Source organism: Monodon monoceros, unplaced genomic scaffold (genome assembly GCF_005190385.1).
Source record: "Monodon monoceros isolate NGI ecotype Baffin Bay Population unplaced genomic scaffold, NGI_Narwhal_1 Super_Scaffold_7, whole genome shotgun sequence".
In the NCBI taxonomy this organism is placed as follows: domain Eukaryota; kingdom Metazoa; phylum Chordata; class Mammalia; order Artiodactyla; family Monodontidae; genus Monodon; species Monodon monoceros.
The window spans coordinates 97,958,600-98,019,547 of record NW_021703784.1 but is presented as its reverse complement, the minus strand read 5'-3'; the positions used below and the strand labels follow the sequence as shown (position 1 = coordinate 98,019,547).

The 60,948-nt window shown below is 49.8% G+C and overlaps 1 protein-coding gene across 3 annotated transcripts; it reads right to left on the bottom strand.

The window, feature by feature from the left end:
• Positions 1-1,565: 1,565 nt before the first annotated feature.
• FADS2 (fatty acid desaturase 2) lies at positions 1,566-36,495 on the bottom strand. Of its 3 annotated transcripts, XM_029207623.1 has the most exons (13): positions 36,159-36,426; positions 26,885-26,995; positions 25,141-25,338; positions 24,920-25,021; positions 18,515-18,640; positions 9,884-9,944; positions 9,396-9,472; positions 4,573-4,670; positions 4,214-4,310; positions 3,828-3,907; positions 3,241-3,366; positions 2,816-2,907; positions 1,566-2,482 (listed from the first exon to the last, which is right to left on the bottom strand). In XM_029207623.1, the coding sequence occupies exons 1-12, from the start codon at positions 36,363-36,365 to the stop codon at positions 2,856-2,858; spliced, it is 1,335 nt and encodes a 444-aa protein (XP_029063456.1). In that variant the 5' UTR covers positions 36,366-36,426; the 3' UTR covers positions 1,566-2,482; positions 2,816-2,855. The 3 variants fall into 3 exon arrangements, with proteins under 3 accessions (XP_029063456.1, XP_029063457.1, XP_029063455.1); XM_029207624.1 differs by lacking the exon at positions 18,515-18,640; XM_029207622.1 differs by lacking the exon at positions 1,566-2,482 and having other exon boundaries at positions 2,736-2,907; positions 36,159-36,495.
• Between the last annotated feature and the right edge of the window lie 24,453 nt (positions 36,496-60,948).

Below are 60,948 nucleotides of genomic sequence, written 5' to 3'. Positions count from 1 at the left end.
ACAGGTAAGAAGGATGAAAGGTCTGTTCCCCAATGTCTCCCAGATTTGAAGGCTTCTAGTGGGTGTCCAGGCAGGGCAAGGCCAAGGGCTCACAGTGTTGGGAGATGACAGCATCCTTGGAGCCCTGTAGCCCACTGCCTTCTCTGTACAAATGGGGAGACTTCAGCCTTGAAGGCTGGGGCGGGCAAAGGACTCACCCAAGGCCACTCAGTGAGCCAGGGCTGGGTCTTTGCCTCTTGGCTCGAGGCTTCTGGAATCCTAGGTCCTACTCCACAGGCTGTGCCCACTGGGGAATCACATACACACCCTACCTGGATCAGCTGGCTGTCCCTGCTGGCTATACTGAGGTCATAGGCAAAGCAAGAGGGAGGGCAAGTGTCTACTCTGGAGCCTCCCCAGCCCTGCTGGGAGGAGGTGCAAGGCCAGGTGGGGAGCCTCTGGGATTCTGGCCCCCGTGAACCTCTTGGTTCTTCCCTGGCACAGCCAGCTTGACCTGCCAGCTGAGCCAGCCCAGAGCAGGGTCATCAGAGAGCAGTGTGGGAGCCACTGGGAGGTAAAAACTGTACGAGTGCCCCTGGCGCGTTCCTGTGGACTCTTTCCAGGCTTGGGGACTGAATGAGCCACTGCACGGGCACAGCGGCCACAAGACATCTGGTCCCCAGGGCTTTCCTCAGCCCCTTGAGACTCTTTGCCCCCAGCGCTCGGTACAGTGACCAGAAACGGGTAGAGGGGAATCCAGCAGAAGCCAGCTGATGTGGGCCTGTGGGCAGACAACTGGTCCCTAAAGGAGGAGGGGGATGGGGAATGAGGATGTCAGGAGGTGGCCTGTGCCAGCCCCCTGCTGCCCCCCGGAGACCTTCCGGAAAGCCTCACTCCGGTGGTGGTGGTTTTGTGGGAGCTGCGGAGAGTCCCCAGCTCCCAGGAAGAGGAAGGAGGGCTCATTTATTTGGGCCGTTTGTCCAAAATTCCTGGCCTGGAGTGCACTGCGGGGAAGGGGAGAGGAAGTCCTCTCCCGAGCAAAGGCGTGGCGGGGGGAGGGGGCTGGGGAGGGGTGGACAGAGGGAAAGGGCTCCCAGTGCAACATAGGCCCCCTCCTCCACCCTCCACCGACATCCCACCTGGCATCAGCATGCAGGACGCGGCCAGCGCTGATCACGGAAGTGAGAATAAAATCACTTCATTTATTTCCAAAAATGTAGGGGTGGGGAAGCAACATGATAAAAATTAAGATCAGTTCCCTATGGATCCGTTCTGCCCCAGGGGAGGGACAGCAGCTCTTCTGGCCAGTGTGTTCTCAGTGGGAGGGCCGCAGGCGGACCCTCGTTGCCATGGCAACCTGAAGGTCCATCACCAGCCAGGGCGGGTCCCTCCTGGCTGGCCAGCGGCTGGTTCCTGTCCCGCCCTCCCCTGGAGCTACATAATGGTTAGTGGGTTAATTTCCAAATGCAGCAGCTCTGGATCCTCCCAGGGGCACCAAGCTCCCCACCCTCCCCTCTCACTTTCCTGTCCCCTCAGCTGTCTGGCCTCCAGCCCCAACCCCTCCTTGTCCCCCTAGGTCCCCCCCAAACCCCCGGCTCCTCAGGGTCACCTCCTCCGGGACTCCTTCCTTCTCTGCCCCCCAACACTCAGGGCCACCGTGGCCTCAGTGAGTAAGCCCAGCTCAACCCACTGTGGGGCCTGGGGAGGCTTCGGGGGGCGGCTGGTAACAGGCAGATTGTCCCATGGCCTAGTCCCGTTGCCACCCCCGTCAGAATTCATCCTGTAGCAAAAGGTTAAAAAACCAGGAAAAGACACGACAGCATAGAAGACGGTGAAAGAGAGTGTCCACGCGGGCAGCCCCAACCTGGGGAGGGGCTGGGATAAGCCCCCGGGCTCCAGTGCCCGCTTGCAGCCTGTGGGACCCAAGTCTGCACGGGCCAAGCAGCCAGGGACTGGCTGGCACTGCCTGGTAGGTAACGGAGCACTCTGGGGAAGGGTCTGATTGCTCCGGAATTTTAGGCCTCTCAACCAGGACAAACATCTGAACAGGGATGGGGGGACAGGGCTGAGCCTACAGGCTGGCTGACCCCTGACCTGGCCAATGCTTCTGCTAAGCTCATCTGTGGCACTGCCCCCTTGGACCCAAAGTCCCAGGCTCTGGAGCTGGGAGGCAGCAGGATGGAACTGCTCGAGCCCTGGGTCAGAGGGCTCCAGTGGGGCCAGGAGGACATTTCCCTGGGCCCCGAGGCCTGAGCTGGCTGCGCTACAGGCACAGGGAGCCTGGCGTCAGGGCCCAGGGGCTGAAGACATCTGAAGAGAAGGTGGGGCCTGCAGGGACACCCCAAGTACCGATCCTGGCGGTGGGAAGGAGACCCAGGCACAAAGCATGCCACCCCACATAGGGGCAGACGGTGCGCGGCCATCAGAGAGGGTGGAGCCAGGCTTGCAGGCTCAGGGAGCCGTCCTGCTGGCTAGGACCCAGCCCTGCAGACCTCAAGAGCATCTGAGGGAGAACAGAAAGCGGTGTGAGGCCTGGAGGCCAGGTGCAAGGGGGTGGGGGCCACAGGCTGCACCTGTGCACCTCTGGTCTGGCAGGTGCTTAGGGGCAGAGGGTAATGGCCAGGCTGGAGCCACCTGGCTCTGCTCCTAGGTGGGGAGAGCCGGGCTGACCGGGCAGGCCCCAGGAGGGAGGGTGCTGGGGGGAGGCGCAAAGGCAGCGAAACCAGAGAGCAAAACAGGAAAGACCGAAACCAGAGTCTGTGAGCCAGCAGGTACCACAGCCTCATGATACCCCCCTGAACCAAGTCCCACCCTTCCCTTTGGCCACCATCCCCACCTGGTCCCCCTTCCCCATGGGCACCCGGAGGGCTGCAGCTTCATTTGTGGAGGTAGGCGTCCAGCCACAGCTGCCCAGACTGCCTCAGGGACCTGGGAAGAGAGAGGGATAGGGACAGTCAGGGACCAGGGAGCCTCAGGAAGCAGGGGGCTGGGAGCATGGGTGCCTCCTCTCAGCTCTCAGCCAGGGGCCTGCGGGCCTGCTAGCTCAGGGCTCCCCGGGAGACCCCTGTGGAAGGACCAAGGGAAGGTCCTCATCCAACCCACACAGAGGCCAGGCAATTCCTAGCGACAGAGGGGCCGGCTGGGGGCTCCTCTTGTCACCCCTGTCTTCACCATGGGTGGTCCCAGCTACATGCCTCTCAGTCTCCCCCCGTGCCCCACGGACCTCAAGGGGCGCCAGCACCTGTGCCCGCCAGCCCTTACCTGATGATGTCCTGCAGGGCCCGCAGCAGTGGCTTCTGCTGGTACTCAATGCCATGCTTGGCGCACAGGGACCTCACCAGCGGGGCGACCTTGTGCAGGTTGTGCCGGGGCATGGTGGGGAAGAGGCTGGGGAGAGTGCGGGGGGCCGGGCATGAGGAAGCACCCACCTCCTCTCACAGCCCACTTGGAGGCTGGCCAGGCCCAGGGGACCCCGTCCATCTCTCCCTATGTGCCCACAGGGGCGGCTGGCATGTGGAGGGGGAGGGCTGGGCTTCGGGTTCCCTGGCAATAAAGGGACCAATCACCTGCCCTGCTAGGCTCACGGGATCAAGGAAGATGCCAAGCCACACGTGCAGGGGTGGGCGTCACTATACCATGTGGCCCAGGGCAGGAGAACCCCTCTCCAGGCTTCGGGGGGGGCACTGGGGTGGAGATACGCTCTAGGGTCGGTGGGGGGGCCTCAGTGGGGAAGAGAGAGGTAGTCCCCAACTGCTGCCCTCTGCCGGGGAGGCTGGTAGCTACTTCCCTCCACTGTACGGCCTCCACCCTCCACCCACCCCGACCTCCCCGCCCGCGCCTGCGCTCACTGGTGCTCGATCTGGAAGTTGAGGTGGCCGCTGAACCAGTCATTGAAGAAGGACTGCTCCACGTTGCAGGTGGCTACCAGCTATCAGGGAGAAGGGGGATGAGTGGCCAAGAGCCAAAGCACAGAGGGCCCCGTCTCCTTCCCACGAGGCCCAGCCTTACCCAGGGGTCTCACCGCCCTGCCCAGATTCCCCACTGGTCCCTCCAAAAGCTCCCCGCCACTCTCTCTTGCCCAGCCCTGTTCCTCCCAGCGGAAGGACACAGGCAGCCCCAGGAAAGCGCAGGACGGCGCCGGGCCCACTGGGCAGCCACGTTCCCAGGAACCAAGGACATGGACCTCGGGTCCAGGCTCCGCAGGGCCCCGGTGGCCAGCTCTGGCCACCCTCACCTGGCTGCTGAACCAGTCACGGTAGGGCTCCTGGTCAATCTCCATGACGATGTGGTTCATCTGCGTGACCCACACAAACCAGTGGCTCTCCAGGAACCTGGAAGCGAGCTCGGCTCAGCACTGGAGCCCGGCATGCTCGGGCTCCACGGGGCCCGGGGAATCGGTGGGAACAGAGCCTCCCTGCCGACCCCGCGCAGCCCAGGGCGGGTGGGGGGTGGAGTGAGTGCAGCCCCTGATGAGGGGCCGGGGCAGGAAGTGGGGACCTCTGAGCCTTTCCTCTTGGGGGCCTCGCATCAAAGCCCCCGTCAGTGCCAGTGCTCGAGGGGCCCAGGGATGATTAACCAGCAAAGCGCAGGCACCTGACGAAGTTGAGGAAAATGATGGCTCCCAGGACACCATAGAAAGGAATGTAGGTGATGAAGAAACGGGCATAGTAGCTGATGGCCCAGGCCAAGTCCTGCGGAGAGAAACAGTTAGATATGGGAGTGTCCCGCCCGCCCCCCGGTACGGCTTCCCGACCACAGGTGTGTGTACACAGCACCTCCCTCTCACTGCTGGGCCAAGGAAGCTCAACAGGCCTCCGTGAAACTGGGCACCAGGCCCGCTGAGGACGCGACGCCTGCCGGTGCAGGCTGTGCACGACTGTCTTTATGTCTAGGGAAATGCTGAGTGTTTTAGCAACAGGAAGGGGGCTGCAAGCTCTGCATTTAGGGAAATAAACAGGGATGGGGACCAGCAGATGCCGGCCATGGGGAGGGGCCGGGGGTCAGCAGCTCGTTCATGGTCCCAGGGATTCTGAAGGTGCGTTACCATCTGCGCGCACCCCTGACACCTGCAGGTTCACAAACTGCTCATCCACCTGGGTCTCCTTCCCGGACATTCACTCCAGCACAACAAAGGCCAGGGACACCATCCATCGCCCGCCTCTGGGCCCTCCCAGCAACCTCTGACACTGCTGGCCCTCTTCGCACACCTGATTCTCCTCCTGGCCCCTCTTCCTCTCAGCTCTCCTCCCTTCCTGGGCAAGCACCTCCCCCAGCTGCTCCAATGGCTCCATAACCATGGCAACCAGAGAGACCATCTTAGCTCCAAGCAGACTCTATCTTTCCCTGCTAAGCCCTCCCATCCCACCCAGATCAGCCCACAGGGATTGGGGGCCACTCTCTTCTCAGCCACCCTGACCCAGCCTGTTCCCACCTCAGGGCCTTTGCACTGGCTGTTTCCTCTCCCTCATCACTTCTCCCAGACACTCGGCAGGGTAGTGATGAGAGCAGAGGCTCCTGGTCAGGCTTCTGGCCATTAATTATAGCTCCACCCTACTCTGTGTAGCTGTAAGTAATTTTCTGAGCGGTGCCTCAGTCCCTCCATCTGCAGGATGGGAAGAGAACACCCCCACACACCCTGAGATTCTACATGGCTTGAAGGTGTTGCAACAATGAACGCAGCCCATAAGTCTGAGCTCTAAAGACTCCAATCTGGTCTCTGCACCACTTTGCTACCACAGAGACCTTCCTGACACGCAAGCTGGACCACGCCACTGCGATCCTCAAAGCCATCACGGGCCTCCTTCCCCGCCGGGGGACAAAGGATAAAACCCAGCCCCTTAGTAGGCCGCACGGCCCTCACACGCCTGCCCACTGACCTGGCCTCATCCGTAGCCCGTCTCCCACAGCCAGGCTGTGCTGCAGTGTCTGTGTCTGGCTGCATCCACCTGGAAGCTCCTCCCCTTATCTGCTCAGCAAACTCATCCTTCAAACGAGCTCTGTGCAGTTAAGCTCCACAAACACTCAGTAAATGCCTTCTCTGTGTCAGGGACCGAGTTAGGTGCTGGGGGCAAAAGGAAGTCCTTCAGAGCCCCTCGTCTGGAAGGACAGACTTATACAGAGATCCCTTCAATATCATATGGAAGGGGACACATAGTTACAGGGGTGATGGGAGTGTGGCGTGACGTCCCGACCCGATCCTGATTTAGGAAAGGCCTCCATCAGGAGGTGGTGCCCACGCTGGGCTGGGGTACGCCGGACGTCAGCTAAGCAAAGAACGGTAGGATGGATGTTTGCAGAATGATGACAATACGAAGAAAAGCCCAGAGAAAAGACCGGGCAAGGGCTGTGTTTGCATACAGATTATATGCTCCATATACCCCAGCCCAAGCGCTCGAGGTGGAGGCGGGAGACCAAGGCAGGTCACGTCCGCCTGGGGGGGCTGGCCTCTACCTTGCCGGCAATGAAGACACACTGAGAGCTTTAAACAACAAGAACGTGGTCCCATCTGGACCTTAAACTGGATCCCCGCCAACTGGAGGTGGGGAGATTCGGTTATTCCAGTAGCTCAGGAATGAAATGACAGAGGCCCAAACCAGGACCCACGGCACTGAGGAGGAGATAGCAGATTCCAGAAATATTTAAGAGGCAGGGACAGCTCCACCTGGGGACTGCTTGGTCATGAGGAATCTGGGCTGGTCCCTGGCGTGGGTGCCATCAGCTGGGGTAGAAAGGGGTTGGGGGGAGCGGCTGGGGAGGGGATTCGAAGGGCCAGCGGTGGGCGGAGGGCAAGACCTCAGGACCGAGGTGGTCTAAACGTTCATTTTAATTCCTTGTTTGTGTGTACGCAGTGCAGTAGTATGTACATATATATTAATGGAGGTGTGTGCTTACGTATTGTTGTGTGGAGCCATACATGACTATGGGACCACTGGTTTCACAGGTAAGGGATGAAGGAGATGCAGGGAAACAGAGGTGGAGGAGAACCAGCAGAGGCAGCACTTGGAAGCTGACAGGGAGAATTTTAAGAAGGAGCAGTAAGTGGTATCGGATACATCGGACCTCCAGGAAGTTGAGGCCTGGGAAACATCCCCAGGATGTAACCACTGGCAATGCTGGCTGGCATTTGGGGCTGGATAATTCTCAGCTCTGGGGGGCTGTCGTGGGCATGGTAGGATGCCCACTAGAGGCCAACAGCTCTCCACCCCCCCTGAGTTGTGACAATCAGAAATGTCTCCCAGGACTTCCCTGGTGGTCCAGTGATTAAGACTCCGAGCTGCCACTACAGGGGGCACGGGTTCGATCCCTGGTCAGGGAGCTAAGATCCCGCATGCCGCACGGCGCGGCCAAAAAAAAAAAAAAAAAAGTCTCCCAGATGTTGCCAAGTGGCTCAGTAGAATTGTCCCTGTTGAGGACCACTGCCCCAGGTCACAGCCACACTTGGCACCTAAGCTCACTGTTACCATGAATCAGAAAACCACAGCGTAGGGCATGCCTCTGCCCCTGTGGGCCCCTGAGGGGAGTGCTGGGTCTGGCGCCATGCCTGGCTGCAGTCAGCTACAGTTTTGTACTAGAAACCCAAGCTTGAACTCTACTCCCCAGCGGGACAGCCCTGCCCTGAGGGGCCCGATCAAATGTCCCTGGCTGGGCCACCTGAGCCAGTTCGGGTACAAAGTCTGATTCCCTTTCCCGCTGTCCCTATGTAATGCTTTGTTCCTTAGGGAACAAACACAGTTTAAAAAATAAAAAAAGGATTAAATATTCATGTCAGGAGTCATTTGCCATGAAAGCAGATTCAAGTGCCCCCGGCGGCAGCAGCGCGGTCCCTTTCTGCTGTGACCCCTTACAGGGCCCAGGTGAGCTCGGGTGCAGGAGATCTGGATTCCAATTTCCACCACTTAACTGATCCAGAAACTCCTTCCCTCTGGCCTGTACCTGCCTTGCTGGCAAAACAGGGTTAGATGACACGACGTAGGGGGCAGTGCTTAACCGTTCCCGGAACACAGCGGGTACGGATAAAAGAGCGTGTCTTAGAAGAGTGTAGTACAGGTTTTACCAGCATGGGGCTGGCAGAGGCCTCAGAATCCCACCTCCTCCCCAAACGGCCCCACCTGCTCCCGAGTCCCAGGCCTGGCCCTCTTAGCAGAATCAGCAGGCACCTTTGCCAATAACGCCAAGGAGAGAACGTAAGACAAAGTACTTTGAAGCGCTTCAATTGCTGTACAAACATGGGACAGTGGTGGCTGGGGTGTGGGGACAGGATCCAGGCCGTGGCATCGCGAGGTCTGGGTTCTAGTGCCTGACCCACCCCTCGGTGTCACCTTGGGCAAGTCCCAAACTCTCAGAGTTTCAAAATCTTCATTTATGAAACTAGGTGTTTTAAAAAAGACCAGCAACACTGACTCAGTGACTATCCACTTGGTGCCGAGGGCAGGGGCCCTGTCCCCGCCCCAGGGAACCTTGCTCTGCAAAAAGCAGTCTCTGCCGAGGGTCACTGCTTCACCCAGGGCACCCATCGCGGGCACACCGTCCTCTCCCACAGAACCACGCCTGCACATCTACATCAAGCCACGGACCTCTGTGCACCACGCCACACGGCCCTCTCCAGGGCCCCTTTCTCTCTCTGGAGTTCTGGGCTGGATCACGTCCCCTAAAATGAGTTATGTTGAGGTCTTAATCTCCAGGACCTCACAGCGGGACCTTATTGGGACATAGGATCCTTGCAGATGTAATTAGTGGAAATGAGGTCATTAGGGCGGGCCCTAATCCACTAGGATTAGTGTCCTTATACAAAGGGGGAAACCTGACACAGATACAGACACACACAGAGGAAAGATGAGGGACACAGGGACAAGATGATGGTCATTCACAAGTCAGGGAGAGAGGCCTGGACTAGATCCTTCCTCAGAGCCCTCAGAAGGACCAACCCTGCAGACACCTTGATCTCGGACTCTAGCCTCCAGAACTGTGAGACAATGCAATTCTGTCGTTTAACAGAAATGCCACTCAGTTTGAGGCACTTTCTCATGCAGCTGTAGCAAACTAAATGCCCGGCGGCTCTCCATTTACCAACCAGAGTGCAGTGTGACCCGGTCCACCGGGTCTTAGGGGCCGCACGGGGACACAGGAGGGCGATGGCTGGAGCAGAGCCTTGGATGGGTGGGCTCATACGTTGCCTTCAGGAACTTTCTGAGGAGCTCTGCCAAGACCGTGGCTCTCCCAGTGGGTGCCCTGTGTGGGGGGATCTTTAGGGTTGGGGTGCTATGGCCTCCCTGGCTCCTGGCAGCCTCAGAGCTAGTCCCTTCCTGAGGGTGACAAGGCAGCCACCCCAGGAGGAGATGCCAGGGGCCCTGCAGGCCCCCAGGGTCCACTCGCCTCAGTCGCCCTCCTCCCCACACTCCCGGGCCCCCTGGACTCACCACCCAGTCTCTGTGAACGATCATGGACATGATGATCTGGTACTGGAAGTATAAGGGGATGAGCAGCGGTGGCCCAACTGCAGGAGAGAGAGGAGAGGCACTTAGAGGGCCTGTCTCACCCGGGTGGGCCTGGAAGATGGGAAGGAGCTGAGGGTAGAAGCCGGAATGTGGTGCCAGCTCCGCAGCTCCCGGGCAGAGGCGGCCGGGGCCCCGGTACCCGAGGAGGGGGCTGGGAGCAGACAGCACCTGCCGGCACCCCGCCCAGCGATTGTGAGTGTGGGACCCTGGGCAGGTGTCTGGGCCCATGTCCCTTCTGTATCATGGGCCATGTGGGGTTTGCCTGGGATGGCTGCTGTGGTCCCTTCTCCTCTCACAGGTCTGGTGTCACTTTCTGGGTCTGGAAGGTTGTCAGGTGGGAGGGGAGACAGAGGGCCACACTGGGGTGAGAAGGCGGTCCGGGTGTGGTTGCGGGGTGCCCCAGCACTCACTCAGAAAGAAGTACTCATGCTGGTGGTTGTAAGGCAGGTATTTCAGCTTCTTCTTGCCGTACTGAGGAGAGAGAAGAGACCGTGAGCCCCCAGCACCCCTCAGGCTCCAGCCTCCCGTGCTCTCCTCCACCTGCTCTGCAGCACCGTTCCTTCCTCCTGCCCAGGGGGCTTCTGTCCTCTGCACCCTGGGCTCCCAAGTCTGGGCCCCTGTGGGCTCCCGGCCACTCCGGCCAACACTTCCTCAGCCCTCGCTGGGCATGCCGATCCCAAGCTGCATCCCATGCTGGCCTCAGCTCACGCGCTCCTCTACGAGCGGTGCTTCCAAAGCTGAAGCTCTGGGTCAAATCACTGCCCGAGGCCACAGGAGAAGTGGGCTGGCTGGGATCTGAACCCAAGAAAGTGGACGCAGAGCCCATGCGACAGGCACTAAATAAATTTTGAGTGAATGCACAACTCAGCAGTGCACGTGGGGGGCACAGACACCCAGAGGGAGCTCCTTGGCCAGTTTCCACCCCTTTGGGAGACAGAAAAGCTCCTGGGTCCCCCTGAGAAGCTCCCTGGAGCCCGCAGTGGGCAGGAGAACTCAGGTAAGGGCCTGGGGAATTGTTAACAGTCACCAGGCCAGGCGCATCTATCTTCTCGGAGCCTCCTGCAATTCCCAGGCTGAGACTTTTCACTTGAGGATGACGGCGGGCCAGAGGAGGTCACCACGTGGACCACGTGGACTCTTCAGGCCACACCTGGTCACCTGGTCCTACCCAGGGCACCCTGACACCCAGACATTCAGGTGAGATGGGCCGGGAGGGCTGGCTGGGGCGTGGGCATCCTCACTGTACAAACTGGCTCAGGCCACACTGAGCACGAACCCGGGTGAGGGGACCCACGGCCCCACAGGGCCCCTGCAGCTCCTTAATTCAAGGCCCAGCCCCACAGGGACCAGCCCACCTGGCCCTTAGGGGACTGAGACCAAAAGATGCTGCTCGAAGAGGGGCACCTGCGATGCTGGGTCTGTGTGGGGAGCCTGGGCTTCGACTCTGCCTCTCACCTGCGCTGAGACACCGCACAGGTCGCGGAGCCCGCCTGAGCCCTGTTTGGCATCCAAATCACTGGTTGTCAAGAGGAGCCAATGAGAACAAGGGCGTAAATGCCAGGGGCTGACCCCTGGGACACAGCTCCTCAGCCCCCCTTCCCCCAACCCCACCCCCAGCTCCGAAGGTTGGCGCCGCTCTCATCCAATCATGTCCACTGCTGCTTCTTTCAGCTGGGAGATCAAAGCATGATATGGATGGCGAAACCCTGGACGTCCTCTAGGCCTCTGCTCCTGTTCTTGAGGTGAGAACACAAGAGGGGAGGGATTGCCAAAATCACAGGGAGAGCGCACGGACAGAGGGGCCCCGGTGGGAGCAAAGCCAAGCCTGTCCCCAGGACGTGCATCTTGGCACAGAGGCCATGGCCATGGCCCACCCAGCTGAAGCACCACCAGAATCAACCCCTTTGTTCCGTGTGGCCCCCTGTGCCTTGGCAGGGGTCTCACCCATCCCCAGAATGCACGTCCTTTGCACGAAGGCTGTCAGTGAGATTGCGGCTGGCCTTGGAGAGGTCCCAGCCGGGGGACACCAGACACAGTTCTGGACAACTTTCCAGAGGAGGGAGGGATTAGAGGCGCCCCCTGAGTGGCCGGTCTGGTGGTCTGAGTTCTGGGGAGCATGGGGCCCATAGAACAGGCCCCCAGGTCTTGCTCTAACCTCCTCCCAGAAGCCAGGAACCGGGCCCAGACTTTGTCTGCAGGCTTCTCCAGCCCTGGACAGGAGCCCTCCTACATCTCTGCCCCACAGGTCAACCCAGGGGACAGCCCCAGGCCCAGAAGACCCTGGGGCTGGTCCAGCTCTACTCGGGGAGTGAGCACTGAAGGCAGCGCAGGCTGTGGTGCAGGGACCCCGCAGAAAGTCTCAGGGGTGGGCGCAGCTGGGGAGTTGGTTTGAAGCTGCATTTGCACAGCAAGACCCTACTTGCACTGACCCACGGTGCCCTGTAGGGGGCGACAGATTACACGGGGCTGATGCTCCCCAGCTGCCCCTGGCCACTTAGCACTGCAGGCTCCCACGTGTGTCCCCTCAATGCCCCAGACTGTCGTGCGGGAGCTGCCGAGTCCCTGCCTCCAGGCAGCGGCAGGCCTCCTCTGTCCACCCCTGGGGGCCCCCAGCCTTAGAGAGGCGGGGGCTCAAGATTTGGAAACAATCTGTTATTTGAGCAAATTGCTTTGCTGTCCCCGCGCCCTCCCACCCCGTGAGCTTTGGGCTCCTTATTTGTCAAGTGGAGGTATGATGGGTACTTCTTAGTACTTCTTAGGGCTGTCGAGGGCCCGTTGGTGATGGGGCTGTGAAAGCACTTCAGGACTGTGGGGGAAGGCCAGTCACGGTTACACGTGCGCCCGTGTGTGGTAACGTGCGAAATGTCACGGGACGCCTGTTCCCGTCTTGATGACCTCAGTTAGAGGAACTGCAAGGTCGCCTGTCAGGGTAAGGCTGATCCAGGGCACTAGCTTTCCTCCGAAAACCAGCCAAGCACAGCTGTGGTTTGGTGATGCCAGGCCCGGCCTGGGGCCAACCTTCTGGTTTCTTGATTTTCACACGCTCAGTTCTTTGCAACACTCAGTTGTATGTCATGGGCACAGGGAAGGGATGGGGAGAGCTGTTTCAGAATGTACCAAGCTAGGAGGAGGGGCTCCTGGCTTCTTAATTCATCAGGAAGCTGGAGGGATCCAACAAACACAGGCCTCTAGTGTCCAGCAGGTGGTGGCCCCAGGCAGGGTCCCACAGGACCCGGAAGCCCTGGCTGGGAGCCAGGCAGCCTGGGTTTGGATGGTGGCACTGCTTTTCTAGCTGTAGCCTTGAGCAAGTTATTTCACTCTCTCAGCCTTAGCTGTTCCATCTATAAAATGGGTTTGATGAGGGCTCCTGCCTCATGGTTAAGCAAGGATTAAGTGACGCCCCACGTGCAGCGCTCGGCACAGTGCTAGGCCCGGGGACTCAGTAAGAGTCAACCTTCCTCCCCAGTGGGGACCACAGGCCTGGAGGACTCACATGCCTCTGCCCTCCAGAACAGTCCTTATCACACACAGGGAGAAAGCTCGGGTCGTGAGGCCATCACAGGGGAGTTGCAGGAAGATAGGGGGTGCTTCCACTCGAGCTGCGGGCGAGGATCCGGGTGGCTTGTCATGTCCAGACCCCAGGGAGTGGCGGCACGTGCAGATCCTGCTTTGACACGTCCTCAAGCCGAGGCTGAAGGGAGCACAGGCCCGAGGCAGAGGGAGGTGGAGTACGGCCAGCCCTGGCGGCCTGTCCTCCCGGAGGCCCACAACCCTGGGCCCCGGCCAGCTGACCCTCCTGTGCTCAGACTCTGGAAGGACCACAAGGCCGGGCTTGGATTATGGGCTGAGGGGGTGCCAGGGGCATGTGCAGGGGACTTTTCAGCATTGGACCAAAATGTCTGAGGATGGGCTTCCCTGGTGGCGCAGTGGTTGAGAGTCCGCCTGCCGATGCAGGGGACACGGGTTCGGGCCCTGGTCCAGGAAGATCCCACGTGCCGCGGAGCGGCTGGGCCCGTGAGCCATGGCCGCTGAGCCTGCGCGTCCGGAGCCTGTGCTCCGCAATGGGAGAGGCCACAACAGTGAGAGGCCCGCGTATCGCCAAAAAAAAAAAAAAAAAAATGTCTGAGGAATGACCAGGCCCTTCCTTGTCTGTCAGGGGAAGGGGGAGGGGAGCAGTTGCAAAGCCCTGCCCAGGCTCACACACAGAAATGAGGAACATGGCCACGGCAGGCATGCAAGGTGGCAAGACTCCAGCCCGAGGGCCCTGAGAGGAGGGCCACAGGTGCTCCAAGGGAATATTTGGCCTGTTCAAGAAGGAAGCCTGGAGGGTCAGCTGCAGAGAGGCCGTGGGGCAGGGAGAGCCTCCCAGATGGGCGGGAAAAGCAGGATCTCAGGCAGGGAGGCAGAAACATCCCCAGCTTCTGAGAGCCCATTTACAGAGCTACAGGGCTAAGGGCCTCCTCGTTCCCCGCCATGATATGGAAAAAAAAAAAAAAAAAAAAAGTGGGTGGTGGAGGGGCAGGATGAGCAAAACAAGACCGTCCTTGACAACACCACGAATTCTGTTGTGAAGTTCCAGTAATGCCATAAAACCCAAGCCAGAAATAAGAGTGTAGAGCGATTAAAAAGAGTCTAAATTTTCATTATTTTCAGGGATGTGACTGTCTACCTGGGAAATTCAAAAAAATCAACTGAAAAACAACTAGAATCACAAGCAGACATAAGTGGACACTAGCTGGACATAAGATAACTAGCCAGACATCAACAGGTTTCCTGAATACTGGAGAAACCCCATCATAATGACAAAAAATAGAAGTTACCTAGGATTTAATTGAAAAAAAAAAAATTCACAAGACATATAAAGAAAAGGAGGACTTCCCTGGTGGCGCAGTGGTTAAGAATCCGCCTGCCAATGCAGGGAACACGGGTTCAAGCCCTGGTCCGGAATATCCCGCATGCCGCGGAGCAACTAAGCCCCGTGCGCCACAACTACTGAGCCTGCGTGCCACAACTACTGAGCCCACGTGCCACAACTACTGAAGCCACGCGCCTAGAGCCTGTGCTCCGCAGCAAGAGAAGGCACCGCAATGAGAAGTCCGCGCGTGGCAACGAAGAGTAGCCCCCGCTCGACGCAACTGGAGAAAGTCCGCATGCAGCAACAAAGATCCAACACAGCCAGCAATAAATAAAAATAAATTTTTTTAAAAAAGGAAAACCTTTCTAAGAGATATAAAAAGGAGACTCAAGCATAAATGGAGAAAGATGTCTTATTTCTGGATGGAAAGGTTGAATGTAAAGATGTAAATTCTTTCCGGGAGGGAAGTCGGCCCACGACAAGCTTGCAGTGAGCTCTAAGGAGCCATCATGGATGGATCGGCACGGATCGGCATGACGCCCAAGTCACCCAGACAGCGTCCCGTGCTGACACTCAGCCCAGACCAGGTGCTGGGGTTCAGGAGAGGATACCCTCCCACTCAGAAGGGGTGGCGTGACCCGGTAAGGGGGAACCAGGAAAACTGGCTGACTCCTGAGAATTATGAAGGTTGACCGGCGGTCTTAGCCAAGTCCCATTTGGCAAAAGTCAAGCATTCAAAAGTGATACCAGGGGACTTCCCTGGCGGTCTAGCGGTTAAGACTCCACACTTCCACTGCAGGGGGCATGGGTTCCATCCCTGGTCGGGAAACTAAGACCCCACATGCTACAGTGCAGCCAAAAAGAAAGAAAGAAAAAAAAAGAGGTCCAGGGAACCAGGCTCTGATGGGGGCTCCACCACTTCTCGTCCACAGCCAGACCCTCTCCACCTGCAGATCCCTCTCGACCCCGTAGAACTCTCCCCCTTCCCTGGGTGCAGATCCCTGCCGTCAGCACTCCCTCGACTCCTAACACCCTCAACAGAGCTGCTGGCTTGATGTCTCCTGCTACCCCCTAGAGGGAAACATGCACATCTGAGTGCACGTCTTGGCTCCTTCACTGGGCTGGGAGTATCCTAGGAAGAGGGACAATGGCCGGCTCCGAACCTCCAACTCCTAGCACAGGCCGACACAAAGCAGCTTATTCATTCAACAAACATACGTTGAAGGCCTACTATGCACAGGCCCTGGGGACCCAATGGAGAGCAAACCATATTACTTTTTGATTATTTATATATATTTTCCAGGACTCTAATTCTCTCTTTAGCTCTGTCTAATCTATTTAACCCATTGTTCTGGAGATATATATCTATATCTACACTTCATTTGGTCATTCAAAAATCTGTTTGGTTCTCTTTGATAATCACTTGTTTATTTATCTTAAGTTCATACATAACCTTTCTATATTGTACATAGGACCTGAGTATATGGGGTTCTATAGCATCTAAACCTGTTATATGTGGTTTCTTCTGATTCTCACTTCTGTGCTGTGCTTCTGATTGCGAGCTCATTGCTTGATATTAGCCTGTGGGAATCTTTATACCTATATTTGGAGACTTTCCTCCAAAGAGGATTTGCCTCTGCTTCTGCCAGGAGCCAGAGGGTGCCACCAGCATGGAACACTTCAGTCCTCCTTGAGGGCCCTGGCTTCATGTAGTTGCCCAAGATCCAGCTCCCCCACCCGCTCCTGGCCAACCTCCCAGCTTCATTCTAACTTTTCTTTTGGAGGCAGGAAGTGGGTTTTGGAGATCTTGGAAGACAACAGGGCCTCAAGGAATCATGGCCTCTCTTTGCGGGATATTCTTTTTCTGTGGCAAGAAGGTTCCTCACTGCTCTAAGTCCACCATATGAGAAGAAGGAGAAATTCTCCAATCCAGGGACTTCCCTGGCAGTCCGGCAGTTAAGACTCCATGCTTCCACTGCAGGGGGTATGGGTTCGCTCCCCGGTCAAGGAACTAAGATCCCACATGCCACGTGGTGCGGCCAAAAAATTTAAAGTTATAAATAAATAAAAGTGAAACCAGGGACTTCCCTGGTGGTCCAGTGGTTAGGACTCCACGCTTCCACTGTGGGGGGGCACGGGTTTGATCCCTGGTCAGGGGATTAAGATCCCGCATGTCATACGGCCAAAAAAAAAAAAAAAAAAAAAAAAGTGAAACCATAAAACACTGAAAATATATGAAGAACTTTCTAAGCATAAAAGAAAGGTCCCTTCCAGGCAGCATGGTCCTGTGGACACCAGGGTATGGCTCAACCAGGAACCCAGAAACAGCTGGCCTGTCCCCCGAGTATGTGAGAGAAAGGGTTTCATGGAGCACCGTGGCCGTGCCCACGGTCTTTCAAGGCCACTGGCAACTGGATGGCCAGATCCCCAAATCCTCCCACCGCACCCCCTCCCCAGAAGTCGGCATTCGAGAGGCGTCTAGGGAGAGATGTTGGAAGAAGTTTCGCTGGCCACCACACAGAGAGGAGAGACGCCTTGTTGCCAGCATCACTGGTGAGACTAGATTTCGTTTTCAGGGACACAGAGAGCATTTGTCAAGCCAGTCAACAGCTCTACAGCATGAAGCCTCACCCAGAAAGGGAAGCCTTTGTCTTCTTATCAGATGGACCCAGGTTAATCAGTGCTACTATCTAGACACCTCAAATCAAAGCGAGCAAACTCTTTCCTAGAAGGAAAACGTAAGCATGTATCTTGGCAGAGAATAAAATCCTTGCCCAGCCAGAGAGCCTCCACGCTTCCAAAGTACTGAATTTTGGCTAATTTCCTCTGAATTGACAACGTCACAGAAAACCCACGTTTCTGCTCAGATATTCTGTCAGATAGATATGAAACCGGAGAGGGAGGTACCAACCAGGATTGAGGGGACAGGCTCTCTTCTCTCCCTGTTCCAATTCTTGGATGCCAACACTACTGGGAATACAACCAACTAAAGACACTGCTCCTTACTGAGGGTAAACATGCCTCTCTTGGCAAACGCTTATTGGGCCCCTACTCTGCGTGTCACACTTAAGAACTACATAAAAGCAACAAGGATCTTCTAAACTTTAGTTTACATCACCAATTTATTTCTGAAAAGTAAAGCATATGTAGATTTTTTTTAGAGGCTGTCACATAGAGGCTCTACTTTTTACAGAATGTTAAATGAGGACAGTCTTTAAACTCTTTAAATGCATTGGGGGGGGCCTTTATTCAAAGACTTAGCAACACCAATTTTTCCTGTCATAAAATAGTGTGGGTTACGTTATGGTATAGAAATACGACAGAGCACTTGGACAGCCCCAGGTGGAGGCTCATACACTTCTGACTCCAGCAAGGAAGTGTACGTTTGGTGAGGCAGCAAGTTGCAGAAAAATTGTTTAAGTTTTAATTTTTGTTTTTAAAAAAAGATGTGTGTGTGTGTGTCTACACACATAGAAAATATCTGGAAGGATTTTGTAGTATGTTGTCAACAGTGGTCACCCTCAGGGGCATGACACTAGAGGCAAAGGGGGGATGGTAGAGATAATAGGAGACTCACTTCTTAGTTTGGTCTATTTCTGTTATTATTTAAATGCTTGTAACAGGTATGTTCTATATTTATAATAATAATAATTTTAAAAAACTAATGTAAAAACAAGGCAGTGTGATGGAGTGGAAGGAAATGGCCTAGTTGTCAGATCTGGGGCCTCATCCTAGACTGGCCAAAAAATGATGTGACCCTGAACACACACCCTCCTCCTGCCAAGCCTCGCTTGGCATCTGTGGTGAAGCAGGTGGGACCAGACCCCGTTGAGGTCCCTCCCAGCATCGGGGACTGTGACCCTCCAAGTAAGGTTTCCTGGGGCTGGTCTTCGGGGACCAGGCTTGAGCTCTGGAATTGTGCCTTCCTGCTAAACTGGAAGGAACAAGCCAGGAAATGCTCTTCCCCGGCCCACGGGAGGTGGGGAGGCATCTACCACTCTGATAAGGAGCTGCATCCATTATTTACACAGGACGCCATCCCACAGACATTTCAGCTTGAATAATTCAGGGTGTCCAGGAAAGGTTTTCATGTAAACATCAGACACTCTCCACCCTACGGGATTCCTCCCCTGATCCCTGCGCAGGCCAAACACTCCCCATGGCCACTTGGTCCCCTTCATCGTACCTCGATGGGCTGCCATTTACCCAGGACAAACACATGCAGCATGTTCACATCCGGGTCCTTGTGGAAGATGTTGGGCTTGGCGTGGTGCTGGAAGTGGCGATGGTTCCACCAGTTGGCAGAAGCACCCTGTCGGGGGAGGAATAGGGGGTGAGCAGTGCAGTCCTCGGTGCGCAGGAAGGGGATCCACGACAGGCCCAACTCAGGACCAGTTCCCAGCAGGTCCAATACTCAGGGCTGACTTCTCCATTATACACAGGGCCTCGGGCCCCTGAGAGTCAGAATGCAGCTCCCTGCCGGTGCTGAGTCCAGAGTGCTTCCGTATGGAGCCAGGTCACTCCCCCGCTCCAGGCCTATTTCCCTGATCATAAGGCGGTGCTGGGGATGGACGGAGAGGCGCGTGCCGACACCGGGCGTGAGGCTCCACCTCCCTCATCCTCTCCTGCTGGCGTGTGTTGCGAAGAGGGGAACCTTCTGTTTTGGGAACAGTAAGAAGTGGTCCCTACCATATGACCCAGCACTCTGCCCCTACGTGTGTACCCAAGAGAAATGAAAACAGAGCCACACAAAGACTTGTACACAAACGTTCCAGCAGCATTATTTAAAATAACCAAAAAGCGGAAACAACCCAAAGGTCCATCAACTGATGAATGGATAAATACAATATGGCAGATCCGCACAATGGAATACGTTTGGCCACGCCATAAAAAAGTGTGAAATACTGACACGTGCTACAACGTGGGTGAACCTGGAAAACACGATGCTAAGTGATAGAAGCCAGACACAAAGGATTCCATTGATACGAAATGTCCAGCACAGGGAAATCCACAGACAGAAAGAAGAGTGGTTACCTAGCGCTAGGGTTGGGATGAGGGGGTTGGGAGGTGATGGCTAAGTGGTGTAGGGTTTCTTTTGGGGGTGATCAAGATGTTCCAAAACTGATTGTGATGGTGGTTGCACACATTTGGTTTGTACACTTTATTTTTGCCTTGCCTCGCAGCATGTGGGATCTCAGTTCCCTGACCAGAGATGGAACCCACGCCCCCTGCAGTGGAAGTGCAGAGTTTTAACCACCGGACTGCCAGGAATTCCCTGGTTCGTACACTTTAAATGCGCAAATTGTATAGCATGTGAATTAAATCAAGAAAGCTTTTTTTAAAAAAAAACAAAAATGAACACAAGTGGTCCCTGCTCTCAGATGGCCCACAGAGTAGCTGGCAAGAGACAGCCCAGCAGCCAGACATGCCACTGCACTGAGAGGTGACAGCTGAGTCACAACACGCCCAGAAGGCTTGGCGGAGCTTCACAAGCAATCACCAACAGAGCTTCCTGGTTCTAACGGGTAAATATAAAATTATGATTCTAGGGACTTCCCTGGCAGTCCAGCGGTTAGGACTCTGAGCTTTCACTACCAAGGGCCTGGGTTCAATCCCTGGTCGGGGAACTAAGATCCCTCAAGCTGTGCGGCACGGCCAATAATTAATAATAATAAAATTACAATTCTAGCAGACAAGAAGCATTGCGTGAGTATTTCTTTCAAGGCCACAAATTTCTGTCTCACCAGCTCCAGCTCTGGGCACATTCTGAAGGCGTATGTCCCTCTGCAAAGTCACCCAGTGACGCAAAGAAGGAAACAAGACTCCTCTGACTCTTCAGCATGAGGACTTCACTGTTGCTGGATCAATCAATGCTTTGGCCAAGGGTCTGGCCATCTATAAAAAGGCCTAACTGCAAAAACAAATATTTTACTTGGAAGACGTTTTGGTACAAACATAGTCTCTGGACCCTAACGGACATGGGCGGGAACAGCTCTGAGCAGCTGTGGCCTTTGCAGTGACCTCAGGCCCCTGTAAGCAGGAGGGCCTCAAAACCCAACAGGGCAAAAAAAAAAGTCAGCGAATGAGAGCTTAGAGGATTAAGAAATCAGACGACACATTGGCCTTTCTAGACAAAAGGAATGAAATTCCTGCGAAGAAATCAAGGGGCAAGGCGTGTACGCACGATGTTTACAATACACCAACCAAGAGATGTTTGTTGAATAACTGGAGGAAAGACAGGCTATGAGTACCATGGGGATGAGAGGAGGCAAGGTGGAGCCATCCCCGAACTTGGCATCGGCTGTAACGACAAAACATTTTTTTTTTTTTTTTTTTTTTTCGGTACGCGGGCCTCTCACTGTTGTGGCCTCTCCCGTTGTGGAGCACAGGCTCCGGACGCGCAGGCTCAGCGGCCATGGCTCACGGGCCCAGCCGCTCCGCGGCATGTGGGATCTTCCCAGACCGGAGCACGAACCCGTGTCCCCTGCAACGGCAGGCGGACTCTCAACCACTGTGCCACCAGGGAAGCCCGACAAAACATTTTTTGATGGTGCTATTCTCTGCTGTGATTCTTCTCCATCCTTCTTCACTAGGCTCAACCCTACGTATCCTTCCTGGGCACTGGGAAGCCCCGCCTGCCCTGGAACAGTGACTCAGTGCTGTGCTCTCGGAACGTGGTGCCGATGTTGCCTGCCCTGGGGAAGAAGTGGGGAAGGAGACGAGCCCTTGTCGAGCGAGGGAGAGTAGGGTATCACTCCACACTGGGGTGGGCTGACGGAGCTGGAAGAGTTTCGGGAGACCACTCAGAAGGCCTGCCCTTGGGCAGCAGGCTGGGCAGGAGTGGGCCGGCCAGAGTGAGGGTCCCTTTTCTGACAGAGGGAAGAGCCTAGGTGAAGGCCTTGGGGGAAGAGGAGCGTGGAATGTTCCAGAAGCCAAAAGAAGGTCCCCTCAGTTGGGCCAGCAGTGCTGGGCAGAGCCATAGCAGACCCTGAGGCAAACTCATCAACAGTATTTGTAAAAATCTATGCTTTTGTTCATCCCATTTTCAATTGAGAGAACTGCCAAGTTTGACAATTTCTCTCAACCAAGTGACAGTCTTAAATAATTTTTTTTTTAAATATTTATTTGGCTGCGCTGGGTCTTAGTTGCGGCATGTGGGATCTAGTTCCCTGACCACGGAGAGAAGCCGGGCCCCCTGCGTTGGGAGTGCAGAATCTTAACCACTGGACCACCAGAAAAGACTCTTAAATAATTTTAAAGAAACTTTTTTCTTTTTTAAAAAATTAACTAATTTATTTTTTGGCTGCGTTGGGTCTTCGTTGCTGCATGTGGGCTTTCTCTAGTTGCAGCGAGCGGGGGCTACTCTGCGGTGGCTTCTCTTGTTATGGAGCACAGGCTCTAGGTGCGTGGGCTTCAGCAGTTGCGGCACATGGGCTCAGTAGTTGTGGCACACGGGCTTAGTTGCTCTGCAGCATGTGGGATCTTCCCGGACCAGGGCTCGAACCCGTGTCCCCTGCACTGGCAGCTGGATTCTTAACCCCTGCGCCACCGGGGAAGTCCCTTAAATAATTTTTAATTAACTTAAACTGTAAAATGATAATAAATTCGGTTTCAGTATAAATAATCAATTTAAACTTCATATTAGAATTTTTAATATACCACCTTTCCAATTTTTAAGTAGTTTTCAACTATTTTAATGCTCTGGGAAGAAAAATCAACCATTAGGATTTCCCTGGTGGCACGGTGGTCGAGAATCTTTCTGCCAATGCAGGGGACACGGGTTCGATCCCTGGTCCCGGAAGATCCCACATGCCACGGAGCAACTAAGCCCGTGCGCCACAACTACTGAGCCTGCGCTCTAGAGCCCCCGAGCCACAACTACTGAGCCCGTGTGCCACAACTACTGAAGCTCACGCGCCTAGAACCCGTGCTCTGCAACAAGAGAAGCCACCGCAGTGAGAAGCCCGTGCACTGCAACGAAGACCCAACGCAGCCAAAAATAAATAAATAAATTTATATTTAAAAAAAAAAAAAATCTACCATCAAAAAAAGAAAAACACGAATACATACAAACATGTATGTAAGGTACAAGTTGTCCTTCGGCTTCAGATTCCAATATGGCTCAACACAGTCCTGATCTTTATTTGAAATGTTGGTATTTTGTTCATTGTGGATTTTTTTGCATTAATTTTGCTTTTTTTTCTTTAAATATTGCATTAAAATGTTACTTATCTCAATTCCTGACTCTTTTTGGTGTCCCCTTAAATTCTGTGCCCCTGGGACACACTTGTGCGCTCACTTGCCTCACCCTAGCTCTGGCCCTGGTGGCCCCAGATAAGGTTGTGAAAAGGCTGTGGGTTCCAAAGATTTCCATCTCCAGATGTAGAGTCTAGATGGTGCCAGGCCTGGTGGTTTGCATTTTATCCTCAGTGCAATGCCAAACAGAGATTCGACCTCTCAGAACTGTCTTTGTACAAGATCACCCTTGGGAAGAAATGTCCACCAGAAGTGACATGGGCTGAGGAAAAGGGGGAGTTGGGAGGTGGAGGGCTCACCCGTGGAACCCTACAGCAGTGCAGGCTGACAGTAAGAAGTGGGTCCCAACATCTCGAAGCTTGCAGCACCCTGTTCAGTGCCCTCACTGTCTTGAGGTAAGACATCCAAATTGGCAGGGCACCTGAGGACCTCCCTGCAGCCAGCTCCTTTCTGTCCCAACAAAGGGACCAGAGGAACAGCTGGACCGACAAGGCTTGTCTGCAGCTGTGTGGCCACTGGGTGCCAGAGCGATTCCACGAAAGCTGTGATGCTCCTCGCTCTGGGGCACCCCTGCCCAGCCACACCACTGGCCTGGACACAGCACGAAGGTCACAGCTCGCAGCGGGCTGGGAAGCCATCAGCAGAACCCAGGTCCCTGACCTCCTGTAGCCTCCCAGCCTGAGTACCCTGTCACCCCAGAGTTTACAAGTCAACGTTCTACATGGAGGCCAGTCTTCCGTCCTGACTGCATCTTCCGTCTGATCCAAGAGCTGTGCCCCAGGGCCCTTCAAGGACCGAGAGACATCAGGCGGGAAAGGCCCTCCTGCCCAGAGTCTGAAAACAGGACACAGTCCATCTTTGTTAAGTGTGTGGGGATAACATGGGTCCGGAGTGAAATGTTACTTTCAGTACCCAGGAGGGTTTTCTCCAACAGAAAAGAATATAAAATGAAACAAAGTGCTCAACTATGTGCAACCTTCACCCCTGAAATTCTGGAAAGAAACCAGGTTCTCAGACAGCTCCAGGCTCAGGTCCAGGCAAACTGTCTGCTGAGGAACTAGTTACTAGTTCAATGGTAGTTCACGCCCAACCAGATCCGCAGCCGGCAAGCCAGAGCTGGATGGGGTCAGGTCGCAGGGAGAGACGATTAACCCAGACACACGGAGCTCTTCCGAAGCCAGGGTGGGGAGGGATGGGGGTCTTTAGGACACAGCTTTTCTTAGGAAGCAGCTGAATGATGTAGAGGCAGGGCTGGGGTGGGGGATGAGATCTGTTTCCAGGTGAGAAGTGGCAAGGACTTACTCCCGAAACCAAGGCGATAACGCCTATCACAGCAGCACAAGGTCGCTGGCAAGTCGAGCTCGCCTTTTTACAAACTTGCTGAGCTAGAAGGCTACTGCAGGTCTGCCTCCTGATCTGGAGGATGGTGAGAGAACTACCTTCCCTTCTGAGTTTGAAACAACTCTTGCCCTTTGGCTCAACTGATCTGTACACTGTTTGATTTCCCTTATCTAAAAAGACTTGTATGATGACAATATTCCCTTTTCATGGCCCCATATACTTCCAAAACGTACTGGAGGTGGCTTCTGATAAAGGACTCATCTATAACAGAACGCTTAAAGATAAAAGTGTAAATAACAGGTAGTGGGAGGGGAGGATACATATAAGGAAGACGAAGATTAGGGACAGTTGCTGTTTCATGTTTTGCTTCGTGTTTCCTGGCATCCAAGGGGGAAAAAACAGCGAAACACAATGTATCAGATAGCAAACATTACCTGATGGAGGGAAGCAAACCGATTTATCAAGAGAGACTGCTTCTTCAGATGCAAACCATTCTATATAGAATGAATAAACAACAAAGTCCTACTACTGTGTAGCACAGGGAACTATATTCAATACCCATAATGGAAAAGAATATGAAAAAGAATGTATATATAAGAATGTATGTATACGTATAACTGAATCACTTTGTTGTACAGCAGAAATGAACACAACATTGTAAAACAACTCTACTTCAATAAAGGAATTTTAAAAGAGAGAGAGACTGCTTATCTACCGGCCCCAAACTGAAAGGAATTTATTAGTAAGTCCTTAGGTAAGGAACAAATATAATCAACTAAGAAGCATGGGCTTATTTTTATAACTAGGACACTGGTTTTGCATGTCTAATGTGGTTAGGAGACAGGACTTGGAAGTTCAGAGAAGTGGAGGGTTGGCAGGTCCTGCAGGTCAGCCGGGACACTGACCTGACAGTGGACCTGGTCTGAGTAAAGTGAGATGGTGCTACACCAACCACTAAGTGAGAGGACAGATGCCCAGGGCGGCTGACATTTACCTTTAAGTGACCAATCATGAACTTGTGGGCTATGTGGTTCCACGTGGACTTCTTGTAAACAGAGAGGTGGCCGTAATCGTGTTGCAGCCATCCAGCTTGGGCCTGGGGAGAGAGGGCCACGGATGCTTTCCCAGCGTTGGCACCCAGGCACCAGGCCTCTGCCAGCTGGGGGAGTCAGGGGGCGGGGGCTTCGGGTGACAGGTGAGAGTGTCACGCCTCACCTGAGAGGTAGCGAGGACGAAGGCCGTAATGACGGTCGGAATCCAGCCGTTGCCAAAGTAAAAGATGGTGAACCAGGCGATGCTCTCCATGACGATGATGTGGGCCAGGTAGAGAAGGAAGAACAGGTGGCTGCTCTTGAAGAGGTTCATGTCCTCAGCCGTCTTCCTCAGGGCCCGGAAGTCCTCAGTGATCTGGGACTGTTGAGCCAGAGTACCGGGAAGGAGTCAGCCTCCCAGCTGCTCCAGAGGGGACCAGTCGACACACCTAAGCTCCACAGGAGCCCGGCCGCCGTTCACTGCAACAGCTGCTGTTGCCGCATACCTGCCTGAGCCTGGCACAGCCCTGGGGCTATGTGTTTGTCCACAGCCAGTTCAGTGGCAGAGAAAGGACTTAACTCAAAAGCTTGCATTTTACACAGGAGCATTACTCAAAATAGGCAAAAGGTGGAAACAACCCAAATTCCATTGATGGATGAATGACTAAACAAAATGTGGTCTATACGTACGGTGGAATATACAGCCTTCAAAAGGAAGAAAATTCTGACACTTGCTACTAATGAACGAACCCTGAAGACATTAAGCTGAGTGAGATTAAGCCAGACACGAAAAGACAAATACTTATGAGTCCTCTTATATGAGGCACCTAGACTAGGCAAACTCATCAACAGAAAGAAAAGTGTTTACCAGGGGCTGGGGGGAGGGACAGATGGGTCGTTAATGTTTAATGGGGGCAGAATGTCAGTTTGGGGAGATGAAAGCTCTACAGATGGGTGGTGGTGACGGCTGCGTAACAGCGGGAATGTGCTCAAAGCCGCTTAGCTGTGCGCTTACATTTGGTTAAAATGGGGAATTCCCTGGTAGCCTAGCACTTAGGATTCTGCACTTTCATTGCGGAGGGCCTGGATTCAGTCGCTGGCTGCAAAACTCAGATCCCCGCAAGCTGCCCAGTGTGGCCAGAAAAAAAAAAAAAAAAAAAAAAAGTTAAAATGGCGAATTTTATGCTGTATCTATTTTACAACAATTTTTTAAAATACAAGGTTTATAGCAAATGTTTTCTTTCCTTTTTTTAAAAAACAAAATTTATTTATTTATTTGGCCACGTGCGGGATCTCCGCTGCGGCACGCGGGATCTAGTTCCCTGACCAGGGATTGAACCCAGGCCCGCTGCATTGGGTGTGTGGAGTCTTAACCACTGCGCCACCAGAGAAGTCTCACAACAATATTTTTTTTTTAAAAAAGCTTATTTTTCCACTACCTGACACGCACCAGTTGTTCCGGACACTCTATCAGGCAGGAGAGGGCTGGGTGGGCACTGGGCATGTGGGGTCAGGGAGATAGAGGCAGAGTCAAGGGTGGCTCTGGGGACAGGAGGGCATCACTGAGACAAAGAGGGAAGCTAGGAGGCAGGGGCAGGGCAGGAGGGGGAAGAAAGGCCAGATACAAGGGCAGGGGGCTGGGCAGGACGGAAAGACCCTGTGCCCAGCCTGGCACCGCTGAAGCCCCAGAGGTGGAGAGGCTGGGAATGAATTACTCCAAGGTGAGGGCCAGCCCAGGCTGGCAGCAGGAGGGGGGCTCACCAGGGCCATCGGAGGCTCTGAGTCCTCCCTGACCCTAGGTGATGAGCAGTGGCTCCCCCTGGACTGGCATAAAGGCTCCTTTGCCCCACGCCCTGCACTCTCCTTCTTGGGGCGAGACCCCCTCCCCCCACAAACCCTCCCCTTCTTCCTTGTGAGGCCCGACTCACATTCTTGCTGTGGTCCTGGCTGGGCTCCTCAGGGGCCAGCTCGCCAATCAGCAGGGGCTTCATGAACTTGCGCACGAAATCAAGGTTGCGATGGAAGGCCAGGAAGACATCCTGGGGAGCAGGGGACAGGTGGTGAGTGGGAGACCCCGACCTCGGCCAGTGCCTCCGCCCCAGGCAAGACGGGGCTCGCCAGCAGAAGCTCTGTCCCACTAGGACATCAGGACACCGAACGGGGCTGCAACCATCCGACCCCAAATGCTCTCTCAGCCTCATTCCGGCAGGTCCCTAAGTGCCCGATTCCAGTGGAGGTGTCACTTCGGGCTCTGCCCTGATGAGGGGCCGCTGAACTCGCCATGGGTGTTTACAAAACCGCAGAGACGTGCGGCCTGCCGCTGGGCGAGTCACGAAAACGCGCCCCTGCAGGGCTACACGGCGCGGGCACCGGGCGGGGCACAGCTGGGAACCGATTCTCCTCCAGCTGCTCCTGCGGCGTGGGCTGCCCGGTTTCCGGCGAACTGCACCACCCACCACGTGGTGCACACGCCTATCAACAGAAAGAACAAGTCTGGAGCCTACCGCAAGCATGCAAAATGTGCTTAGATCACGTTAAACCAGAAACAAATGCAGAATTCCGTAAAATGCATTTCTGGAGGGGTGGGGGGAGCTTTTTCATATTTTGAAAAGGTATGAAAATAATTGTGTAGATTATGAAAACTTTTTTATGTAGAACTCTAAACTGTTATGTGTTAAGGTGGTGGCATTATGCCTTGCTTTCTCTTAGTTTTTCCAAACTTTCTCTAACATTGCTGTATTGCTTTTAAAAAAATTTTAAAATTAAGATTGTGCCTTTTAATCTTTTTTCCAATTATAAAGTAATGTGCATAGTTTTGGCAAATTTAGAAAATGTACAGAAGAATAAAGAGGAAAATAAATACCACCCAGAGTGACCACCATTGCTAATATTTCAGGATTTTGTTTTCCAGTTTTTTTCTATACATGCTATGTAAATTAGATAAAACAAATACAGCATCTCCATTAGAGATGTGATGACCATAGACCACCCCCCCCCACCGCATGGGATACAATATGATGTCGCTGTGATAAACAATGTTCACCTAGCATCAAACCAAGCTTCAAGGTGAAACTCACATAGTTGATTGTACGTCAACTATATCTCAATTTTAAAAAGTTTTTTAAAAACAAGTCTTGAGACTTTGCTAGGAGAGGAACAAGTTGCATGATACCACGAGAAACAATCAGAAAAATCAATGTAGTGGGGAAAAAGAAGTGAGGGTGCACGTGTGTGTGTGTGTGTGTGTGTGTGTGTGTTGGGGGAGGGGTCCTAGATTAAAAGAGACAGAAAAATATATAAAAAAAGGTTATAAAAACTGCAGTGTTTGATTTGAAAGGCTCCCATTGGAGGGCGAGAAACCCAGCAGTTATCCAAGACATTTTGGTATTGAATGAGAGATTTTGGATATGGACAGGATATCTGATCATATTAAAGAATCACTATTGGGACTTCCGTGGTGGCGCAGTGGTTAAGAATCCGCCTGCCAATGCAGGGGACACGGTTCGAGCCCTGGTCCAGGAAGACCCCATATGCCACGCAGCAACTAAGCCCGTGTGCCACAACTACTGAGTCTGTGCTCTAGAGCCCGCGAGCCACAACTGCCTAAGTCCCGCAATGAGAAGCCCGTACACCGCAACGAAGAGTAGCCCCCGCTCGCCGCAACTGGAGAAAGCCCACGCACAGCAAGGAAGACCCAATGCAGCCAAAAATAAATAAATAAATAAACTTTAAAAATAAATAATTAAGTTAAAAAAAAGAATCACTATTAATTTTCTTAAATGTAACTAAGGTATTGTGATTATGTTAGAGAATGTCCCTATTCTTAGGAGAAGATGGTGAAGAGGCATAATGATGCAATTTATTTTCATATGATTTGGCAAAAGACAATGCATATGTGCATAAAGAGGAATATAAATGTGGCAAAATGTTGGAATTAGTGAATCTTGGTTGAGGATATACAGGTGTTCGATTCTTTCAACATTTCTGTATGTTTGGAAACTTTCACAATTTTTTAAAAAAGAGAAGGAATGAGGGAGATGCTGACAACTCATAAAAATGTGCTCAGGGCTTCCCTGGTGGCGCAGTGGTTAAGAATCCGCCTGCCAATGCAGGGGACACGTGTTCGAGCCCTGGTCCGGGAAGATCCCACATGCCGCGGAGCAACTAAGCCCGTGGGCCACACCTACTGAACCTGCGCTCTAGAGCCCACGAGCCACAACTACTGAGCCCGCACGCCACAACTACTGAAGTCCACGCGCCTAGAGCCCATGCTCTACAACAAGAGAAGCCACCGCAATGAGAAGCTCGTGCACCACAACAAAGAATAGGCCCCGCTCGCTGCAACTAGAGAAAGCCCGTGGGCAGCAACGAAGACCCAACGCAGCCAAAAATAAAATAAAATAAAGTAAATAAATTTATTTTTGAAAATGTGCTCAGCCTCCCCTCCCCCCACCCCACCCCCCTGCCAAAGTGTCTCACAATGGTAATTGCCAGTCTTCTCCCATTCCCTGGCATCAAGCCCTTTTGCCTGGTCTTTGTTCTGTTTGTGTCTAGAACAGACTTACAAAGCAACGCTTTGTGCAGAGGAAAACTGGGCCCAGAGTCTTTTAAAAATGTCTGCGCCCCCCTCGCTGAACAGAAGGGGATGGTAGCAGAGGATCACAGCAAGTGTATCTTCAGAGGAGACATGGGCTGCTATTCCAGGGGTCCTGAGCAGGCAGCGAGGAGCCGGGGGTCCACTCTGGGCCAGCTGCCACCCAGCCCCCCAGCCTCCGTCTCCTCTGCAAGGGAGGACCCTCCCAGCTCCAGTGTTCAAAGGCCCTGGGAAAGGGCCTACCAGGAGCTTCCAAAGTCAGGGCTCAGGCATTGGTGGTAGGGCAGTGAGCACAGCTGCCTTCCAAAGTCAGAGCCGTAAAAGGCCCTTTCCTTGGCCCACCTCACATGACACCACGGCTTTTGAGAAACGAAGGGGACGTTCTTGGGAAGGCAGTTTCCTGAGGAACGACGGCTGATAATAAATAACGAAACAATCTCTACTCTTCACTGGGAGACAGACAGCCTGCAAGTGCATCACCTCTCCTCCGGCGCCCGCTGCCCCGGACCAGGTCCAGGTCCCACCTCCAAGCCTCTGCCTGGGCTGAGGAACCTGGTGGAGCAGACTCCTGTCCTGACTGAGGCCATCCCTGGGTCAGTTCCAGAGAGCCCTTGGGTGGCATCATCTCCCTGAGGCCAAGGAAGAGGAAGGGCCACGTGCCAGGTGGGGAGCCAGGAAAGTTGTCTCTGTTACCTCCCTGATGCCTCAAAGTCCCACTTTACAGTTGAAAGCACTGGAGCCCAGGAAGCTGACACCCAAGTGGCAGAGTCAGGGTCAAATCCAGGTTCACCCGATCCAGGGACCGCAACCCCACAAGCCTCACGCAGGTTTAGAAAGCCGAGCGCTGTTCAATTATCTCATTTTCCATGGCAGATCCAGCAGCTTTCTGAGCAGACCTGGTGGAAACCACGCTTGAACCCACCAAGGTGGTTTCTACACCGGGGCCTCTGGCTCTTCCTTCTGCCTGGAGCCCTGCTCCCTCAGCATCCCGGGGCTGGCTCGTCCCAACCTACCACCCTATCTGAAAGAGCCACCCTCCAGCCTCACGCTTTCTGAGACATCACCCTGTTTTAACAGTTATCAAAACCACAAGCTCTATTATGTGCTCACTTCATTATTGCCTGTTTCCCCAACTAGAATATAAGCTCCACTAAAGGGCCAAGCCTGTCTCGTTTGTTGCAATAACCCCAGTGTCAACAACGATGCCTAAGAGAGGCTCACAGGACCCCACAGCTGTGCACCCTCTCAGCCCAGGAAATTTTCCACTCTTTGGTCATTTTGCACAACCCGGCTTGTGCTTCGGCAACATCTTCACCTGCTCAGTGGCTGAGATTACACAGGTCAGCCACTGAGCCACGGGCTTTGTGTACGTAACCCACGAATCTTTACCAAACTCTGTGAGGCAGGTCCTATTTTAGAGGTGAGAAAGGAGGCTGATGGAGGTGAAACCACTTGCCCACAGGTCACACTCCAGGTGCGCCTAACTCTAGACTTTTCTGCTGTTCATACAAAGGCCTCGATCAAAATGAGCTTCCTCCTCCTGAGAGTTGATCACTTTTTGTGTCTCCCCCTTGCAAGTGTCACAGATGTGCCTCACAAACTTACAGCGAGTTCCCAAAAGTTAAAGTGTCTGGCTGGCACAAGGCAGGACACGGCCAATCCAAACGTTGACTTTGGAACAAGAATTGGAAGCAGGCTCTATCCTCGTCCGACAGGGAGATTGGAGGCAAAGACATTCCAGGAAGAAGGCCGGGGACACAAGTAAAGGGGAGGGAGTGGCCAACAGTTCCAGCGGGGGCAGATCCACCCCCAGGAGGGTAGGTGTGCCTGTTGGGTGCTGGGGAGGTCAGGCTGAGGATGGAGGGACAGAACACCCAAATTCTCAAATGCAAGACCTTCACCAGTTCCTGCTTCTGCCATCGCCCGGCTCCCATGCCAGCCCCTTCTGCATGAAGACATCCTCCCTGCCTGGCTCCCAGGCGCTGAACAGAACTCACAGCTCCTCCTGCACTGAGCATCAGGCGTCACGTCTAGTTTCTGGCTGTGTCCACCTTCTCTGCAGAGCAAGGCGAATCTCTAATCCAGCTTCTCACATCTGGGCACACGGCCAGGGACTGGGGAAGCGCAGGAGAAGCAAGCTCAGGGCAGACAATGTTGCCGGCAGCAGCCCTGGGAACCAAGACTGTGGAGCACGGGGTTAGGGAGGGAGAAGCAGAGGAGGGACCCTACGTTCTCAGCTGGAAATAGGGATGCTAGCTTCCTTTCCATGGCGGAGAGATGTGGGCAGGATGTCCCCTCCAAGGGAAAGAAGCGATGGCGGGGGGTGGGGGGTGGGGGGCGGGGTAGTGCTCTGTGGCCAAAGGGCCCTTGGCGAGAGCGTCCCTGCTGATGCCATGCACGGGCAGCCTGGGCATGAAGGGATTACAGCAAAGGAAACACACCTCGATAAGCTGCCAAAGATACCAGGGATGCTGGGCTCGGTAAGGGGTCTAATGGGGGCTGCAAGAAGTCGACTGCTCCTACCAAGATCTAGCTGAGGGGCTGGGGCTGCCCTCCAGGCACAACCACAGGAGGGATTTCAGGTAAACGCCTTTTACCTTTGGCGAAAAGGAGGTCACCAAGGTTCCTCTGCTTCACCCTTGTTCTTTTCCTGTTTACTGAACCCCCTACTGTGCGTGCTGGGAACATGCACACATGTGCTCAGGAGGCTAAGGGTTCCACGGTAATGTCCCCTCACACCTGCAGAGAGAATGATCTCATCTACAGCCAATTTGAGCCTGATAATAACCTTCCCATTTCCTAGACCTGGAAAGTGAAGTTCAGGGTTAAGTGCCTTGCCTAGAATTCCTAAAGCTGGGACTCGAACCCAGGTCCTCTGCCTCTCAATACCTCGACCCTCCTGCCCTAAGGAGGCCAGAGATTCATTCCATTTTCAACCTGTTGCCTCTTCCCAAGAACGGCATAGGAGCAAGTTCAAAGATGGAATGAATCCTGATCTCTTCTCGCCCTCCCTGGGCTCCAAGAGGAGACTGGCGCAGACAGGGCAAAAAAAGTCACCGAGACGAGGGGGGCAGAGGTGGGGAAGCTGGTGCCTAGAGGCAGGGGGTCCAGATTCAAGTCCCAGTTTGAAAGGAGGGAAGCAAATCCAGCAGATGCACTCAGTATCTGTGAGTTATTCATCTTTGTGCCCAGGGCCAGCTCGGAACCACAGAGACACTGGAATAAATGTGTGATGAGTCTTTGTTAGAGATGAAAAGTTCTGGGGAACTTTTATAACACTGTATATAACTGAATCGCTTTGCTATACACTTGAAACTAACACAACATTGTAAGTTAACTATACTTCAATTGAAAAACAGAAAAAAAAGTTCTGCAGTGGTGGGACTCTGCCCTGAAACAGGAGAGACACCCCTGGGACCCAGTCGAGGGCTCCCTTTGCTCACAGCAAGGCAAAGACCAGGGAAGTGCCGGACGACCAGAGGGGAAGAAACGCAAGGCGTAAGTAGGAAGGAAGGAGGAGAGGAGGAGGGAGGGGAAGGGGGGCTGGGAGGTCTCTGTGTTGGTAGATCCTGAGTTGAGGTCTGATGCTCAGAACACAGCAAGGTGTTTAAACCCAAGGGAGCTACTCCCTACAGGGCCGATCGAAGCACTAAACGAGGTGATCCGTACAAATGTGCTTTGTGAGCTGTAAAAATTTAGTTTCCTTTTTTATTCTTGCAAAGAGAAGGACCACATGACGATTGGCCTTACCCTTCACTAAGCCACCCTTCTGGGGAGGAGGCCGTCCTGACTTCTGAGGTCTTCTCTGCTTCAGCAACAGGAAAATCCCCTATTGAGGCCCCAGATTATCGGGCTTCCTTGACTGTCAGCCTCTGGTGAGGGTACTACTGCATCAAGATTGGCTCATAACAGTGCATTCAAGTGCTCCCTGGAATCTAACCTCTATCTGCAGATCAGTCCTTCCCAAACTTCACATGACCATAAATACTCACTCCCCCAGATCTGAAGAAGTCCATGCCCCAAGGGCAAAACCACCTGCTCAACAGCCCAAAAATAAAGAGACAGAGTCTCTCCATTCCTAGCCTGTTCCTGCCCCTCTCAAGTCCCCTGCCCAGAGACCCCAGACTTCCTGTGGCCTCTTTCCAGCCTGGTCCCAGAAAATAGAGAAAGAGGGAGAGGGAGAGAGAGAGAGAAAATACCCAGTTGCTCAGTCCACCGTTATTCAACTAGATTAGTGCATTTCATGCCCCCAAAGTTTTATCTCGGAAGGCAGTAAGCTCTGGGCATAGGGATTGTCTTTATATCTTGCTACACCAAATAGAGCTGGCATGGATTGAAAAATTTTTCCTCCAAATTCCTCTTTGTTTACTTTACATTCTAGCTGTTACATAATCCTCACTCTTACGCTCACTTATCTGATAATGTAATACAGAAGAACCTTTTGCATTCTATTACAAGTTAATCACTAAAGGGATGTTGTCTATAAGCTTAAATTATACATAATGGCCTATCTCTGGGAACCCTGCTTCTCAGGTATTGAACATTAAGCTACAATACCTTTGTTGAGCTCACAGGAAACATCCTGACCAGGCCCACCTATGACTACAGGGAGGAAGAAAGTAACACATACATCCCCTCCAGAGGCTGATGGGAACCAGGAAATGTTTGACTTTACACCCTCCCCTTTTAGTATAAAAGGAGCCTGAATTCTAAGTCAGGCAAGATGGTTCCTTGGGCACGAGCCCACCATCTTCCCAGTTTGCTGGCTTTCCGAATAAAGTCGTTATTCCTTTGCCCCAGCAACTCGTCTCTCGATTATTGGCCTGTCGTGCGATGAGCCATGAGCTTAGACTCGGTAACAGTAAAACTCCATTGCATTTATCTAGTGCTTAGTTTATGAAATGCCTTGCCGCAAAAGAAAATATATTTATTTAACACTACGGAATAAACAGACCAATCCATTGGATTTGACTTTTCCTTCTAGGAAACATTTTGGTGAAGGCTCAACCAGGATAGGAACCTTCAGAATTCACCTATGAAAGATCTCAAACCAGGAGTCAGGTCTTTACTTGGGAATCACTCTTACCCCACCTCCTCACAGGGCTGTGGGAAGCTCCCAGTGAGAAAGTATACTGATGGTACTTGAAAATCTTATACCCACCTAAGTTACAATCGGTATCACAGCCCCAAGGGCTCAAGGCGAGTTCACAAGCTGGTAGAACGGGATCGGGCCCAAAGCTGTAGGCGCTATTGCTGACCCTCTGCTCGCCAAAGCAGCGAGCCAAGCAACAGCTTACATTAGAGCTGCCTGATCTGCCCCGCAACACTTGACTCTGTCTGTCCCAATTAGATAGAAGAGGTAGGGAGATCTGGAGTTCCACCAACTGACGGCCCCATACAGCTTGCCCAGCAAAAGCCCAAACAGGTCAGCATGCCAGACCTCCAGGTGGAATGAGCTATGTCAAGCTGATCTCTCCCTAGTCACCCATCCCAAATTCTCCATGCCACCAGACCTGCTCTGCTTCCAGCTCACTGCCACCAAGAGTGGCCCCTTCCTTCCCTCCCGGCCTCTGTTCTTCGAGTCCATGGGGTGGGGGTGGGGGGAGCAGATCCAGCTGCACCCGAAGAGTAAGCAAGGATTTGGGGCTGGGGGGTAGGGGGCGTGGTGGGGTGCTGTGTCATCGCAGAGCTGCAGGTTTGGTGCGCAAAGGTGAGGGTAAGATGTACAGCCCCGGCTCCAGGAAGATCCCGGAGTCCCACTACCTTTCCGAGGGCAAGATGAGGGAGGGCATTCCTGGCCGGATTTGGGAACAGGGGACCATTGAGTTGAAGTCCCAGAGTAACCTCGAATGCAGCTGGACCTGTTGCCAAGCTAGCCTAGTGCTGCTAAATCGTCCCGTCTCAAGGCCCCTCTCCACCTGGGCTTTGCAAACTCCAGCCCTTTTTCTTTCCACCGATTCCCACCCGGGGCCCCCAAGAAGGCCGGCCCTTGCCGGGGGGGGGGGGCGGGGGGAGGGGGTCCTGGTAGTCTCTGAGAGCGTGGGAACAGAAGCTACCAGGCGGTGTCTCCGCGGCAGCCATTGCGGACCTTCTGAGACCGGAATTCCAGCAGGAGCGAGCCCTGGCCGGGGACGAGCTTTCCTTCCCCGCCCCCTAGTCTGGCTGGCGAGTGGGGGACGCGCGCGGAGTCCCACACCTGGCTGCTCTCCCGCTCCTCTCCGCGGGGCCCAGGGGCGGCCATCTTCCACGCTGGGGGCGTCAAGGCTCCAGGGCCCCGGCGCCCTCTCTGGGGAGTCCCAGGCTCCGGCTGAACTCTGAGGAAGGAACGGACGCAAGGATCCCAGTGCGCGCGGTAGATCCTGCATGGTTCTCCACCGCTCGAATCTGCCTCTTGGGCTCCAAAATCCGACCCCCACAGCACGTTGGCCCAGCTGTCCCAGAGGACGAGGATTCGGGGCGGGGGATGAGCGCAGTAGACTCTTTCCTTCCCTCCAGGACGCCCCAAGCTCCACTCAGCGCTGGAGGTCTTGTTTGGCGCCCTGGGACCCATGACTCCTGATTCCCTCCTGCAGCAGAGAAAGGTGGCGGGAGAGGCCCCAGACCCTTACCGTAGCATCTTCCCCTGCGTAGTGCCCGATGACCCGGTGGCCCCCCGGGTGCCGGTGTGACCATTCGGTGATGTTGTAGACCTTGCGGTCGATGACGAGCCACTGGTCCGTGCGCAGGTTGTGCTTCTGAATCTCCTCCCAGCGGAAGGTAGGCATCGGCGCCTCGCGCTCGGTGGCCCCCTCGCCCTGGTTCCCCCCCTTCCCCATGCTGCCTGCCGACAGGGTTGCCCCGTGCACTGCGGTGTGTGCGGCCCGGGGCCTCCTCGCTTTCGGCTTTTGTCTTCTCCTACTCCTCCCCCCACCGCGCCCCCTCCCCCAGCCGCCTCGCCTTCGCTCCGGAGTATCCTTGCCTTCCCTCCAGGCTTCCCAGTGCCCCCAAGCGGTCCCCTCCTTCCGCCCCTCCCTCCGCCCGCTAGCCCGCAGTGGACTTTTGCCTCCTGTAAAAACTCCTCGGTAGCTCAGGACCTCGAAGCCTCCTCTTCCCGCCCCGCTGGCTCCCCCCGTCCGGGGCTTCGCATCCTCCCGCGTTCCCCTCCGCCTGGGTTTCCACAGTGATCAGCAGAGCGCCTGCACCAATCCGGGCGCGTCGCCCCGCCTGCCATTGGCCCAGGAGGATCTTTCGAAGGCCAGCGGGCTGGAACAGCGGTCCCCGGCTCCCCCGCCTGCCCCCCCACGCGGAGTCGAGGGGGGCCTGGAGGTCGGTTACGTGTCCGAACTCCTCCCTCCCCCGCTCGAGCTGGGGGGTTGGAGGGGGGGACCCAAGGATATCCCAGGGTAGCTTGGCGGGCGAGCTGGGGCGGCGGCTGAGTTCCGCGCTTTCCGGGCGCTTACGCGCACACCCACGGCCCGCGCTCCCGGGTTTGCACCTGATGCCGGCACGTAGAGGACCCAGCCGCTCCGCGCGCTCTGCGGTGGGGACCGGCCCAGGGCCCGGCTGGCGGGCGCGCAGGCGGCGCCGAGCCGCCGGGCTGGAGAGTTCCACTCTGGGACTGGCCTGGTTAGGTGACGCCCTCCCCTAACCCGCTGGAATCCGGACTCCAGTATATCCACATTGTCCGTGCTATCCACATTGGCGCCCTTCTGCAGCCTCCCTGGGGGAAGAAGCCGGCCTCCGGCTGGCCGAAGGCCTGTAATCAGTGGATCTTAGAAAAGAATTGTGGAACCTCTGATGTACTTTCCTGTGTTAGGCGCCATGGTGGAGGGAAGCGGGGGTGGGGGTGGGGGGGGCATGGGAGTGGGGACTCCAGGACTTGGCTCTTGCCCTGAACTCAGGAATCTCACAGCCGATTTGGGAGAGGTACCATGGAAACAATACAGGACCTCATAGAATTAATTGTTCAGTGATGTTATAAATAACAGGAAATAAAGATGGGGGTATCAAAAGTGTTGTGGTCCGTGCGCGGGCTGGAAGAAGAATTTTGAGACACGAAGTATTTTAGAAAAGAGTGAGTTTATTGAGAACAAAGAGCAGAGTTAGGGGCGCTGCAAATACAGCGGGCGACTTCCTGATAGACCAGGGAGAGCCGACCCCCTTTGTGGGCTAGTAGCCAACTTTTATAGCCTCAAGACAAAGAAAATTCCTGCTGGCAGGATGGCATTAGGTGATTGGTCAGGATGCTACAAGGTTACTACATGGTGATTATTTTGCCTAATATGGAATGGGGGAGGGGGGCTGTCTGGTTTAGATTAGGAGCGCGCATGGCAACAGTTGCTATGGGGGCTTGGTTAATTCCAGAGTTTTTGTCATGTGTCCTCGATGTAGGGTGTCCTTGATGTAGGGCTCCACACTTCCCAGGGAGGAAGAATGGCATGGAAGCCTTACTGGTTGCACGGGACAAAACGCAAATTGGCTCAGAAAAAAGGAGGAGTTTGTTGCCTCACTAAACTCAAGGAGGGACTTCCCTGGTGGCGCAGTGGTTAAGAATCTGCCTGCCAATGTAGGGGACACGGGTTCGAGCCTTGGTCCGGGAGGATCCCATATGTGGCGGAGCAAATAAGCCTGTGCAGCACAACTACCGAGCCTGCACTCTACAGCCCACGAGCCACAACTATCGAGCCCACTTGCCCCAACTACTGAAGCCTGCGTGCCTAGAGCCCATGCTCCGCAACAGGAGAAGACACCACGATGAGAAGACCGCGCACCACAACAAAGAGTAGCGCCCACTCGCCACAACTAGAGAAAGCCTGCTCACAGCTACGAAGACCCAACGCAGCCAAAAATAAAAATAAATAAATAAATTTATTTTTAAAAAATCAGTAAGTTCAAGGAAAGGTGGGACAATCTGAACACAGGAAGGTGGGGATGGAGGGGCTCAGGAACCAGCAGATGCAGGAACTTGAAGGCTGCCAGGTCTCTCCCTCCTCTGTTCCTCCTTGATGTCACTTCTTTCTCTCTCCTTGCAAACGAGGGTCTGGTGGAGAGACAGCTGAAAACTACTGAGTCTTAGGTCTTACAGCTGGCTGCGTTGGAAGGTAGCCCTGCTAATCTCTCGAGGTATAAACTCAGACACAGAAGGAAGAACTCTGATTGGCACGCCCTTCTTGGATCAAGTACCCACGCCTGGATGAGTCAACTATGGCCTGGAGATTAATCTCAAAGAGTCCACATGTTGGAGTGGGGAAAGTGTCAAGGTATGAACGCAGGTTGGCGAAGAATTTCCAGACATAAAGCAGAACGTAAAGAAGATAGAATTTATTAGAGGAAAGGGTCGCTGCCAGAACAGTGGCCCGAATTCCTAGCAGTCTGGGAGAGTCGATCCCGCACATGTGTTATTGATCAGTTTTTATAGCCAGAAAACAAAGGAATGGTCCAAGGTGAAAATTTCATTTACTGATTGATCAAGGCACACCTACCTTCCTTCTGGACAGTGGGAGTAGGACAGGGCATATGCCTTTCCTTATTTGGGACAGGTCCCATTGCCCAGGTGGGCATCACCCAGGTGGGCTCAGGGATTTCAAAACCATCTCAACATGGTGGGGAGGGCGATTAAGGGTCCAGTAGGTATACCTCTGAAACTTTTTCAGGCAGGGTCATCCTTTGTCCTTGAAGCACCATTGTCCTTGGAGCACCACACTCCCCCTTCTCTTTATGTGTAGGGCCAATTCCTTGGCCTTATTGAATACCCTACTCATATCTACCTAACTGCCTAATTCCCTCTCAGGCATTCAGGAAGCCCTTTTGGGAGGAGAAGGGGTGATGAACTCTCTCTGGCCGCTTCCTGCTGAGTGAGGGTGTAGTGGGGCCCTGGGATCCCTTGCCTGCTCTCTGTCAGGGTGCATCTAGGGAGGAGTGTGGGCTCCATGGGAAGAGATGTTGGCTTGTTCAAGGGTTGTACGAGTGTTGACTGTCCAGTATTCTTTTTTTCTTTTTAATAAATCTATTTATTTATTTTTGGCTGCATTGGGTCTTCATTGCTGTGTGCGGGCTTCTCATTGTGGTGGCTTCTCTTGTCGCAGAGCACGGGCTCTAGGCACGCGGGCTTCAGTAGTTGTGGCACATGGGCCCAGTAGTTGTGGCTCGTGGGCTGTAGAGCGCAGGCTCAGTAGTTGTGGCGCACGGGTTTAGTTGCTCCATGGCATGTGGGATCTTCCCGGACCAGGGATTGAACCCGAGTCACCTGCATTGGCAGGCAGATTCTTAACCACTGGGCCACCAGGGAAGCCCTGTCTGGTATTCTTGTTGTATCACCATTTGGAGGTTTATTTGTTGTATTCTGGAAGAGACAAACTTAACAAGAAGGTTAAAAATACATGGCCCAAAGATTGGGCTGGACCTTGCCCGGATGGTTGACCAAAAAACAGCAATCCTCCTTTAATGTTGCACAAGTCCCTCCCTGATAAGCCTTTAGGAGGTCCAGAGCTCTTTTATTTTGTAAAACTACTCCTGCAGAGAAATTATTTGTCTTGTAGCGTGTTAATTTGAGCTGGGAGGTTGGCAGTCTGTTGTGTAAGTTCAAGAGAGAGCTGTAGGGCAATGAAAATAGAGTTTAAGAGTCCGGCTGAGCCTGTTCCCATCCCTGTTAGGAGGATCGAGGAAGAGCGAGTGGGACCAGAGAAGGAGGTCGGGGCTGAATAAGTAGCCGCTGTGTCACTTCGAAAGGTTATAGTAGCCCCTGCCACATCCAGGGTTACCTGGGGCTCCTCCAGTCTTCTGGGGAACATAGGGGCCTGTAGATTGAGACTTGGGCACCTTCAGTCATCCGCATCCAGGAGCCCCAGATCTTGAGCGTAATCCCGTTCTCACTCCTGGTAGTCAACTACCACCAACAGGGGCCATTGGCCTTGACCTCAGCCAGGGGGCTGGGACCCGAGATACCCCAGGTGTTGGGTGGTTGTGGTGTTGGCCTACCAGCTTGAGGGCGGCAGGGACAACTCCTCTTCCAGTGCCCTTTTGATGACAGTAAGGGCACGGGGTGTCGGGTGGTGGGGTGCGGCCGTTCTTCACTGTGCGCCCCTGCTGACCGCACTGGTCGCAGGTCAGCTGTGGTTTCTGCGACGGGAGATGGGCTGCCTTGAGTCCTTGCTGTGGGAGGGACTGAGTAATGGTAAGAGCCGTATATTGAGCAGGTCGTGTTAATTTTTCCTCCTCTCTTTCTCGTCTACTCCTAGAAGCCTCCTCCCTCTTCGTGAAGACCGTAAAGCCCTGCCAATGGGACGGAAAATGGGGTCTGTGGCCCTTGCTCTAGTTTCTGTAATTTCTGTCTTATGCTTGGCGATGCCTGGCTTATAAAGTGAACCGCGATACAGCCTGAACTTCAGGAGTCTCAGGGTCTAGGTCGGTGTATTTCCTCATAGCCTCTGCCAATCGGGCCTGAAAAAGGGCCGCCTTCTCCAAGGGTTCCTGGGTAACTTCTCTGAGCTTCTTATAATTGTCCTGTTTGATGACTGGCCTTTTCATACCTTCAGTAGATATGTAGTCATGAAGCTTCTCCTAGTGAGCCCTCCTGCTGGCCCATTTTCATTTGCCTGGTATCTCCATCCTGGGCCTGCCCGTGGGACTGTCTCTTCCCCCGCTCGGTTCTCATTAGGATCTCGGGCGTGTGCCTCACCTGCCCAGGCCTGAGCCAAGGCCCCGATCCCGGCCTTGTCTTCGTGATGCAGCAGGCAGTTAGGACCACGTGGATATCTGGCCAGGTTAAGTCAAAGGCTATAGTTAGGGCCTGGAATTCCCTGATGAAGGTGGAGGGGTCCTGGCTAAGGGGCCCAGTTTCCCTTGAATAGGAGAGATCAGACATGGGGAAGGGGACATGAACCCTGATAGTACCTCGGTCTCCATTAGCGACCTCTCGTAGGGGAACCACGTTGGGACTCGATTCAGAGCATTGGGCTGCTCGTGACCGAGTGTGGGGAGGGGAGGGAAGGTCTGCTTGCGGGTAGAGAGGTGGGGGTTGGGGAGCAGCAGCTTGGGCAAGAGGCTGGTGAGATGGGGGACAAGAAGGCTCATCCAAGGGCTTCCCTGGTGGCGCAGTGGTTGAGAGTCCGCCTGCCGATGCAGGGGACGCGGGTTCGTGCCCCGGTCCGGGAAGATCCCACATGCCGCGGAGCGGCTGGGCCCGTGAGCCATGGCCGCTGAGCCTGCGCGTCCGGAGCCTGTGCTCCGCAACGGAAGAGGCCGCAACAGTGAGAGGCCCGCGTACCGCAAAAAAAAAAAAAAACGAAGGCTCATCCAAGATATGTGGTGCAGGGGGATATGGGGAGGGACGAGGTAGTGAAGCTGAAGGAGGAGGAGAGGGGAGAGGACGAGGCATTAAAGCGGCATTGGAGAGAAACATGCGACAGGAGTCCCTCAGGTTTGGATTCTGACTGAGGGCCTTGAAGCACGATGTACAGAACCTTGGAATCCTTTCCCAGCCTCTGATAATAGAGATCAAGTTGGAGGATGGTGATATAATTTAGTGTCCCATTAAGAGGCCATCATTCTTGGCCCCCCAGTTTGTACTTGGGCCAAGCCGTGTTACAAAAGAACATGAGCCTCTTCCTTTTGAGATTGTCTGGGTCAAATTCCTTCCATTTCCTGAGAATACAACTAAGAGGTGAGTCTAAGGGGATAGACCTGCCTGAACCTATACTTAGCCCCAGTGCTGCAGAATGGGGGTACTGAGAATCACTGATGGGCAAAAAGGCCTCCCTCTTTGTCTCAGTGACATCTCCGTGCAACTAAGGCATAGAAAGGCCGACCATCCCAAAAGTCCCGTCCGACCCTGGGAGGTGGCCAGAGCAGTGAGAAAGCGTGCGGCCAGGGCACCAGTGTATGGAGAGGGGAATGCCCGCAAGCCAGCTGGGCATTGACTCACCATTAGAAGGCTCTCAGGGATGGGAAGGAGCTCTTGGGACGATCTAGAGGCAGCGAGGTCCTTTAGAGTCAGTCGGAGCCGAGGAGAAAGAAGCAGAAGCGACAGAAAAGAGGACTGAGGAGTCGGCCTTCTAACCCTGCCGAGGAGGTGGTGGCCAAGGGACTGTGGGCTTCGTGTTTTTCTTCGTCCACGATGTGCCTCGCGTTGCTCAGAAGTTGTCTTGCTGGGGGCCGACGCTCTAATAGCCTGGTCCATTCCATGACCCCCTTATCCTTTCACAGGAGTCTTCCAGCGGCCGGCACCCTAATGGCTTTTAAATGCCTGGCCCGTGCCCACACCATACCAGTAGGCCCAGTCCTCAGTCAGAAGGGAGATAGAGGGATCCTCACCTGTTCTGGGCGGCAGTTACTGGGGCGAAGTGAGCCCTGGAGCCTTTGGAACACACCAGGCTGTGGCCCTGGCCAGAGTTCCTCCTTTGCTTCCACAGCAACTTGCCTGTTCACAGAGGGTCCCAAGGAATGAGGACAGGAGGTGGGGAATGAGATCCCCGTACTGGCCACCAAATGTTGTGGTCCGAACACGGGCTGGAAAAGAATTTCCAGACATAAGGCAGAATGTGAAGAAGATAGAATTTATTAAAGGGAATGGTCGCTGCCAGCACAGCGGTCTTCTTCCTAGTAGTCTGGGAGAGCGGAGCCCGAACATGTGCTATGCGTCAGTTTTTATAGCCAGCAAAACAAAGGAGTGGTCCGAGGTAAAAATTTCATTTACTGGGCTTCCCTGGTGGCGCAGTCGTTGAGAGTCCGCCTGCCGATGCAGGGGACACGGGTTCGTGCCCCGGTCCGGGAGGATCCCACATGCCGCGGAGCGGCTGGGCCCGTGAGCCATGGCCGCTGAGCCTGCGCGTCCGGAGCCTGTGCTCCGCAACGGGAGAGGCCGCAACAGTGAGAGGCCTGCGTACCGCAACAAAAAAAAATTTGGTTACTGATTGGTCGAGGCACAGATACCTTCCTTCGTAAGGGTGGGAGTGGGGCAGGCCTTATGCCTTTCCTTATTTGGGACAGGCCCCTTTGCCCAGGTGGGCGTTGCCCAGGTGGGCTCAGGGATTTTGTAAGCAGAGCAACATTATGGGGAGGCCGATTAAGAGTCCAGTAGGGGGTGTAATGGTGAAAGATCTTCAGACAGGGTTGTCCTTGTCCTTGAAGCACCATTGTCCTTGGAGCACCACGGAAAGGAGCCACTTTCAGAGGAGGAGAATGTTGCTACCAGAAGAAGAGAGCATGCTAGGCAGAAAACCAGAATCTGAAGGCAGAAACAATATGGGCTTTGGAGTCAAGACCAGCTTGGGTATGTGTCCTGGTGCTGCAACTGCTGTAGCTGGATTCTGACAGGTTACTCTGTCTTTCGAAGCCTCAGTTTTTTTGCATCAATGATACCTACCCCATGGGGTTGTTTTAAGCATTAGCAATAATATGCTCAGCATATATATCAGGGACTTGGGCCCTGACGGTTACTGTTCACTGTTTGCTTAGGTCCAGCACTTTGGACATTTCTGCCACACCAACCTACTTGTGCATCAAGCCTCAGAATATTAGGTTTGGAAGACATCATTTAGTCATTCCAAGTACTGGTCCACAAACTGGTTCCAGATAGCATAGAGTTTTCAGCAGTTAGTTGAAAAACTAGAAAAATAAAGGAAAATGTAGGGTGTTTCATAAAACTAAGGGTATTCAATTAAAGTGACTGCCTTTTAAAAAATTCTGTCCTAATTTTCTGTACTAAAATGTTTTTTTAATAATGAAATGGTAACAGTAGATGGTGGAGTTTTGAAAATATGTTTATTTCACAAAATGAAAAGTGGACAACTCTACACTCATTTCCATATTTAATTTACTTCTTCATGAAAAATTCAAAAGCACGAGAACCGCTGAGCTTGCCCAACTCTTTATTTTCAAGCAGAAAATAAATCAAGCCCTGGAGCGTTCACATAACTTGCTCATATCCCAGATTTAGAAAGTGGGTACTTTCAGACACCACCTAGCATTTTGACTCAGCGTGGGATTACCTCTGACAGTTGGTTTTTGATTTTTAAGGCCTCTTTCATTAATTTTTTAAATACACTTATTCTTTTTTTTTTTTTTTTAACAAAAACACCTTTATTTGTGTCTTCAAAGAACAAACTGTTCTTCTTTTTCCAACATAATCATTATTAATACATTTATTCTTTAGGGTAGTTTGTGGTTCACAGCAAAATTGAGTAGGAAGGTCAGAGAGTTCCCATATACCCCCTATATGTCCACACACACACACAGCCTCCCCCATTATCAACATCCCCTACCAGTGGTACATTTGTTACAACTGATTACCAATATTGACACATCATTACCCAAAGTCCATTGTTTACGTTAGGGTTTACTCTTTGTGTTATACATTCTATGGGTTTTGACACATGTATCTACCATAACAGTATCGTACAAGATAGTTTCACTGCCCTAAATATTCTCTATGCTCTACCTATTCACCCCTCCTGGGCCTTTTACTGTCTCCATAATTTTGCCTTTTCCAGAATGTCATATAACTGGAATCATACAGTGTGCTATGCACTGAATATTTGTGTCTCCCTCAGGTTCATCTGTTGAGATCTAATCCCCAATGTTATATGTGTGGAGATGAGGCCTTTGGGAGGTGATTAGGTCATGAGGGTGGAGCCCTCAGAAATGGGAAGAGTGTCCTATACAAGAAGTCCTTGACCCTTCCACCATGCAAAGTTAAAGCAAAAAGACAGCCATCTAGGAAGTGAACCCTCTCGCCAGACACCCAGTCTGCCAGCACCTTGATCTTGGACTTCCTAGCCTCCAGAGCTGTAAGAAATACATTTCTGTTGTTTACAAGCTACCAGTCTGTGACATTTCTGGTATAGCAGCCCAGATAGACTAAGATATGTCTACCACCTCACATAGTTCTTTTTGTGTGTATATATGGTGAGAACTTTTAAGATCTACTCCCTTAGCAGTTTTCAAACATACAGTACGGTATGGTTAACTGTAGTCACCATGCTGCTGTACGTTAGATCCCCAGAACTTATTCATCTTATAACTGGAAATGTGCGCCCTTTGACCACCATCACTCTTTCTTCTCCATCTCCCTGGCTACCACAATTCTACTCTCTGTTTCTGAGTTTGGTTTTCTTAGATTCCACATATAATTGAGATCATACAGTATTGGTCTTCCTCTGACTGACTTATTTCACGTAGCGTAATGCCCTCAAATTCCAACCATATCACAAATGGCAGGATTTCCTTCTTTCTTATGGACAAATAATATTACATCGTGTATATATACCATAAGACACAAAACCATAAAACTATAAGATAACCTGGGAGAACATTTAGATGATCTTGAGTTTGGCAATGGCTTTTTAGGTACCACACCAAAACCATGACCCATGAAAGAGATAATTGATAAGCCGGACTTCATTAAAATTAAAAACTTACGCTCCGTGAAAGATACTGTCAAGAGAATGAGAACACAAGCCACAGACTGGGAGAAAATATTTGCAAAAGACATAGCTGATACAGGACTGTTATCTAAAATACAGAGAACTCTCAAAACTCAAAAAATAAGAAAACAAATGGGAGAAAAACCATATATCTGATAAGGAACTCACACAACTTAATAGCAAAAATATATAAGAAACTCATACAGCTCAGTAGCAAAAAAATCAAATAATCCAATTTAAAAATGGACAAAGTATCTTGTGAGGTAATAGAAAATATCTGTTGGTCTCTGTCCCCAGTTCCTGAAACTCTTGTAATTTTCTGGGTGATAGGGGTGTCTTTTGTTCTAATGAGGTGACTCTGGGTGGGCTACTGGATGAGGGCTGGTCACCAGAAAGATCAGACCATAATCAGAGGCTTGGAGTTTTCAGCCCCATTCCCCCATCCTCCAGAGAGGAGAGAGAAGCTGGAAATGAAGTTAATGATTGATCTTGCCTACGTGAGGAAGCCTCCATAAGTATCCTAAAAGTATGGGGTTTGGAGAGCTTCCAGGTTGGTGACCACATGGAGGTGTGGCGAGAGTGGCGCACGTGGACAGGGCATGGGGGCTCGGCGCCACTTCCCGCATACCTTGCCCCCTACACGTCTCTTCCATCTGGATGTTCATCTGTATCCTTTATCACATCCTTTTATAATAAACTGGTAAACAGTAAGTAAACTGTTTTCCTAAGTTCTGTGAGCCACTCCAGCAAATTAATTGAATCCAAGGAAGGCATTGTGGGAATCTCTGATTTATAGCCAGTGGGTCAGAAGCGCAGGTCACCACCTGAGCTTTCTACTGGCATCTGAAGTGGTGGTGTGTGGGACAGTCTGGTGGGACTGAGCCCTTACCCTGTAGGATCTGATGCTATCTCCAGGTACATAGTGTCAGAACTGAGCTAAATTGCTGGTGTCACAGAATTGCTTGGTGTGGGGAAACCCCCTTCACATCTGGTGAGCAGAGTGTCAGAAGTGAAGTGTTCTGTGTAAAAGAAAAGGACACACATAGGAAGAAAGGACTACTGGGGGTGTTTAAAATACAGACTGGAATAAACATTTTTTCCAGAGAACGTATACAAAGGTATACAAATGGCCAACAGATACATGATTTGATTTTTTTGCTATTAAGTTGTATGAGTTGCTTATCAGATATATGGTTTGCAATTATTTTCTCCCATTTGTTTTCTTATTTTTTGAGTTTTGAGAGTTCTCTGTATTTTAGATAACAGTCCTGTATCAGCTATGTCTTTTGCAAATATTTTCTCCCAGTCTGTGGCTTGTGTTCTCATTCTCTTGACAGTATCTTTCACGGAGCGTAAGTTTTTAATTTTAATGAAGTCCAGCTTATCAATTATCTCTTTCATGGGTCATGGCTTGGTGTGGTACCTAAAAAGCCATTGCCAAACTCAAGATCATCTAAATGTTCTCCCAGGTTACCTTATAGTTTTATGGTTTTGTGTTTTACACTTAAGTCTATAATCCATTTTGAGTTAATTTTTCGTGAGGGGTCTAAGGTCTGTGTCTAGATCATTTTTTTGTACGTGGATGTCAAGTTGTACCAACACCATGTGTTGAAAGAATTCTCTTTTCTCCACTGTATTGCCTTTGCTCCTCTGTCAAAGTTCAGTTGACTGTATTTGTGTGGGTCTATTTCTAGACTCTCTATTCCGTCCCATTGATCTATCTGTCTGTTCTTTGCCACTTCCACACTGTTATGATTACTGTAGCTTTACAGTAAGTCTGAAATTGTGTTATTATTTTTTGTTATTAGGAAAACAAGAGATGTTTATTATGAAAATCAGAAAATATAGATAAGTATTCTAAAATATTAAAATAATGCTTATCCTCTCTACTCAGAAACAATCAGCTTTACTAGCAGTGTGTACAAGATCTGTGTGTGTGCGTGTGTAAACATATGTATAATTAAATAGAATAGCCCCTGGTCCCATGGAGCTCCCAGTATGGAGAGGACACAGCAAACACATAACACTCACAAGATAGTGAGTTAAGTACAAAGGAGTCAAGGGCTAAGTGTTAAGGAGAGATACAGGTTCTAGAGTGACAGAGAGCCCAGAAGTTTGCATGGAATTAGCCAGGTGAAAAGGGACTGAGGATGGCAAAAATGTTCCTGGAAGTGAGAAGAGACTCCTGTAGGCACAGAAATCAGAGAGAACTTGGCAGCTCCTGAGGAGCTGAAAGAAGCTCAGTAGGTCTGGAACACAGAGACACACAAGAGGTGGGGAAGTGGAAGGGAGAATTTCCGGCAAGAAGAGTGAGATTTAAGGCCCGGGGTTGGGTGGGGTGGGGTGGAGGCAGCAAGCATAGCTCAAAAGGGCCTTGCAAGTCATGTTAAGGAGTTAGACTTTATCTCAAGGTCATTGAGAAGCCAGGAGATTGACGGGCTGCATATACTGTTTGTCTTTCTCTGTCTGACTTACTTCACTTAGCATGATGATCTCAAGTGGCATCCCTGTGGCTGCAAATGGCGTTATTTCATTCTTTTTTATGGCTGAGTAGTATTCCACTGTATATATGTACCACATCTTCTTTATCCATTCATCTGTTGATGGACGTTTAGGTTGTTTCCATGTCTTGGCTATTGTGAATAGTGATGCAATGAACATTTGGGTGCATGTATTTTTTTGGATTAGAGTTTTCTCTGGATATATGCCCAGGAGTGGGATTGCTGGATCATATGGTAATTCTATTTTTAGTTTTCTGAGGAACCTCCATACTGTTGTGGTTTTTTTTTTTTAATTTTAATTTTATTTATTTTTTTATATAGCAGGTTATACAGCATGCCCACCCACCACCGCTTTCCCCCCTTGGTGTCCACACATTTGTTCTCTACATCTGTGTCTCAATTTCTGCCCTGCAAACCGGTTCATCTGTACTCCATACTGTTTTCTATAGTGGCTGTATCAACTTATATTCCCACCAACAGCGTAGGAGGGCTCCCTTTTCTCCACACCGTCTCCAGCATTTGTTATTTGTGGAGTTTTTAATGATGGCCATTCTGACAGGTGTGAGGTGATACCTCACTGTAGTTTTTTTTCTAATAGTTTTTTTTTAATTAATTAATTTATTTGGCCAAGTCGGGTCTTAGTTGCAGCATGCGGGATTTTTAGTTGCAGCATGTGGTATCTAGCTCCCTGACCAGTGATTGAACCTGGCCTCCCTGCATTGGGAGCATGAAGTCTTAGCCCCTGGACCACCGGGGAAGTCCCTCATTGTAGTTTTGATGTGCATTTCTCTGTTAGTGATGTTGAACCTCTTTCCATGTATACGTCTTCTTTGGAGAACTGTCTGTTTAGGTCTTCTGCCCACTTTTTAATTGGGTTGTTTGGTTTTTTGTTATTGAGTTGTATGAGCTGTTTGTATATTCTGGAAATTAAACCCTTGTCTGTCATGTCATCTGCAAATATTTTCTCCCATTTCATAGGTTATCTTTTCATTTTGTTTATGGTTTCCTTTGCTGTACAAAAGCTTGTAAATTTGATCAGGTCCTATTTGTTTATTCTGCTTTTATTTCTATTATTGCCTTGGGAGACTGACCTAAGAAAACATTGGTACAATTTATGTCAGATAATGTTTTGCTAATGTTCTCTTCTAGGTGTGTTATGGTGTCATGTCTTCTATTTAAATCTTTAAGCCATTTTGAGTTTATTTTTGTGTATGGTGTGAGATATTTTCTTTTTTTCTTCATTATTCTTGCTAGAGATTTATCAATTTTTTTCAAAAAACTAATTTTTTATTGTATTTACTTTCTTTAATTGTATTTTATATTTCATTGATTTCATACCTTTTCTAAAACGAGCATTTAAAGCTATAAATTTCCCTTTAAGCACTGCTAGTTGTATCCCATAAATTTTGATATGTTTTCATCATCATTCATTTAAAAATATTTTCTTTTTTTAAAAAAATAGATTTATTTCATTAATTAATTTATTTATTGGCTGTGTTGGGTCTTCGATGCTGCGCGCGCCGGCTTTCTCTAGTTGCAGCGAGCGGGGGCTACTCTTTGTTGCGGTGCGCGGGCTTCTGATTGTGGTAGCTTCTCTTGCTGTGGAGCACAGGCTCTAGGCACACAGCCTTCAGTAGTTGTGGCACGTGGGCTTCAGTAGTTGTGGCTTGTGGGCTCTAGAACGCAGGCTCGGTAGTTGTGGCCCATGGGCTTAGTTGCTCTGAGGCATGTGGGATCTTTCCGGACCAGGGCTCGAGCCCGTGTCCCCTGCATTGGCAGGCAGATTCTTAACCACTGCGCCACCAGGGAAGCCCCTAAAAAGATTTTCTAATTCCTTGCAATTTCTTTGAGCCTGTGGATTATCTGGTAATATGATAATTTCCCAATATTTGGAGATCTTCTGAACAGTCCTTTGTAATCAACTCCTAATTTAACACAGTTGTCAGAGAATATACTCTGTATCATTTTATTTTATATTTAGTGATATATATTTATTTTATGGCCTAACATATAGTCTATCTTGAAGAATGTTCAATGTACTCTTGAAAAGAATGTGTATTCAGTAGTTGGATGCAGTGTTTGATACATGTCAGTAGGTGAAACTGGTTGATGGTATCGTTCAAAATTCTATATTGATTTTTTTGGTCTGTTCTATAAATTACTAAAAGGAGGTGTTAAAACCTCCAACTGTGGTTATGGATTTGTCTATTTCTCTTTTTAGTTGGTCAATTTTTGCTTCACATAGTTCAATTATTAGATTCATACAAATTTTGGATTTTTATGTCTTCTTAATGAATTAATGATTTCCTTATTATGAAATTCCCTCTGATAATACTCTATCTCAAAGTCTATTTTATCTCATATTAATTAATTTAACCATCCCAGCTTTCTTATGATTACACTTTTTTAATTTAATTTTTTAAATACAGCAGGTTCTTATTATCTATTTTATACATATTAGTGTACATATGTCAATCCCAATCTCCCAGTTCATCCCACCCCCACCCTGCTTTCCCCCCTTGGTGTCCATACATTTGTTCTCTACAACTGTGTCTCTATTTCTGCCCTGCAAACCGGTTCATCTGTACCATTTTTCTAGATTCCACATATATGTGTTAATATACGATATTTGTTTTTCTCTTTCTGACTTACTTCACTCTGTATGACAGTCTCTCGATCCACCCACATCTCTGCAAGGGACCCAATTTCCTTCCTTTTTGTGGCTAATATTCCATTGTGTATATGTACCACATTTTCTTTATCCATTCATCTGTTGATGGACATTTAGGTTGCTTCCGTGACCTGGCTATTGTAAATAGTGCTGCAATGAATATTGGGGTGCATGTGTCTTTTTGAATTATGGTTTTCTCTGGGTATATGCCCAGTAGTGGCATTGCTGGGTCATATGGTAATTCTATTTTTAGTTTTTTAAGGAACCTCCATACTGTTCTCCATAGTGGCTGTATCATTTTACATTCCCACCAACGGTGCAAGAGGCTTCCCTTTTCTCCACACCCTCTCCAGCATTTGTTGTTTGTAGATTTTCTGATGATGGCCATTCTGACCGGTGTGAGGTGATACCTCATTGTAGTTTTGATTTGCCTTTCTCTAATAATTAGTGATGTTGAGCACTTTTCAGGTGCCTCTTGGCCATCTGTATGTCTTCTTTGGAGAAATGCCTATTTAGGTCTTCTGACCATTTTTTGATTGGGTTGTTTGTTTTTTAAATATTGAGCTGCATGAGCTGTTTATACACTTTGGAGATTAATCCTTTGTCTGTTAATTCGTTTGCGAATATTTCCTCCCATTCTGAGGGTTGTCTTTTTGTCTTGTTCATAGTTTCCTTTGCTGTGCAAAAGCTTTGAAGTTTCATTAGGTCCCATTTGTTTATTTTTGTTCTTATTTCCATTATTCTAGGAGGTGGGTCAAAAGAGATCTTGCTGTGATTTATGTCAGAGTGTTCTTCCTATGTTTTCCTCTAAGAGTTTTATGGTGTCCGTCCTTACATTTAGGTCCTTAATCAATTCTGAGTTTATTTTTGTGTATGGTGTTAGGGAGTGTTCTAACTTCGTTCTTTTACATGTAGCTGTCCAGTTTTCCAGGCACCACTTATTGAAGAGACTGTCTTTTCTCCATTGTATATCCTTGCCTCCTTTGTCATAGATTAGTTGACCACAGGTGCAACTTTCTATTCTGTTCCACTGATCTGTATTTCTGTTTTTCTGCCAGTACCGTACTGTCTTGATTACTGTAGCTTTGTAGTATAGTCTGAAGTCAGGGAGTCTGATTCCTCTAGCTCTGTTTTCTTCCTTCAAGATTGCTTTGGCTATTTGGGGTCTTTTGTGTCTCCATACAAATTTTAAGATTTTTTTGTTCTAGTTCTGTAAAAAATGCCATTGGTAATTTGATAGGGATTGCATTGAATCTGTAGATTGCTTTGGGTAGTATAGTCATTTTCACAATATTGATTCTTCCGATCCAAGAACATGGTATGTCTCTCCATCTGTTGGTATCATCTTTAATTTCTTTCATCAGTGTCTTATAGTTTTCTACATACAGGTCTTTTGTCTCCCTAGGTAGGTTTAGTCCTAGGTATTTTATTCTTTTTGTTGCAATGGTAAATGGGAGTGTTTCCTTAATTTCGCATTCAGATTTTTGATCATTAGTGTATAGGAATGCAAGAGATTTCTGTGCATTAATTTTGTATTCTGCAATTTCACCACATTCACTGATTGGTTCTAGTAGTTTTCTGGTGGCATCTTTAGGATTTTCTATGTATAGTATCATGTCATATGCAAACAGTGACAGTTTTACTTCCTCTTTTCCAATTTGTATTCCTTTTATTTCTTTTTCTTCTCTGATTGCCATGGCTAGGACTTCCAAAACTATGTTGAATAATAGTGGTGAGAGTGGACATCCTTGTCTTGTTCCTGACCTTAGAGGAAATGCTTTCAGTTTTTCACCATTGAGAATGATGTTTGCTGTGGGTTTGTTGTATACGGCCTTTATGATGTTGAGGGAGGTTCCCTGTATGCCCACTTTCTGGAGAGTTTTTATCATAAATGGGTGTTGAATTTTTCCAAAGCTTTTTCTGCATCTATTGAGAGGATCATATGGCTTTTCTTCTTCAATTTGTTAACATGGTGTATCACATTGATTGATTTGCATATATTGAAGAATCCTTGCATCCCTGGGATAAATCCCACTTGATCATGGTGTATGATCCTTCTAATGTGTTGTTGGATTCTGTTTGCTAGTTTTTGGTAAGGATTTTTTTTCATCTATATTCATCAGTGATGTTGGTCTGTAATTTTCTTTTCTTGTAGTATCTTTGTCTGGTTTTGGTATCAGGGTGATGGTGGCCTCGTAGAATGAGTTTGGGAGTGCTCCTTCCTCTGCAATTTTTTGGAAGAGTTTGAGACAGATGGGTGTTAGCTCTTCTCTAAATGTTTGATGATATTCACCTGTGAGGCTATCTGGTCCTGGACTTTTGTTTGTTGGGAGATTTTTAATCACAGTTTCAATGTCATTACTTGTGATTGGTCTGTTCATATTTTCTATTTCTTCCTGGTTCAGTCTTGGAAAGTTATACCTTTCTAAGAATTTGCCCATTTCTTCCAGGTTGTCCATTTTATTGACATAGAGTTGCTTGTAATATTCTTTTATGATGCTTTGTATTTCTGCAGTGTTGGTTGTAACTTCTCCTTTTTCATTTCTAATTTTATTGATTTGAGTCCTCTCCCTCTTTTTCTTGATGAGTCTAGCTTAAGGTTTATTATTTTGTTTATCTTCTCAAAGAACCAGCTTTTAGTTTTATTGATCTTCGCTACTGTTTTCTTTGTTTCTATTGCATTTATTTCTGCTCTGATCTTTATGATTTCTTTCCTTCTACTAATTTTGGGTTTTGTTTGTTCTTCTTTCTCTAGTTCCTTTAGGTGTAAGGTTAGATTGTTTATTTGAGATTTTTCTTGTTTCTTGAGGTAGGATTGTATTGCTATAAACAGCTCTTCCCTCTTAGAACAGCCTTTGCTGCATCCCATAGGTTTTGGATCATCTTGTTTCTGTTGTCATTTGTCTCTAGGTATTTTTTTTTTTTTTTGTCTCTAGGTATTTTTTGATATCCTCTTTGATTTCTTCAGTGATCTCTTGGTTATTTAGTAATGTATTGTTTAGCTTCCATGTGTTTGTATTTTCTACATTTTTTCCCCCTGTATTTATTTCTAATCTCTTAGCGTTGTGGTCAGAAAAGGTGTTTGATATGACTTCAATTTTCTTAAATTTACTGAGGCTTGATTTGTGACCCAAATGTGATCTATCTTGGAGAATGTTCCATGTGCACTTGAGAAGAAAGTGTAATCTGCTGTTTTCAGATGGAATGTCCTATAAATATCAATTAAATATCAATTAAATCTATCTGGTCTACTGTGTCATTTAAAGCTTCTGTTTCCTTATTTATTTTCATTTTGGATGATCTGTCCATTGGTAAAAGTTGCCTTATGTATTGAGGTGCTCCTATGTTGGGTGCATATATATTTATAATTGTTATATCTTCTTCTTGGATTGATCCCTTTATCGTTATGTAGTGTCCTTCCTTGTCTCTTGTAACATTCTTTATTTTAAAGTTTATTTTATCTGATATGAGTATTGCTACTCCAGTTTTCTTTTGATTTCCATTTGCATGGAATATCTTTTTCCATCCCCTCACTTTCAGTCTGTATGTGTCCCTAGGTCTGAAGTGGGTCTCTTGTAGACAGCATATATATGGGTTTTGTTTTTGTATCCATTCAGCAAGCCTGTGTCTTTTGGTTGGAGCATTTAATCCATTCACCTTTAAGGTAATTATCAATATGTATGTTCCTATTACCATTTTCTCAATTGTTTTGGGTTTGTTTTGGTAGGTCGTTTTCTTCTCTTGTGTTTCCCATTTAGAGAAGTTCCTTTAGCATTTGTTGTAGAGCTTGTTTGGTGGTCCTGAATTCTCTTAGCTTTTTCTTGTTTGTAAAGCTTTTGATTTCTCCATTGAATCTGAATGAGATCCTTGCCGGGTAGAGTAATCTTGGTTGTATGTTCTTCCCTTTTATCACTTTAAATATTAAATATATCATGCCACTCCCTTCTGGCTTGTAGTGTTTCTGCTGAGAAATCAGCTGTTAACCTTATGGGAGTTCCCTTGTTATGTTATTTGTCGGTTTTCCCTTGCTGCTTTTAATACTTTGTCTTTAATTTTTGCCAGTTTGATTACTAAGTGTCTCAGTGTGTTTCTCCTTGGGTTTACCCTGCCTGGGACTCCCTCCACTTCCTGGACTTCGGTGGCTATTTCCTTTTCCATGTTAGGGAAGGTTTTGACTATAATCTCTTCAAATATTTTCTCAGGTCCTTTCTCTCTCTTCTCTTTCTGGGACCCCTATAGTGTGAATGTTGGTGTGTTTAATGTTGTCCCAGAGGTCTCTTAGGCTGTCTTCATTTCTTTTCATTCTTTTTTCTTTATTCTGTTCTGTGGCAGTGAATTCCACCATTCTGTCTTCCAGGTCACTTATCCATTCTTCTGCCTCAGGTATTCTGCTATTGATTCCTTCTAGTGTATTTTTCATCTCAGTTATTGTATTGTTCATCTCTGTTTGTTCTTTAATTCTTCTAGGTCTTTGTTAAACATTTCTTGCCGCTTCTCAATCTTTGCCTCCATTCTTTTTCCGAGGTCCTGGATCATCTTCACTATTATTATTCTGAATTCTTTTTCTGGAAGGTTGCCTATCTCCACTCCATTTAGTTGTTTTTCTGGGGTTTTATCTTGTTCCTTCATCTGGTACATAGTCCTCTGCCTTTTCAATGTGTCTGTCTTTCTGTGAATGTGATTTTCATCCCACAGCCTGCAAGACTGTAGTTCTCCTTGCTTCTGCTGGCTGCTCTCTGGTGGATGACGCTATCTAAGAGGCTTGTGCAAGCTTCGTAATGGGAGGGACTGGTGATGGGTAGAGCTGGGTGTTGCTCTGGTGGGCAGAGCTCAGTAAAACTTTAATCGGCTTGTCTGCTGATGGGTGGGGCTGAGTTCCCTCCCTGTTGGTTGTTTCGCCTGAGGCGACCCAGCACTGGAGGCTACAGACTCTTTGGTGGGGCTAATGGCAGACTTCAGGAGGGCTCATGCCAAGGAGAACTTCCCAGAACTTCTGCTGCCAGTGTCCTTGTCCCCATGGTGAGCCACAGCCAGCCCCAGCCTCTGCAGGAGACCCTCCAACACTAGCAGGTAGGTCTGGTTCAGTCTCCTATGGGGTCACTGCTCCTTCTCCCTGGGTCCTGATGTGCACACTCCTTTGTGTGTGCCCTCCAAGAGTGGAGTCTCTGTTTCCCCCGTCCTGTTGAAGTCCTGCAATCAAATCCCGCTAGCCTTCAAAGTCTGATTCTCTAGGAATTCCCCCTGCCGTTGCCAGACCCCCAGGTTGGGAAGCCTGACGTGGGGCTCAGAACCTTCCCTCCAGTGGGTGGACTTCTGTGGTATAAGTGTTCTTCAGTTTGTGAGTCACCCACCCAGCAGTTGTGGGATTTGATTTTATTGTGATTGCGCCCCCTGTACCGTCTCACTGCAGCTTCTCCTTTGTCTTTGGATGTGGGGTATCTTTTTTGGTGAGTTCCAGTGTCTTCCTGGCGATGATTGTTCAGCAGTTAGTTGTGATGCAGGTGCTCTCGCAAGAAGGAGTGAGCGCACGTCCTTCTGCTCCACCGTCTTGAACCGATTGTCTTATGATTACACGTTGCATTGCATATATTTTCCGTCCTTTTATTTATTTGTGTCAGTATATTTAAAGTGCAATTCTTGTATATAACTGAGTCTTGTTTTTTAATTCAGTTTGACAATCTGGAGTATACGGTCTGTTTACATTTAGTGTATTTATTGATACGGTTGAGTTAAGTCTATGATTTTCCTCTTTGCTTTCACTTTGTCTCATCTATATTTTGTTCCTTTATCCCTCCTTTCTTGCGTTTTTTTTTTTTAAACTCTGTTTTTCTTTTTTCATTTTAACTCCTCCACTAGCTTTTTAAATATACATCTTTGTTTTAATAGTTGCTCTAGGGAATACAATACACATCCATAACTCATCACAGTCTACCATGAGTTAATATACCACTTCACATATAACTGAAGAACCTTACATTATATTATAAACCTCATGATATAGTGTTATTATTTCTTCTTTGAATAGTTTGTTGTTGTTGTTTTTTTTTTTTTTTTTTTTGCGGTACGTGGGGCTCTCACTGTTGTGGCCTCTCCCGTTGCGGAGCACAGGCTCCGGACACGCAGGCTCAGAGGCCATGGCTCACGGGCCCAGCCGCTCCACGGCATGTGGGATCTTCCCCGACCGGGGCACGAACCCGTGTCCCCTGCATCGGCAGGTGGACTTCCAACCACTGCGCCACCAGGGAAGCCCTGAATAGTTATTTTTAAAGAAATTTAATAAATGAGAAAAAAGTGTTTTTTATTTATCTACAAATGCACCATTTCTGGTGTTTGTGTTTTTCCTTCCTTTGTATAAATCTCAGTTTCTACCTTACTTCATTTTCTTTGACCTGAAGAACTTGCTTTAACATTTAATTTCTTGTAGTGCAGGTCTACTGGTGAATTGTCTCAGCCTTTTTGTCTGAAAATATATGTTTTTGCCTTCATTTAAAAAAAATAGAGCAGTTTTAGGGTCACAGCAAAATTGAGTGAAAAGTACAAGGAATTCCCATATACCCTTGGAACCACGTCTCAACCCCACCCCCACCATCACAGGCCTTTGTTTTTCAAGAATATTTTCACTGGACATAGGTTCCCAGATTAACAGCATTTTTTCATTGTCTTCTGATAGCATTATTTCTGGTGAAAAATCAGTGATCATTCTTATTGTTGTTCACCTATTTGTAATGTATATTTATTGTTGTTTGCCTATTTGTAATGTATATTTCTCCTCCAGGTACTTTTAAGATTAACTCTTTTTCATCTTTAGTAATTTGACTGCTGTGCCTAGGTATGGCTTTCTTTGCATTTTTTTTCCTGTTTGTGGTTCACTGAGATTCTAGGATCTAATGAATTGATATTTTTCTTCAAATTTGGAAGCATTTTTGGCCACTATTTCTTTAAATTATTTTTTTCTACCCTAGTCTTTTTCTCCTCTTAGTCTAGGACTGCAATTATACACGTTAGACCTTCTGATATTATCCAGTAGCCATTGCTTTTTTTTCCTTTTTCCAGCCTTTTTTCCCCCACTGTGAGCGTTACTCTGGATAATTCTTATGTTCCTATCTTCAATTTCACTGATCTTTCCTTCTCTAGTTTCCAGTGTGCTATTAATTCCACCTGGTGAATTTATATTCCAGATGCTACATTTTTCATATCTAGAATCTCCATTTCTGTCCATCAACAGATGAATGGATAAAGAAGAAGTGGTACATATATACAATGGAATACTACTCAGCCATAAAAAAGAACAAAATAATGCCTTTTGCAACAACATGGATGCAACTTGAGATTATCATACTAAGTGAAGTAAATCAGAAAGAGAAAGATAAATACCATATGATATCACTTATATGTGAAATCTAAAATATGACACAAATGAACTTACCTACAAAACAGAAACATACAGACATATAGAACAGACTTGTGGTTGCCAAGGGAAAGGGGGGGGTGGGGAAAGAATGTAATGGAAGGCTGGTGTTAATAGATGCAAACAATTATATATAGAATGGATAAACAACAAGGTCCTACTGTATAGCACAGGGAACTATATTCAATATCCTGTGATAAACCATAATGGAAAAGAATATGAAAAAGAATGTATATATGTATATAACCAAATCACTTTGCTGTACAGCAGAAATTAACACAACATTGTAAATCAGCTATATTTCAATTTAAAAAAAATAGAATTTCCATTTCTTTTTTTACTGTTTCTATTTCTTTAGTGAGCTTTTCCATCTCTTACCCAGTATGTTAATCTTTTCCTTTAAATCCTTAAGCATATTTAGAATAGCTGTTTAAAACTACCTGTCTGCTCTTTCAACATTTGTCATCTATGGGTAAATTTCTATTGCTTTTTTTTTTTCACTCTGGTTATGGGTCACATTTTCCTGATTTTTTGTTTTTCATGTCTGGCAATTCTACGTTTTATGTTGGACATTGTGAATGTTAAATTTTTTGAATGTCAGGATTTTGTTGCTTTCCTTTAAAGGATGTTTGTCTTGTTCTGGCAAAGTTAATTTACTGGCAGATAAGTTGTTCTTTTAATGGTTTATTTTTAAGCTTTATTGGAAAGGTCTAGAGTGATACATAGTCCAGGGCTAGAGTAGCCCTACTCCTAATGCATGGCCTTTCTGGGGTCTCATTTGAATGCTCAGAGTATTTAATGATGTCTCTTGATTCCGCCTAATAGGAACTCCTATGTCTCCCAGTGCTGTGAGACCCAGCAGCTGTTCTCTGCCAGGCCTGTGAGGTCGCACCCTAAACATACTTACGTCTTTAGTGTTTGGCTAAAGACTTAAGACGATCCATATGCAAATTTCTGGAGCTCCTTTTCTGTACACCCTTTTGTCTAATACTCTGATCTACAATTCCCAGCTGCCTCAACAGCTTCAAACGTTAAATTAGGGACTTCCCTGGTGGTGCAGTGGTTAAGAATCCGCCTGCCAATGCAGGGGACCCGGGTTCGAGCCCTGGTCCAGGAAGATCCCACATGCCACGGAGCAACTAAGCCCGTGAGCTACAACTACTGAAGCCCGCATGCCTAGAGCCCATGCTCTGCAACAAGAGAAGCCACCGCAACGAAAAGCCCGTGCACCGCAACGGAGAGTAGCCCCCGCTCGCCGCAACTAGAGAAAGCCATGTGCAGCAACAAAGACCCAATGCAGCCAAAAATAAATAATAAAAAAAAAATTTTTTTTTAATGTTAAATTAACCTCTGCTGTTTTCTGCTTGAATATCACCTCATTACAGCACCAGAAAGTGCCATCAGGCAGAAAGCCAGCGATATAGTGGGGTCCACTTTGTATGCCTCATTTTTACTTGGGGAATCACACTGCCGATTGTGCAATGGCCAAAAACAGTCACTTCATGTATTTTTTTCAGTTTTATAATTGTTTATGGTGGGAGGGACACACCGTGTGGAACTTCAAATACCATATTTATGTAACTTGTTCCCTACTTAAACAGATATTTAGATGGTTCTAAATGACAGTACAGCATAATGATCAAGTGTGCAGCTCTGGGTTAAATTCTCAGCTCTGTTACCTACTTGTTGTGGTTCCTTGGGGAAGTTGCCAGCTAATTACCCCACTTGCAAAATGGAATATAATAATAAAAACCACTTCATAGAGTTGCTCTGTGAAGTATATGAGATACTGTCCTGGAACACAGTGAGTACTCAAAAATGTCAGCTGTTATTATTCCACATTCTTCCTATTACAAAAAATGCTACAATCAGGAATTCCCCGGCAGTCCAGTGGTTAAGACTCTGCGCTTCCACTGCAGGGGGCACAGGTTCGATCCCTGGTTGGGAAACTAAGATCCCACATGCCGCACAGCACAGCCCCCCCCCCCCAAAAAGCTACAATAAACACTCTGGAGGATATTTATTTGCATTCTTATGTAAGTCTATCTCTGGAATTCTTGGGTCTATGAATATACGCCTTTTATAATTAGATAGATATTGCCAAATGCTTTCTAAAAAAAACACTGGGGCTTTCCTGTTTTTCCAAACTCTCACCAAGGTTAAGAGATATGGCCAAACCTCTAAATTTTGGCAGTCTGATATATGAAAAGTGCAGTCTCCCTCCTTTTAAATTATGGGACAAATTCTGGGCATCCTCTTATGTTTATTGGCTCTCTATGCATTTTCTCCTATGACCTCCTGTTGGTATCACTTCATTTGGGTTTTTTTTTCTTATTGATTTTATCCATTCATCCAACTAATTGCATTGAGTACATATTAGGCATATAACAGTGAACAAGACAAGTCTCGTCCTTATGA

Excerpts from the sequence above, each read along its gene's own strand:
- FADS2 (XM_029207622.1), bottom strand. The coding sequence starts at position 36,365 with ATGGGGAAGGGGGGGAACCAGGGCGAGGGGGCCACCGAGCGCGAGGCG. Across the intron at positions 9,473-9,883 it reads GCATGAGTACTTCTTTCTGA|TTGGGCCACCGCTGCTCATC; the intron begins GTGAGTGCTGGG and ends TCTCTCCTGCAG. Across the intron at positions 4,671-9,395 it reads TCGTTCACAGAGACTGGGTG|GACTTGGCCTGGGCCATCAG; the intron begins GTGAGTCCAGGG and ends TTCTCTCCGCAG.